This window comes from Loxodonta africana, chromosome 24, assembly GCF_030014295.1.
Source record: "Loxodonta africana isolate mLoxAfr1 chromosome 24, mLoxAfr1.hap2, whole genome shotgun sequence".
Classification (NCBI taxonomy): Eukaryota; Metazoa; Chordata; class Mammalia; order Proboscidea; family Elephantidae; genus Loxodonta; species Loxodonta africana.
Window position 1 is genome coordinate 2,367,817 of NC_087365.1, and position 72,089 is coordinate 2,439,905.

The window sequence follows — 72,089 nt, forward strand, 5'->3', positions numbered from 1 at the left end:
GATCACACCAAGGGTCCCAGACTTGGTATTCAGAGGCTCAATAGAGTTGACAAGAGGGACAGGCCTTCATCAATGGTTGGGTTCAGGTTAACTTAGAGTGTCCAATAACGGGCTCCAGAAAGCAAATTTTACAGGGATATAGAGGAGGAAGGAGAGTCAAACAAAAGAAAGACAGGGAAAAATCTGAGACCTGAAGGTGAATCTTGGTTCAAAATTGGAAAAGGAAGATGGCAGGGTTGTATCCTTTCACCTTACTCATTCAACCTGAGTGCTGAATAAATAATCCAAGAAGCTGGTCTATATGAAGAAGAATGCACCAGGATTGGAGGAAAACGCATTAACAACCTGCAATATGCAGGTGAAACAACCTTGCTTGCCAAAAATGAAGACCTCTTGAAGCACTTACTGATGATGGCCAAAGACCACAGCCTTCTATACGAATTACATCTGAACACGAATAAAACAAAAATTCTCACAAATGGACTGATAAACAACATCAAGATACATAGAGAAAAAAATTAAGTTTTCAATGATTTCATTCTACTTGGATCAACAATGTCTATGGAAGCAGCAGTCAAAGAATTAAATGTCATATTGTAGTGGGCAAACCTGCTACAAAAGACTTCTTTAAACTTTATAAAGTGAAGATGTCAGTTTGATGACTAAGGTGCACCTGACCCAAGCCATGGTCTTTTCAATTGCCTCATCATTGTTGTTGTTTTAGATGCTGTCGAGTCAGTTCCGACTCATAGCGACCCTATGCACAAAAGAATGAAACACTGTCCAGCCCTGCGCCATCTTCACAATTGTTGCTATGCCTGAACCCATTGTTGCGTCCACTGTGTCAATCCATCTCATGAGGGTCTTCCTCTTTTCCGTTGACCCTCTAATTATCAAGCACATTGTCCTTCTCCAGGGACTGGTCCCTCCTGACAGCATGTCCAAAGTATGTGAGACGTAGTCTCGCCATCCTTGGTTCTCAGGAGAATTCTGGTTGCACTTCCTCCAAGACCGTTTGTTCATTCTTTACCGGATTTCAAAAGCATCAATTCTTCTTTGATCTTCCTTATTTATTGTCCAGCTTTCACATGCACATGAGGTGACTGAAAACCCCATGGCTTGGGTCAGGTGCACCTTAGTCCTCAAGGTGAGGTTGTTGCTTTTCAATGCTTTAAAGAGATCTTTTGCAGCCAATTCGCCCAACTCAATGCATCTTTTGGTTTCTTGACTGCTGCTTCCATGGGTGTTGAATGTGGTTCCAAGTAAAACGAGATCCTTGTCAACCTCAATCCGTTTATCATGATGTTGCTTATTGGTCGAGTTGTGAGGATTTCTCTTCTCTTTATGTTGAGGTATAATCCATACTGAAGGCTGTGGTCCCTGATCTTTGTCAGTACGTGCTTCAAGTCCTCTTCACTTTCAGCAAGCAAGGTTGTGTCATCCACATATCACAGGTTGTTAATGAGTCTTCCTCCAATCCTGATGCCCTGTTCTTCTTCATATAGTCCAGCTTCTCAGATTATTTGTTCAACATACAGATTTAATAAGTATGGTGAAAGGATATAATCCTGACGCACATCTTTCTTGATTTTAAACCATGCAATATCCCCTTGTTCTGTTCAAAGGATTGCCTCTTGATCCATGTACAGATTCCTCATGAGCACAATTAAGTGTTTTTGAATTTCCATTCCTTGCAATGTTATCCATAATTTGTTATGACCCACACAGTCGAATGCTTTTGTGTAGTCAATAAAACACAGGTAAAAAAAAAAAATTTTTTTTTTAAACTTCTTTCTGGTATTCTCTGCTTTCAGCCAGGCTTCATCTGATATCAGCAATGATATCCCTGGTTCCACAACCTCTTCTAAATCTGGCTTGAATTTCTGGCAGTTCCCTGTTGAAATACTGCTGCAGCGGCTTTTGAATGATCTTCAGCAAAATTTTGCTTGCATGTGATATTAATGATATTGTTCAGTGATTTCTGTATTTGGTTGGATCACCTTTCTTGGGAATAGGCATAAACATGGATCTCTTCCAGTCGGTTGGCCAGGTAGCTGTCTTCCAAATTTCTTGCCATAGATGAGTGCACACTTTCAGTGCAGCATCCATTTGTTGAAAGATCTCCAATGATATTCCGTCAATTCCCGGAGCCTTGTTTTTCACCAATGCTTTCAGTGCAGCTGGGACTTCTTCTGTGGGTTCCTGATCATATGTTACCTCTTGAAATGGTTAAATGTAGACAATTCTTTTTAGTATAGTGACTCTGTGTATTCCTTCCATCTTCTTTTGATGCTTCCTGCATCATTTAATATTTTCCCTGGGTGAATCCTTCACTACTACAACTCAAGGCTTGCATTTTTTTCTTCAGTTCTTTCAGCTTGAGAAATGCTGAGCATGTTCCTCCCTTTTGATTTTCTATCTCCAGGTGTTTGCACATGTCATCATAATTCTTGACTGTCTTCTCAAGCCACCTTTTGAAGTCTTCTGTTCAGCTCTTTTACTTTATCATCTTTTCCTTTTATTTTAGCTACTTGATGTTCAAGAGCAAGTTTCGGAGTCTCTTCTGACATCCATTTAGGTCTTTCTTTCTCTTCTGTCTTTTTAATGGCCTCTTGCTTTCTTCATGGGAGATGCCCTTGACTTCATTCCATAATTAGTCTGGTCTTTGGTCATTAGTGTTCAACGCATCAAATCTATTCTTGAGATGGTCTCTAAATTCAGGTGGGATATGCTCAAGGTCATACTTTGGCTCTTGTGGACTTATTTTAATTTCCTTCAGTTTCAACTTGAAATTGCATATGAGTAATTGATGGTCTGATCTGCAGTCAGCCCCGACTTTGTTCTGACTGATGATATTGAGTTTTTCCATTGTCTCTTTCCACAGATGAAGTCAATTTGATTCCTGTGTATTCCATCTGGCCAGGTCTACATCTATAGTCATGGTTTATGTTGGTGAAAAAATGTATTTGCATTGAATAAGTCTTCCACCTCCAGCATCATTTCTATCACCATATTTTCCAATTATCTATCCTTCTTCTTTGTTTCCAACTTTTGCTTTCCAATCACTATTAATTATCAGTGCATCCTAATTGCATGTTCCACCAATCTCAGACTGCAGAAGCTGGCAAAAATCTTCAATTTCTTCACCTTTGGCCTTAGTGGTTGGTGCATAAATCTGAACAATTGCCATATTAACTGGTCTTCCTTGTAGGCATATGGATATTATCCTATCACTGATGGCATTGTACTTCAGGATAGATCTTGAAATATTCTTTTTGACAATTTCCGATTTTCCTAGACTCATACTTTGTACTTTCCAAACAAAAAACCAAACCCGTTGCTGTTGAGTCAACCCCAACCCATAGCGACACTATAGGACAGAGTAGAACTGCCCTATAGAGTTTCCAAGGAGCACCTGGTAGATTCAAACTGCCGACCCTTTGGTTAGCAGCCATAGCACTTAACCACTATGTCACCAGGATTTCCAATCATACTTTCCAGGTTCTGATTATTAATGAATGTTTGCAGCTGCTGCTCCTTATTTTGAGTCATGCCACATCAGCAAATGAAGGTCCCGAAAGCTACACTCCACCCACGTCATTAAGGATGACTCTACTTTGAGGAGGCAGCTCTTCTCCAGTTGCATTTTGAGTGCCTTTCAACCTGAGGGGCTCATATTCTGCCACTATATCAGACAATGTTCTGCTGCTATTCGTATGGTTTTCACTGGCTAATTCTTTTCAGAAGTAGACTGCTGGGTCCCTTTTCCTAGTCTGTCTTACTCTGGAAGCTCAGCTGAAACCTGTCCACCATGGGTGACCGTGCTGGTATTTGAATACTGGTGGCATAGCTTTCAGCAACACACAGCCCCACAGTATGACAAACTGACAGACATGTGGGGGAATTGCCTCATATGCATCCAAAAAGAAGACAGAAGTAAAACGGATGAATATGAACTCTATGATGTTAGTGAAGAATATTGAGTATATTTTGGACTGGCAGAAGAATGAACAAATCAGCTTTAGAAGAAATATAACCAGACTGCTCCTTAAAAGCAAGAATGGTGAAACTTCAACTTGCTTACTTTGGACATGTCATCAGGAAAGACCAATTGCTAGAAAAGGCTATCATGTTTGGTAAAGTAGAAACCAAAAAAACAAAACAAAACAACCAAACCTACTGTGGTTGTGTGTGTTCCTACTCATAGTGACTCTAGGACAGAGATGAACTGCCCCATAGGTTTTCCATGGCTGTAAGTCTTTAAAGAAGTATATCTTTCTCCTTTGAAGCAGCTGGTGGGTTCGAACTGCTGACCTTTTGGTTAGCAGCTGAGCACTTTGTGCCCTGTTCCACCAAGGTTTCTCTTGGTAAAGTAAAGGGCCAATTAAAATGAGAGAAACTCAATGATAGAAATTGATACAGTTAGAAAAATGGACTCAAGCGTACCAGCGATTATGAAGATGACACAGGACCAGGTAAAGTTCTGTCCCGTTATATGTAAGGTTGTCATGATTTGGAGTTAGCTTGGTGGCAACTGACAACAAAAAAACAATGTGAATCTGCATTGTTGTTGTCAAAAGACAAATTATTGAGAGGGCGGAGCCAAGATGGCGGACTAGGCAGACGCTACCTCGGATCCCTCTTACAACAAAGACACGGAAAAACAAGTGAATCGATCACATACATAACAATCTACGAACCCTGAACAACAAACACAGATTTAGAGACGGAGAACGAACTAATACGGGGAAGCAGCGATTGTTTCCAGAGCCTGGAGCCAGCGTACCAGTCAGGTACGGCACAAGCACAGAGACCTGCTCCACCCTCCTGAACTAACCCCGGGAGGGGGACCAGCCGGTTCCACGGGCGGCGTGGGACACAGCCGGTAGGAGAAGTCCCCGGGAGGCAGTGACTGGTCTTGGAGCAGAAAGAGCAGCATCCGAGCCGGGGAACCATCCCGCAGGGATTTGGACTGGACGCAGGTACGCCATAAACACGGAGAGTTGCTCCACCCCCTGAACTAACCCCGGGAAGGGGACCAGCTGGGTCGTGCGGGCAGCGTGGGACGCAGCCGGTAGGAGAAGCCCCCGGGAGGCAGCGACTGGTATTGGAGCGGAGAGAACAGCGTCCCAGCCGGGACACTCAGTCACGGCACAAGCACGGGGACCTGCTCCACCCATCTGAACTAACCCCGGGAGGAGGCTCAACTGGTTCTCGGGGCGGCACGGCCACTCGGCTGGAGGGACGAGAAGTCCCCGGGAGGCAGCAACTGATTTTGGAGTCGAGAGTGCACCATCCCAGTAGGGGAGCCTTGACGCTGGGCGTGGGGCTGGAAGCGGAGGATCTGACCGTGACTCCAGCGGGCCAGACCCTCCGGGGGCAATCTCCACACAGCCAGCACACATAGGCGACATGCCCACGGGAATCTCAGATATAATAGTCATTCCAAGCAAGACAAGCAACTCTGGCTATATTCTGAGGTGCTACTCTCCTATCTCTCTGTTCCCTCCCCCACCCTCCCCAGGCAGCTTCATTAACATCTGAATAGCCTGAGCCAGAGGGAGAACTCTGATAGGGATCTGACTGTATTTTTTTTTTTAGCGGATTTTCTGGAAAAACTAGTTTCCCAGTGATGGCTCGGAGACAACAATCCATATCAAACCACTTAAAGAAGCAGACCGTGACAGCTTCTCCAACCCCCCAAACAAAAGAATCAAAACCTTTCCCAAATGAAAATACAATCTTGGAATTATCAGATACAGAATATAAAAAACTAATTTACAGAATGCTTAATGATATCACAAATGAAATTAGGATAACTGCAGAAAAAGCCAAGGAACACACTGATAAAACTGTTGAAGAACTCAAAAAGATTATTCAAGAACATACTGGAAAAATTAATAAGTTGCAAGAATCCATAGAGAGACAACATGTAGAAATCCAAAAGATTAACAATAAAATAACAGAATTAGACAACACACTAGGAAGTCAGAGGAGTAGACTCGAGCAATTAGAATGCAGACTGGGACATCTGGAGGACCAGGGAATCAACACCAACATAGCTGAAAAAAAATTGGATAAAAGAATTTAAAAAAATGAAGAAACCCTAAGAATTATGTGGGACTCTATCAAGAAGGATAACCTGCGGGTGATTGGAGTCCCAGAACAGGGAGGGGGGACAGAAAACACAGAGAAAATAGTTGAAGAACTCCTGACAGAAAACTTCCCTGACATCATGAAAGACGAAAGGATATCTATCCAAGATGCTCATCGAACCCCATTTAAGATTGATACAAAAAGAAAAACACCAAGACATATTATCATCAAACTCACCAAAACCAAAGATAAACAGAAAATTTTAAAAGCAGCCAGGGAGAAAAGAAAGGTTTCCTTCAAGGGAGAATCAATAAGAATATGTTCTGACTACTCAGCAGAAACCATGCAGGCAAGAAGGGAATGGGACGACATATACAGAACCCTGAAGGAGAAAAACTGCCAGCCAAGGATCATATATCCACCAAAACTCTCTCTGAAATATGAAGGAGAAATTAAGATATTTACAGACAAACAAAAGTTTAGAGAATTTGCAAAAACCAAACCAAAGCTACAAGAAATACTAAAGGATATTGTTTGGTCAGAGAACCAATAATATCAGATATCAGCACAACACAAGGTCACAAAACAGAACGTCCTGATATCAACTCAAATAGGGAAATCACAAAAACAAACAAATTAAGATTAATTAAAAAAAATGAATAAAAATACACATAACAGGGAATCATGGAAGTCAGTAGGTAAAAGATCACAATAATCAAAAACAGGGACTAAATACAGGAGACATTGAACTGCCATATGGAGAGTGATACAAGGCGATATAGAACAATACAAGTTAGGTTTTTACTTAGAAAAATAGGGGTAAATAATAAGGTAACCACAAAAAGGTATAACAACTCTATAACTCAAGATAAAAACCAAGAAAAACGTAACGACTCAACTAACATAAAGTCAAGCACTATGAAAATGAGGATCTCACAATTTACTAAGAAAAACGCCTCAGCACAAAAAAGTATGTGGAAAAATGAAATTGTCAACAACACACATAAAAAGGCATCAAAACGACAGCACTAAACACTTATTTATCTATAATTACCCTGGATGTAAATGGACTAAATGCACCAATAAAGAGACAGAGAGTCACAGACTGGATAAAGAAACACGATCCATCTATATGCTGCCTACAAGAGACACACCTTAGACTTAGAGACACAAACAAACTAAAACTCAAAGGATGGAAAAAAGTATATCAAGCAAACAATAAGCAAAAAAGAAGAGGAGTAGCAATATTAATTTCTGACAAAATAGACTTTAGACTTAAATCCACCACAAAGGATAAAGAAGGACACTATATAATGATAAAAGGGACAATTGATCAGGAGGACATAACCATATTAAATATTTACGCACCCAATGACAGGGCTGCAAGATACATAAATCAAATTTTAACAGAATTGAAAAGCGAGATAGATACCTCCACAATTATAGTAGGAGACTTCAACACACCACTTTCGGAGAAGGACAGGACATCCAGTAAGAAGCTCAACAGAGACACGGAAGATCTAATTACAACAATCAACCAACTTGACCTCATTGACTTATACAGAACTCTCCACCCAACTGCTGCAAAATATACTTTTTTTTCTAGCGCACATGGAACATTCTCTAGAATAGACCACATATTAGGTCATAAAACAAACCTTTGCAGAGTCCAAAACATCGAAATATTACAAAGCATCTTCTCAGACCACAAGGCAATAAAACTAGAGATCAATAACAGAAAAACTAGGGAAAAGAAATCAAATACTTGGAAAATGAACAATACCCTCCTGAAAAAAGACTGGGTTATAGAAGACATCAAGGAGGGAATAAGGAAATTCATAGAAAGCAACAAGAATGAAAATACTTCCTATCAAAACCTCTGGGACACAGCAAAAGCAGTGCTCAGAGGCCAATTTATATCAATAAATGCACACATACAAAAAGAAGAAAGAGCCAAAAGCAGAGAACTGTCCCTACAACTTGAACAAATAGAAAGTGAGCAACAAAAGAATCCATCAGGCACCAGAAGAAAACAAATAATAAAAATTAGAGCTGAACTAAATGAATTAGAGAACAGAAAAACAATCGAAAGAATTAACAAAGCCAAAAGCTGGTTCTTTGAAAAAATTAACAAAATTGATAAACCATTGGCTAGACTGACTAAAGAAATACAGGAAAGGAAACAAATAAGCTGAATAAGAAATGAGAAGGACCACATCACAACAGAACCAAATGAAATTAAAAGAATCATTTTAGATTATTATGAAAAATTGTACTCTAACAAATTTGAAAACCTAGAAGAAATGGATGAATTCCTGGAAAGACACTACCTACCTAAACTAACACATTCAGAAGTAGAACAACTAAATAGACCCATAACAAAAAAAGAGATTGAAACGGTAATCAAAAAACTCCCAACAAAAAAAAGCCCTGGCCCGGACGGCTTCACTGCAGAGTTCTACCAAACTTTCAGAGAAGAGTTAACACCACTACTACTAAAGGTATTCCAAAGTATAGAAAATGACGGAATACTACCCAACTCATTCTATGAAGCCACCATCTCCCTGATACCAAAACCAGGTAAAGACATTACAAAAAAAGAAAATTATAGACCTATATCCCTCATGAACATTGATGCAAAAATCCTCAACAAAATTCTAGCCAATAGAATTCAACAACATATCAAAAAAATAATCCACCATGACCAAGTGGGATTTATACCAGGTATGCAAGGCTGGTTTAATATCAGAAAAACCATTAATGTAATCCATCACATAAATAAAACAAAAGACAAAAACCACATGATCTTATCAATTGATGCAGAAAAGGCATTTGACAAAGTCCAACACCCATTCATGATAAAAACTCTTACCAAAATAGGAATTGAAGGAAAATTCCTCAACATAATAAAGGGCATCTATGCAAAGCCAACAGCCAATATCACTCTAAATGGAGAGAACCTGAAAGCATTTCCCTTGAGAACGGGAACCAGACAAGGATGCCCTTTATCACCACTCTTATTCAACATCGTGTTGGAAGTCTTAGCCAGGGCAATTAGGCTAGACAAAGAAATAAAAGGTATCCGGATTGGCAAGGAAGAAGTAAAGTTATCACTATTTGCAGATGACATGATTATATACACAGAAAACCCTAAGGAATCCTCCAGAAAACTACTGAAACTAATCGAAGAGTTTGGCAGAGTCTCAGGTTATAAAATAAACATACAAAAATCACTTGGATTCCTCTACATCAACAAAAAGAACACCGAAGAGGAAATCACCAAATCAATACCATTCACAGTAGCCCCCAAGAAAATAAGATACTTAGGAATAAATCTTACCAAAGATGTAAAAGACCTATACAAAGAAAACTACAAAGCTCTACTACAAGAAATTCAAAAGGACATACTTAAGTGGAAAAACATACCTTGCTCATGGACAGGAAGACTTAACATAGTAAAAATGTCTATTCTACCAAAAGCCATCTATACATTTAACGCACTTCCGATCCAAATTCCAATGTCATATTTTAAGGGGATAGAGAAACAAATCACCAATTTCATATGGAAGGGAAAGAAGCCCCGGATAAGCAAAGCACTACTGAAAAAGAAGAAGAAAGTGGGAGGCCTCACCTTACCTGACTTCAGAATCTATTATACAGCCACAGTAGTCAAAACAGCCTGGTATTGGTACAACAACAGACACATAGACCAATGGAACAGAATTGAGAACCCAGACATAGATCCATACACGTATGAGCAGCTGATATTTGACAAAGGACCAGTGTCAATTAATTGGGGAAAAGATAGCCTTTTTAACAAATGGTGCTGGCATAACTGGATATCCATTTGCAAAAAAATGAAACAGGACCCATACCTCACACCATGCACAAAAACTAACTCCAAGTGGATCAAAGACCTAAACATAAAGACTAAAACGATAAAGATCATGGAAGAAAAAATTGGGACAACCCTAGGAGCCCTAATACAAGGTATAAACAGAATACAAAACATTACCAAAAATGATGAAGAGAAACCAGATAACTGGGAGCTCCTAAAAATCAAACACCTATGCTCATCTAAAGACTTCTCCAAAAGAGTAAAAAGACCACCTACAGACTGGGAAAGAATTTTCAGCTATGACATCTCCGACCAGCGCCTGATCTCTAAAATCTACATGATTCTGTCAAAACTCAACCACAAAAAGACAAACAACCCAATCAAGAAGTGGGCAAAGGATATGAACACACATTTCACTAAAGAAGATATTCAGGCAGCCAACAGATACATGAGAAAATGCTCTCGATCATTAGCCATTAGAGAAATGCAAATTAAAACTACGATGAGATTCCATCTCACACCAACTAGACTGGCATTAATCCAAAAAACGCAAAATAATAAATGTTGGAGAGGCTGCGGAGAGATTGGAACTCTCATACACTGCTGGTGGGAATGTAAAATGGTACAACCACTTTGGAAATCTATCTGGCGTTATCTTAAACAGTTAGAAATAGAACTACCATACAACCCAGAAATCCCACTCCTCGGAATATACCCTAGAGATACAAGAGCCTTCATACAAACAGATATATGCACACCCATGTTTATTGCAGCTCTGTTTACAATAGCAAAAAGTTGGAAGCAACCAAGGTGTCCATCAACGGATGAATGGGTAAATAAATTGTGGTATATTCACACAATGGAATACTACGCATCGATAAAGAACAGTGATGAATCTCTGAAACATTTCATAACATGGAGGAACCTGGAAGGCATTATGCTGAGCGAAATGAGTCAGAGGCAAAAGGACAAATATTGTATAAGACCACTATTATAAGATCTTGAGAAATAGTAAACCTGAGAAGAACACATACTTTTGTGGTTACGAGGGGGGGAGGGAGGGAGGGTGGGAGAGGGTTTTTTATTGATTAATCAGTAAATAAGAACTGCTTTAGGTGAAGGGAAAGACAACACTCAATACATGGAAGGTCAGCTCAATTGGACTGGACCAAAAGCAAAGAAGTTTCCGGGATAAAATGAATGCTTCAAAGGTCAGCGGAGCAAGCGCGGGGGTCTGGGGAACATGGTTTGAGGGGACTTCTAAGTGAATTGGCAAAATAATTCTATTATGAAATCATTCTGCATCCCACTTTGAAATGTGGTGTCTGGGGTCTTAAATGCTAACAAGCAGCCATCTAAGATGCATCAATTGGTCTCAACCCACCTGGAGCAAAGGAAAATGAAGAACACCAAGGCCACACGACAACTAAGAGCCCAAGAGACAGAAAGGGCCACATGAACCAGAGACCTACATCATCCTGAGACCAGATGAACTAGGTGGTGCCTGGCCACAATCGATGACTGCCCTGACAGGGAGCACAGCAGAGGACCCCTGAGGGAGCAGGAGATCAGTGGGATGCAGACCCCAAATTCTCATAAAAAGACAAAAACTTAATGGTCTGACTGAGACTAGAGGAATGCTCCCCAGACCTTCTGTTGACACAGGACAGGAACCATCCCCGAAGACAACTCATCAGACATGAAAGGGACTGGTCAGCGGGTGGGTGAGAGATGCTGATGAAGAGTGAGCTAATTATATCAGGTGGACACTTGAGATTGTGTTGGCAACTCTTGTCTGGAGGGGGGATGGGAGGATAGAGAGAGAGGGAAGCCGGCAAAATTGTCAAGAAAGGAGACTGAAAGGGCTGACTCAAGAGGAGGAGAGTAAGTGGGAGTAGGGAGTGAGATGTATGTAAACTTATATGTGACAGACTGATTGGATTTGTAAACGTTTACTTGAAGTTTAATAAAAGTTATAAAAAAAAAAAAAAGACAAATTATTGCCTTACAGCTGGAGTGTGTCCCAGATCAGTACAACCTTTGGCACAATATAGGAGTGACTTCCAGGCTTCAGAGCCTGTAAAGGAAGGGCTATAAGACAGCCCTGGGCACTGGGGAGCATATATTCCACACCCTTGGGCAGACTGAAGGGGGACACTGTGGGAAGGACTGTGGTTCCAGTGTTTTGTTTTAAGTTTTTCCCAATAAGTATGAACAACAGAATTTAGATTGCTTGTTTTTATTTAATTCCTCTTGTGATGTCCCTACTGTACTAGGTCTGAGGCTATGTGAGCTGCATATGTCTCTGTCTTGTCCTTTGTTCAGCAGGAGGTGACCACTTCAAAATCCCATTAAGCGAGGGAAATAATTTTACCCAGACTTATTATTATTCTCTCTATATAATTTCTAACACTTGGGTGTGTTGGGGTAGGTAATACTTTTCAAAACAGATGTCAAGCAACGTTGAGAAGACAATGTCCAAAAGGAAAGAAAAAAAAAAGAAAACATTGCTCTTTTGAGGAAAAAGGCCGAATGCATTTACTCTGTGTAATAAGCAAGTGCATGCTATCACTCACATGGCTCCACTCAGAAATTATAAACCTAAGATACCACTCTTTTAGGAGTCCACACTCTTTCTGACTTTTTCTCCTTCACCTTTTATACACCTGTTTTGTGGTTGTATTGAGATCTCTGGTCACCAGCACATTTAGATCTCTGGTCCCCTTTTCCTCCTGCCAAAGACTCTTGGCATTTCTTTCTTTCTTACCCAAGTTGCATCCCACAGTTCACCAACTGAATTAATAGCTACTGGTACTTTTGACTCCCTGGAAAAATTTCCCTTCTGCCCTGAGAAAATCCCTGCCATGGGTTAGGGCCATTCATTTTGGAGAAAACCCCACACCTGTGCAGATTAGAGCCATGACATCATCTCTAACTTCCACTGGGTCCCTGACGCTGTCTGTCCACTCCTTCATCTTTCTTTATTCTGGTCCCTGTCTTATTTATACATTTTCATTTCCCTCTAACCTCTAGCCTCCTAGAAAACGCCACTCAATTCTCAGTGGTCAGACCTGACTTCAGATTCACTAAAGACCCAGGCCATGACCATCCAAAGCCCCTACATAAAATTTTATTCACAGTACGACCAGCCTTACTGTCTTTCCTCTGGTCTTGAAGCATAGGGGATTCCCTCCTCCTCTGATTATCAGCAGAGTTTCTACCACTGTCCTTGGTGTCATTGATTTCTGGCCCACTGTGACCTCACTCCAACACATTTAAGGGGAAAAGCTATCTAGAAAGGTTCAAATATTAGCCATGTGGTTCATGAGCTCTAGAGAGAATCCAACCATCTAGGGAATGGCAAGGCTTCTAATTCCCTTTCCAACTCCAAGATTCCACAATCCTGTGATCCAGCCCTGAGGACAAAAGTTAAACAAGGTGCAGTCACTGCATCACTAAGCAATACCAGATGTAACAACCCTAGGCCAAATAAGGAATTGCCACTCAATGTTGCCATTTGTGGAAGCACACTTTCCATTCCCAAATGTCTTCTCTTGTGATCTTTTCATGCCACTTTCTGGAAGCACGGTGTATCCTTGCCCCAACTTTTCTATGAGAATGATTTTGACATTAGTCAATGTTGTAGTGTAGCCATCCTCACCTACCTAATCTGCTTGCTCTGTGGGATGCTTAATCATCATCTGTCATGTGCCTGCCACTCACGAAAACTGGTCATTAATTCACCCAAGGACCCCATACCTCACCAATTGAGGGCTGGCCCTTGGGGCACATGATCCAGTCCTTTGCACAGGAGTTGTCCAGTAGAGAGATAGAGAAACACAAGCATTATGGTGGGGGGCTATTGGTGCATATGGAAGTGTTTGCCACACTTCCCATGAGGCCCTAGGGGGCCAAGGGGGCATAAGATGGGCCTGGCACATGGGTCCAATCAAGTCCCTATTTGGCAATTGAATTAGCACCACCATTCCACTGGACCAAAGTTAGGAGTGTGGTCCCATCCACCTCCTGCTGTGCTGTATGGCCCTGGGCAGGTTAGGCAACACATCTGTCCCCAGTTTCCTCATCTGTAAAACAGAGATCCATCCTCTCAATAAATACTCACTGAGTGCACACCATGGGCCAGCACAAGTTGAGGCGCTGGCAGTATGATGTGAGCCAGCAGATGAAGCTTATATCCAGTGGGGTGGGGAAGCATTTGGAGAAATCATAAACAAACAAATGCATCAGCATGTAGCAGAACTGGTGGCATTGAGGGGCTAGAGAATCTTGGGAATGTGCATATTATTTTCCTGTGACTGGCATGACAAAGTGCCACAAAGTGGTTGGCTTATTAGAATGAAAATTCATTGTCTCACAGCTCTAGAAGCTGGGAGTCTAAATTTAGGGTTTGGGCAGGGCAAACTCTCTCTCAAAGCTCAAGGAGAAGTTACTTTCTTGTCTCTCCGAGCCTCTGGCAGGCCCAGGCACTCCTTGACTTGCAGCTGCAACATAACTTCATCATCACATGGCCACCTTCCCCCTTTGTCTAAACCTCTGTATAACTTCTCTCTTTTATGAGGACATTAGTGTAATGGGATTAATGGCCACCCAATTCCAGTACGACCTCATGTTAACTGATAATATCTTCAAAGACCCTATTTCCAAACAGTATCATATACACAGGTACTGGGGAGCAGGTCTGTAACATATCTTTTTGGGGACACAATTTAACCCATATAAGATGGGAATAGGGGTGTAATTTTAGAGAAGCAAAAAAGGGAGGCGTTTCTGATAAGGTGACACTTGGGCTAAGACATAAATGAAGGGAGGTGGAAAAGCTAGCCATAAAGAATCCAGGAGAAGAATGTGCTAACCAGAGGCAGCAGTGAGTGCAGTGCCTGCCTTGTAGGTGAGACTCAAAGGAACCAGCATGAGGTGCACAATGAGCACCCTACACAAGTGGAACAGTCCTAAGTTATTGTCGTTATTACTATTTCCGTTATCATTCTATTATTAGTCCTATTTGAAAACCCTTCAGCTTAAGTCTTTACTTGCAAGTAACAAAACTCTCTTTTGAAGGTAGGACATGTTTTGAAAGTAGAACTGTTCACCCCAGTAATTTGGAATCAGTGGAATTTGATGAATCTCTGATTATCATTATGAAGCAAACTACAGAAGAAAACACTCAGCTTAACAGGGCATCTAGCTTCTTTGAAACACAGGGCAATAGGCTGATTGGAGTCTGGGACCGATCTAGGTGTGGGGGGGGCGGGGGGGTATCCAGACAGGAGAGCAGCTGCTATTCATCGATGCTGCATCAGAGGCAATGCTGGTGTGGCCTCTCCCACACCATCCAGGGAAGGGGCAGCCTGAGATAGTCATCTGGACAGCAGAGGTTCTCCAGGGATGCCCACTCTGTGCTGACCAGTAGGAATACCTGGCATTGTCCCTCTGTCCTGTATCTTACTCTTCTCAAATGGAGCCCGTGTCAGGGCTGCCCCCTGGCACCCTGGGTCTGGTGTGCTCTCTTGTGTGCCCCTCTCTTCTCCAAGAGTATGATCTCTTGTGGGTGTATTCAGAAACACGTTCCAAGAAGGACAAAGTCAGTTTACTTACCTGAGGAGAAGTAAGCTGGGCAAACAGGATCTGGACCCAAATATACCCTCAGAGTCACCTGAAGCAAAGATGAATTAACCTGAGAGTTCAAAGAATAACCCTGCTGCGAATGGCTTGTTAGTCTGCTCCGGGAGGAGTGCTGAGACTGACAGGTGCCTTTAGCCAGAAGGAGGAAACTGCTTCTCCCCAACTGAAGGACCATGTTTCTCCTGGAGTAAAGACAGGCAGCAAGGCAATAGGGGGAGGCTGGAAGGGAGCAAGGCTCCTGAGAACAGCCTGATAGGTTCCTCTAAGGGACTTGTAAGGTGCTGAGCCAGGCCCTGTGTAAGGCTGTGGGGAACGGCAGACACCAGGACACAGTCCAGACCTTTGGGAAACTCACAGTTAGAAGGGGGAGGGACAGAAAGAGTTCGGGGGAGCCCTGAGTGATGGAGTGTGAGCAGTTATGTGAGGGAGGCAAACAGGAAGGGAGGCTTATGCGACTTTGCCGAGTCTTGGTGCATCCTGATACTGAGGCCCAGGCCAAGAAAGATGGGACTTTTCCTTGTTTGCTTATTTGTTTTAAATTTCTCAGTATGGTTTTGTGCAAAAAATCTGTTCTTCTGACCCCAACTACCCAAGGGTTGGGCCAAACTTTCCAGTTTAAGAGCTCAGCTCTCTAAAGACTGCCCTCACTTCAGACACTAGCAACAAGCTTGGGGCTCCCTCTTCCTGCTCTCACTTCTGTCCTACTGGCTACAAATTCAGAGCTTTCACTACCCATTTCAGGCTTGAAAATTCACAGACTGACTCACAGAACATAGGAAAGCATTATACTTATTATGATTGCTTTATTATAGCTGAAAGATGCTGATTAGAACTAGCCAAAGGGAGAGACTCTTAGGGCAAAATCTGGATGGGTCCTAAACACGAAACTTGTGTGCCCTTTCCCTGTGGAGCGTCATTGGTATATTGTCAGTCGGGGGGCTCACCAAGCTTTGGTGCACAGTTTTCATTGGGGTTTTATTATGTAGGCATGATAGATTGGTTCATTAGCCACATGATTGAACTTGACCTCCAGCACTCAACCCTCTCTGGAGGTCAGGCTGACATCACATGCTGACCCTTTCTCCTGTGGCCAGTTCCCATCCTGAATCATCTCCTTAGCATAAATTCTCAGGTATGTTTGTGGCAGTGAGGGCATTCCATGAATAACAAAGACATTCAGGACATTTCAAGGATATAGAGGTTACCTTCAAGGAACCAGGACAAAAAGCCAAAAAGCCGTATTTTGGGAGCAAAGATAATTCTTCACCTCACATTTTTTCAGGTAGGAACTAATATGAACCCCATTTAAGGGTGAAAAACCTGAGAGACAGAAGAATGGGATGAGCCCATTTGAGGTCTCGGAGCCAGGATGTGACACAAGCAGAGATAAAACCCACGATTTTCTGATGTCAGAGCCTACATCATTCTACTGTAAGCAGGGCAGGTCGCTGTGATAGGTTTCTCTCAGGTTCTCCCTGTTCTCTATTAGTCATGAATACTTTATAAACTTTTATTGGAAGTGGAATTAAACACAAGGTAGAGGTAAAATACAAAATAGATTTTAACTTGATGAATATCGACTCTTAGTAGTCAATGATTTTATGTAGTTAGAGTGTGTGGCCTCCCCAATACCCTGACACCCACCCCCACATAATCCTGTATAAGATTGTATGTGGATGCCTGTGTGAACATATGCATAACACGGGCTATGTGTAATGATCTATCCGTCTCCTGTAGGACACATTTATTGAAACATGCCATATCTAGATACTGCTCTGAATTCCTTATGCGTATTACCTCATGTAATCTGCAGATTGAGGTGGAGATGGTGCTTCCCTATTCACAGGTGGAGAGACTGAGGCTCAGGGCCACAAGGCAGTGCAGCACTGATAGGGTCAGGCTCCCCCATAGGGTCCACGCCAGGCCCCAGGGCCAGTCTTAGTGACTACGCTGCACTGCTCCACTGATCAAAGGTAGTGGGTTTTAGATGCACTGGTGCTCACGTAAATGTTTGAAAAGAACAAAAAAGCAGTTGTCATTGAGTGGATTCTGACTTGAGTCAGACCCTGAGGGACTATGGAGGTTTTCTGGAGGAAGCAGAGCACCTCCAAGGAAAGGGGCATCCTGTCACTGGCAGGGAGACATCTAAGGAGCAGCTATGCCTGGGGTCAGTGGGGCCAGTGCTCTGCTGTGCCACAGGACTTGTGATGTGGTGCCCCTGCACAGGGCCAGGTGCCCTTATAGGACACAGAGGACTCCTACAATATTATGAAAAATGCCTGACTTTAAAACCATTCCAGCTTAAAGAGTCTTTAAAAATCACATATTTATGACTTCTTGCCTAATTAGTGAGTTTTTTTACCCCATAAAATTCCTTCAAACATTTAAAATGTGAGGATTTCCATGCTTACTTTCAACTCCTTTCTTTATAAGGGGTACAATGTTTTTTTGATCTTTGGGAATTAAAAGAAAAAAATTCATTCAAAGAATTAAAAAAAAAAAAGTAAAATAAAGCTTGCTGCCAACTCTCCTGAAAAAGGGTGGTTTGCTTTGGAAAGAACACATGAAACGAGTGAGGAAGGTTGAAGGGCAGGGAACGGGAGGTATGACACCCTCCCTGTCTCCCCCCTACCCAGGAACCAGTGGCAGAGCAAGCAACAGAGACAGAGCCGGATTTCTGTAACCTGCACTTAACGCTATGTGTCTTGGGGCAGCATTTAGCCTTACAAAATCTATCTCTAATCCTATGAGCTGGAACTATGCAACCCCAAAAGAATGTGAAAATTAAACAAGATAAAAAACAAGATACAAAAGTAGGTCAATATGATAATTACTATTTCTTACAGTAACTAATATTTCCCCAACGCTTCATACTCCATGAATTTTTCACACCTTCTCTCCTTTGATTAGGGCAAAAGCAAGGAAAACCCAGGCAGGTGTGCCCACAGGTCCTGGAGGCTCCTCCTCTAACTAGTCAGCACTACACACCGTGAGCGTTGGTTGGAACGTGATTGACTGCCACCATTAGTAGAGCAGGGACAGCCAGGTGCCAGGCTGGGAGCAGGATTTAGGACACAGAGATGATGTGCCAGGAAGAGTAAGCCTACACATGAATAGGCAGCTCTTCACGCCCTACGGGCTAGACCTGTGCTGGCCAGCTACCCACAGGTGGCTGTTTATATTGAAATTGTCAATTAATTAAAATTAAATTATACTAAAAAGTGAGCTCTTAAATCCACTGGTCACATTCCGAGTGTGCAGTAGATCCACATGGCTGGTGGCCCCAAACTTGACAGTGTAGATGTAGAAGATGTCCAAGTGGCAGGGGTCAGGCGGCACTGGTCCCAAGGCACTGTCATTACCAGGGCTCATCTCAGTGAAGCCCTAGGGGTGAGTAGGGTGTGTCCACACCCACAGGTGCCCATCCTATTCTAGCCCTTTCCTGCCCCACCTGGTAGAATAGAAACAGAAAGAGGCAAGCCTGCTGTGAGGGTGCCAGGCAGGGGAGGCACTTCACAGATGCCTCCTGTAACCTCTCAGTAACTGAGAGTCAGTTGTCGTTGATCCTTTGGGAAGTGAGGCTATTAAATGTAAAGGGCTAGATGAACTTGGCTCCCAGCACCTGTCCATTCCAGCCATGGGCCCCCTTGCATATGTAAGTAAATAAGGCACTCTTTCCAGGCCATTACTTGTGTGATATGCTCTAGCAAAAGTGCACACATAGCTCATTAACACAGAGCCTGTTAGCCTTTTTCAGGGAGCAGGTGGCTCAGGCTAGGTGCATGCTGAAGGCTCTGTCTACCTTCTTGAGACCCAGCTTATTTTGCTCCCCAGCTGGTTGTTTAAGTCTGGGTGAGATACTTTCTTTCCTGAGTGATACTGGGCATCAATTTATTATAGATGTCCTAACTGATCCAGAATGTGTAAATTAAGTCTTTGAGCTTCTGAACAAAGCTGCATCCTAAAAACTACCCAAGTTACTAACAAAGTCGAGCCGCCCTGACTCAGGATGTTAATGAGATTCAGACAAGAGACAGCAGAAATTACAAAACAGAGGGGAGGCTTTTATTTTCTTTGTGAGCTCGGTGCCTTCCTCCAAATGTTCCTACCCAGAGATGCAGCACTGGTAGAAATCAGTTTCATTCAATGGCACAGAGATGAGGTACTGAGACTTTCTGGGAGGAGGCTTGGGGCAAGAGGGGCGCAGCCATAAGTCTCGTGACCTCAGGCACATGGTTTATTCTCCTTATGCATTGAATCCTATGGAGCACAGTTTTCCTCTGACACACACGAGGTTGCCATGAGATGGAATCACTCTAGGGCAAGTGGTTTATGTGTTGAGTGGGACAAAGCACTGCACAGGGTTTGGGTACAGAAAGAAGGAGTGTGTTGCGCAGGACTGACTCACATAGCTGCTCCAGTGGAGCTGTTACCTCTGTGTGTGAAGGCTTGAAGGGAAGGCTGGTGTGTAGTACAGTTGAGAGCCTGGAGTCACTCAGACCCACTACATGTCTACACCACTTCCCAAGCCTCAGCTGGCCTCAACGCCCAGGGCCTCTGACCCTTATACTCATACCCACCAGGACCCCCAAGCCATGCCTGCTTCAGTCCAGATTGAGATCCCAGTAGCCCCCAACCCTGTGCTTGGGGTTCTGGCCACACCATACTCTGCCAGGTCATTGCCACTGTCTCTACCACTGTGCTGTTGCTGAGTCAGCAGTGACCGCCCAGAGACTTCAAATGAGATCTAGACAGAGCAGGCATGACAACCCTAAGTGGAGTTTGCCCTGAGTTATGCAGCCCCAGCCAAGGGGATTGTCTTGGTATCTCCTTTCCTGAGCTCTGTTCTCCAGGCTCTTGCTCCAGCCTCCTCTTCTCCCTTCCCAGCCAGCTCCAGAACCAGCTTCCCACCTTGCACACTGAATGGAGACAGCAGCTGGGGAGAGCCCGGTGTACCCTGTCATGTGCAAGACCTAGAAAAAGTTTACATGGAGGCCTGACACCATAGGTTTAAAATTTTTAAGGGTATAAATCAAGAAAACAAATTTAAATAAACTATATCCTATTCTCCTGGGTTGACAAATACACCTTCGAATGTCTTAGAATTCTCACTGTCCAAGGAGTTTTGTACTGAAATGAGGCAGTGTGAGGAGAGCCACTGCCTAGTCCAGGGCCTACCCTGTCTCTTCCTACCCACAACTCCACACTGCACATGCAGGGGATACCTTGGCCATGTATCCACACCCTGCAAACATTGATGCCTGGCTACCCTTATGTGTGGGAGAGAACACACAGCAGGAGTTCACCCCCAGGAGAATTGACCTGAGCAAGTACCTGCAGATTCCAGAGAGGCAGGCTGGGTATATGGGAAGGTATCCCCGTGCCAAAATGTTTTCCAAGGCCCCCTCACAGAGCCCACCTCTTCTAACCCTCAGCAACTTGTTATTGAGGTATACTTTCCTGTATCAAAATGTATGGTTTTACTGCTATTTCTTGATTCTCTGATTTAGACATCACCTTTTGGCATCTCATCATGGCAGATAAGGACTCAGCTCTTTCTCTCCCATTCCCACCACTGGTGAAAGACTCATTAACAACCTGTGATATGCACACGACACAACCTTGCTTGCTGAAGGTGAAGAAGACTTGAAGCACTTACTTACTGATGAAGATCAAATACTACAGACTTCAGTATGGATTACACCTCTACATAAAGAAAACAAAATCCGCACAACTGGACCAATAAGCAATATGTGATGAATCGAGAAAAGATCGACATTGCCAAGCATTTCATTTTACTTGGATCCACAATCAATGCCCACGGAAGCGTCAATCAGGAAATCAAACGACGTATTGCATTGGGCAAATCTGCTGCAAAAGACCTCTTTAAAGTGTTAAAAAAGCAAAGATGTTACTTTAAGGACCCAAGCCATGATATTTTCAATCACCTCATATGCATGTGAAAGCTGGGCAATGAATAAAGAAAACCAAAGAAGAACTGATGCCTTTGAATTATGCTGATAGCAAAGAATATTGAATATACCACGGACCTGAAGAACAAACAAGTCTGTCTTGGAAGAAATACAGCCAGAATGCTCCTTAGAAGCAAGGATGGAGAGTATTCATCTCATGTGCTTTGAACATTTTATCTGAAGGGACCAGTTCCTGGAGAAGAACATCACCCCTGGTAAAGTAGAGTGTCAGTAAAAAAGAGGAAGACCCTAGACAAGGCGGATTGAGCTCAAGCATAACAACAATTGTGACGATGGCACAGGGCTTCGGGCAGTGTTTCTTTGTGTTGTACATAGGATGGCTGAGTCAGAACCAACTCCACCGCACCTAACAACAACAACTAGTGCTGCCTGTGTGATTACATCATAACTGGGTAGATTGTGATGCTGCAGAGATCAGTCACAGGTAAGCCATATGATATGCAAAATTATTTTACTTCTTTGGGGTATAATTTAAAAAATTTGTTTTCCATGAAGCTAAAAATTATCTTGGCTTTTGTATGCTTAGGGTTCTATGAAATCATCACTAATTCATACTCCAGCTCTGCCCCAATTATCCAAAGCAAGAATCAGCAAACTGTGGCCTTCGAGTTAAATCCAGCCTGCTTTCTATTTTTGTAAATAAAGTTTTACTGGAATACAGCCACACCCATTTGTTTAGTGTTTTCTACGGTTGCTTTCACCCTATATTGACAGAGTTGAGTGATTGTGATGTATGGTTCACGAAGTCTAACATATTTACTACCTCGCCTGATAAGAAAAACTACTGACCCCTGGTCTAAATCTTGCAAAGGTAACCAAGATTTTATCAATTCCATTTTCTTGGTAACATCTATCCAGAGTTCTTCTGGACTGCTTGCTCTCTGGGACTGGAGCACAGCTGTCATCTTGGGTTTGCATTGTCATCCCGGGATCCTCTTCACCTCTCTCTAAAGTTGTATCTCTTTTCTGGATTTCTTGTCTTCCTGTTTTTTGGTTTAGTCCCTTGTTTTGATGGAGTGTATCCTTCCACAGCTTTCCATGAAAGGACCCATGGCTGATAATTTTTGAGGCCTGAATGTTGGAAAATATCTACTCTTGTGTTTGTTGACAATTTGAATAGTAATAAAATTATTGGTTGGAAATAATTTTTCTAAGAGTTTTTAAGACATTGCCCTAGTATTTTCTATTATCCAGGGTTATTGCTGACATATCTAAAGCCATTATGATCTATGGCCCTTTGCAGTGAACTTTTGTTTGTTTGTTTTTTTTTTCCTGTTTTCTCTCTCTGGAATCTTTTTGATTCTTCTCTCAGTTCTGGTGGATTTCAGAACTCTTTGTGGTTTTGTTTTGTTTTGTTTTCCCGCCTCTTTCTCATCCCTTTGTCTTATTTGCTGTACCTCCCACATTATTTTTCCAGTTTTATCTTCAAGCTATCCTATTGGATGTTCCAGTGGTGCTATCATATTTTCATTTTTCCATTGGGTTATACACGTTCTTTGCACCTGTCTCCTCCAAGAACTTTCTTTTTCTATCTCTCTTGTTAGAATTGGACATTTCCTGTGTCCTGCCTTATATCATCTTGGCCCACTCTTCCTCCAGCCAATGTTGCAGCTCAACTTCACAAAGGGATATACAGATAGAGCCCTGCTTCTGTTGAACCTGCATATCTTTTTCTCTGCACTGGGGCCTCTCTGATGCCACGGTAAGTATAGCTTGCTGACCCACTTGGCATTTACACCTGTACTACCTGGTAGTGTAGGGAGGCAATGCCCCATAGAGCATCCATTTGGGGTGAGGAGCTGGTAGGTAAAGGCTCTCTTCTTCCATCCTCATGTGGGCAATCCTGAGGCACACTCTGCATGACTCCCCAAAGGAAACTCAGCAAGAGTGAACCCCAGTTTTCCAGAGCAGTGGCCTGCTCAAAAAATGTAATCTTGAGCATCTTTCTTTCTCTCTTTAGCTTCTCTTAGTTTTTAAAATTCTATTCCCTCATATCACCCTCCAAAAAAGAGTTCTCTTCTGGCAAACTCTCTTGGTGTCCGCTTCCCTGCCCCTGCAGGAACCCAAGCTGAAATAACGAGTGTCCTACACTAGCCAGTGATCCTAGAGAGCCTACACATTAGTAAGAGTGCTGTACTAAGCAAAAGTGATTAGGAGGATAATAAATGGCAAAGACAGAAGATGTGAAGTAGCAAGCCAGGCTCAGCTTACTGCTTCCCAGAGGAATGTAGCAGGAAACCCCAGTTCATATCTCCATTTGTGCAACTTAGTGCCACAGATGAAAATGTCTTCCTCACCAGCCCGCATGTTAAAAAGAAAAGAGCTGTAGCGATGACGGCGCTAAATCTGAGTTATTTAAAATGCCGACTCTGGGCTCAAACATCAAAACCCATTTCAACAGGACAAGAGAACTATTGAGTGGGGAATGATAATCGGCCTCAAGCTAAACTTTCCTAGTTTTTCCATATTTGAAAATTACATCTAAGGTCTGACACATCTGGGTAAATGCCACTTTAGTTGCCACATTTTAGTAGAAGTAGAGGGGAAAATAAGTACCCAAATGACAAAGAAGAGTGTAGCAGACTGTTTTCTCTCTTGCGTTTATGCTAACTTTAAACATAGATCTAGTGGGGGAAATTCCTCAAAATGAAAACAGTATTTCAAGTTGCACCTTTAATGTCACCTTGCACAAATGTGTAGATAATGGTTTGAAATGTAGAAAAGTAGCCTCTATTGTTTCTCATTTGTTTGGCTGGTTTATCCTCCCAGCAATGATCACTTTGAGTTGCCTGTGGCTGCAAGTTACAGAAAACCCAACACAGTGTCCTAGACAAAAAGAGGTTGCTTCACTTCGTGCGACAGGTCAGAGGTAGGTGGCTGTTGCCATTGATTCATTGGCTTAACTTTGTCAAAGCTGATGTCTCTCAAAATTTTTTTATTTTTTCTTCACATCTGCAAGACACACATGCTCAAACACATGCAACTCACTCACATGCACACCTCATACAAAACACACACAAAAACACAAGCACACGCACAACACACATTCACACTTGCACACATGTACACTCACTCATACACACATGCAGCACACATACTCACGCACATATTTAGGCAAGCACATGTATACATAGGTAGTCCCCGACTTGGGACATTCGAGTTACGACAACCACACTTATGAATTTTTTTTGTGCATCTTTTCGTTAGTAATATGTACTACGTATAAAGTTGCATAATTTGCTGGTGTTATCATTCTCATGCTTACTCAAAGGTGTTCAGTTTTATGATTTACTGTTCAAAACACCGCTACATAGCAGGCTATGGCCTGGTCTACAACGAAGTGTCGCTGTCAGTGTCAGGAGTTGTAATGGATAGAAAGTTGGGCAATGTTCAACTGTAGCAACATACATAAAGATTGGATTTATAAATATACTGATAATAAAATTAAAAAAAAAACGAGGTATTCAACTTACATCAGAACCGACATGTTGGGGGCCACCCATAGAAGCACTTACATTTTCTTTCAGTTCTGAAAATCAAATAGTACATTTTTACAGTTCATTGATTTTGCCTTCCCCCTGCCTTTTTGTATGATCACTCTCTCCCTCATTCTTACTCCCTCTCTCTCATTTTTCTCTTTCTTTTCTTTCTCTCTCTCTCCCTAATTCTCTCTCGTTCTTTCTCTCTGTCAGTCTTTGCTGTTTCTCTGGAGGCCATGACAACATCCCAGGTAAAGAGGTGGTGCTTTTCCATGAGAAGCACACCATGGTCGTCCGTGTTTCTGAATCACCCACATGGTGAGCTCCAGTGATGGACTCCTCTAGCATATGTATTCATTTACAGAGCCTGGGGCCTCTGTAATGGCACAAATGATACCTCAGAAATCATGAATTGATTGTAGTAGTTCTTACACAGACTGAGGGCTTGGTCTCACACAAATGCCCAAAGTGGTGCCATTATCCACATCCAAACCCAAAACAAAACCTTTTGTCGTCAAGTAAATTCCGACTCATGGTGACCCTATAGGACAGAGTAGAACTGCCCCGTTGGATTTCCAAGGAGCAGCTAGTGGATTCAAACTGCAACCTTTTGGTTAGTGGCTAAGCTCTTAACCACCGCGCTACAGGGCTCCTCATTCCAGATAGTAGCAGAGAAACGGGGCTGACTTGGCCCTTGAAGAATCCATACTTGAAGCCATCTTTTCATTCCCAGCTGTGAGTCTCACTAGTCTCTCCCCAAGTCACTGAGACTTTGTAACACTCTTTCTGCTTCCATCTTGCCACATTACCACCTCTAACAGGCTGTATGTAAGGTCTTTTTCAAAGGAATAGCAACTGCTCAAATAGCCCACTAACCCATCCACACTCACAATTGACCTTTGTTCCCTTGAATGCGTAGGTTGGCATGTCCATCATACCTTTTCTTCCACGAGTTAAGTGGACATTTGTAAAGAGGATGGACCTGACCCTTACCTCAAGTGAATATCAGGGTGTTGTCTCACACTCCCTCATCTCTGTCCAGTTTATGCATTTCATACCCATTTAGAGAATCAAGTGTATTAACACAGCAATGGCTGATCCCAGAATTCCTCCTGACTGCTACATCCAGGTCACAGTACATTTCACCACCTTTCCCATTTTCTGGACATTGAATAGTGATTGCAGCACCTGCTTGGATAGACAGCAGAGTGCCACCTCAGGTAACCCCTTTGTGCTTACTCTTCAGCAGGAACTGGAGGGAGGATGACTCATTTAGTTCAGCAAAACACTGTGTGGGCAATGGAATACTATGCAATGATAAAGAACAATGACGAATCCCTGAAACATCTGATAACGTGGATGAATCTGGAAGGTATTATGCTGAGTGGAATTAGTCAGTCACAAAAGGATAAATATTATATGAGACCACTATTATAAGAACTCAAAAAAAGGTTTAAAAAACAGGAGAAAACATTCTTTGATGGTTACAAGGGTGGGGAGGGAGAGAGAGAGAGGTATTCACTAACTAAAATAGTAGACAAGAATTATTTTAGGTGAAGGGAAGGACAACACACAATACAGGGGAAGTTAGCACAACTGGATTAAACCAAAAGCTAAGAAGTTTCCTGAACACAACGAAACACTTAGAGGAACAGAGTAGCAGGGGCAGGGGCCTGGGGACCATGGTTTCAGGGGACATCTAGATCAATTGGCATAACAAAGTTTATTAAGAAAATGTTCTGCATCCCACTTTGGTGAGTGGAGTCTGGGGTCTTAAAAGCTAGAAAGTGGACATCTAAGATGCATCAATTGGTCCCAACCCACCTGGAGCAAAGGAGAATGAAGAACACCGAAGACACAAGGAAAATATGAGCTCAAGAGACAGAAAGGGCCACGTAAACCAGAGATTCTATCAGCCTGAGCCCAGAAGAACTAGTTGGTGCCCAGCTGCCACCGATTACTGCCCTGTCAGGGAACACAACAGAGAGTCCCCGAAGGAGCAAGAGAAAAGCAGGGTGTAGAACTCAAATTCTTGTAAAAAGATCAGACTTAATGGTCAGAGTGGGACTGGAAGGACCCCAGAGGACATGGCCCCTGGACTCTCTGTTAGCCCAAAACTAAAACCATTCCAGAAGCCAACTCTTCACACAAAGATTAGACTGGGCTATAAGACAAAATGATACTGGTGAGGAGTGTGCTTCTTAGCTCAAGTAGACACATGAGACTAAGTGGGCAGCTCCTGTTTGGAGGCGAGATGAGGAAGCAGAGAGGGACAGGAGCTGGTTGAATGGACATAGGAAATATAGGGTGAAGTGGAGGAGTGTGCTGTCATGTTATAGGGAGAGCAACTATAACATAACAATGTGTGTATAAGTTTTTGTACGAGAAACTGATTGAATTGTAAACTTCCCCTTAAAGTGTAATAAACAAAAAAAAAAAAAAGAAAGAAAGAAAGAAAGAAAAACACTGTGGGCTTAATCTTTGACTAATGACTACAATACTATCCTGTTAACAGAAAAAGAAAAGTGCTGATTTATTCAAAGTACTGCATGGTTTCTTAATTGGCAAGTGATTTGGTAATTACTTTTGCTTTGGAAAAATCTATGGGTCAAATTGATTGAATACTAACTTCCATTTAAGAAGCTGATAGGAAGGAAAACGAGCTTCTATTTGGTACCTATTGAATACTTTATAGCATGCTCAACTTATCAGGTACATTCCCTTATTGATGACGGTGTTCCCTCTTCTTCATTTCCCTCTGGATTCTAAAATCTAGAGCTCAACATCTATCATTTCCTCCCTCCTTCCTGTCTCACAGAAATTGAGGCAGCAGATGAAGGTACTATCGGTTATGAAGCTGCTACACTCCATGTCAGACACTGAGCCAGGCTCCTTCCCAAGGTGGTGCTTGTCCCGTGAGCCTGACTGATAACAGAAGAGATGCTTCCAAAAGACTGTCACAGTTTAGGCCAAAAACATGAATGAAGTATGTTATACAGAAAAATGAAAGTAAAAAACAAACTCCCATATAAAAGTTGATTTTGACTTTTAAACAAGATTTGGGTTTATTTAAAACTGTAATCTACTTCAGAAACCCTGATGTCATAGTAGTTAAGTGACATAGCTGCTAACCAAAAGGTCAGGAGTTAGAATTCATCAGCACTCCTTGGAAACTCTATGGGGCAGTTCTACTCTGTCCTATACAGTCACTATGAGTCGGAATTGACCGGACGGCAACAGGTTTTTTTTGTTTTTGGGGTTTTTTTTTTTTTGGTATGATCTAGAATTAACAAATAATGAATCAAATGTGAATGGGGTTGAGGGGTCACATTTCTTCCCCCCAAATTATATGAATATCCAGTATGAAATCCTTCACTTTATATTGGACTCTTATGGCACTACCATAAGGACAGAAATTGGGGGAGGGTGGATATGGTTCCAAAATTTCATTAATATTCCCAAGGGCCCCTCTTAATCCATTTATATTCAAAATATTCTCTTCTGAAGACTTGTGTGTTAATCTCAGAAAATTTATTTTATTCTAGTATTGGCAGGTCTAGTTTTGCCAGAGCATCCTTTGTCAATCGTTTGCTGCTCTTTGGGCAGTCCCCAATGTCTATTTCATCATTGTCAAACCTAGTGCATTTCCTTTTGTGTTGATTCATATTTTCTTTCACTCATCTGATGTCAACAGCTACCAGCAGAGGAATATTGACAAATATTAATGGATTAGTGGTTATGAGTGGATACAAGGGTTAAATGAAGAGAATAACTGAACGACTAATTTTTCAAGTGGCTGTCAACATATTAGTGCATATTTTCATGCTGTGATACCTCACTGTGCAACCACTTACCTGTGGGGCATCAGAAAATGGTACTCAGATAATAAGGATCCTTTGAATATGCTATTTAATTCCTAGAGCAACCAGCAAGACACAGACTGTTCCCCCGTACAGAAGAGAAAACAGACTCATAGGTAAGAGAACTTGCACATATTTGCCAACTCACTCACTCTGCATGTCTGGCATACACAATAGGCCATCCTATTATGTTATGTTTTGCTAGGTTCTTCCTTCTGTCGTTAAGTGCTCCACATTAGCATTCAATCCCACACATCCAACCAGCTCACTCAATTACTCTCCATCCTCCAATATATTCAACTTCACCAGCCCAAAGACCTCCTGTAGCGTCGTCACCTGTGTACTCCAAATCACCAAAACGTATAAATGTCCCTAATGATCATAATCATCTCCCGTTATAATGAACACCCAATCCTAATCCTCCTATCTCTCTTTTTAACCAAATACCTGACCCAGAAACCTAAATCGCCTACCTGCCACCCCAGCCAACCCAAATCTTGGAATTTTACCTTTCCTCTTTTTCTCCAGTCTATTCCTTCCTCTCCGGCCTATCTCCCTAATGAAAGCCAGCATTATCTCTTATCTGGACAATTGTTAAGAGCAATTTAATTAGTCAGCTTGCCAAAGTGGTTTACTAAAATGCAAATCTGATCATTCTTAAACCCTTCAGTGACTCCCCATTCCAAAAAATCAAAACCAAACTCTTGTGCTAAGTGTACAAACCTCTCATTTCTTGCTGCTGCTCAACCTTCCAGACCCCTCTTCAGTGGTAGCCCTTACCACAGCCCAGACCCTGTCTCCTGAGATTGTCATCCTCTGTCCCAGAGTAGTCAAAGCTGTCAGCACAGGCTCAGCACTGTCAATGTTCAGCAGCCAGAACCCAGCAGTTGTCAAACACGCTGGGAGTCAAACACAGTTGAGATTATTACTTGTTGCACCAGGGAGACTGTACACCCCAGAGAACCCCGTACACCTCAGTGAGTGGTGCTGGGATTCGGGCTGGTGTCAGGTAGTTTAGGGAGGGGTCAAGGAGGCAGGTATTTGTTCCAGTTTGAATTCCATTAAAAAGTGGGGTGACTCTGTGGCTGGATATCTAATGGTCTAGTCTAAGAGATGGGAAAGATGGTACAGGGCTCAAGATATGATTGGTGAAGCTGTGGCATCACTCACATAGATGGAATGAGAAAACATCCGCTCATTTTTGTTCTTGCACAGTGTTCTTGTTTTTGTCTGTACTCAGACATGATGACAGAGGGTCTGGGTGGTGCTCACTCCAAACTTTCTGATGAGAACACCATGGGCTCCCTGCTGGCAGGCAGCTCTCTGTGATGCTGTTTTCTTTTCTCTCCTCTCTGATTTCGACCATCTTTGTTTTCGGCCCCTGGGAATTTTCCTTGTATTTGTGTGGGCTAATCTTTGCATGTAAGACAGTGTTTCCTGCATCTTGGGTATTTCACAGTAAGGAGAGTTTCAGGATGTCAGGTCTGCACTGGGTTCAGATGGATCTGACTTGTAATACTTCCCCCTCATGTTTCATTGCTCAGTGTTGTAACTTCAGATGGACCATTAGGAAAGTCAAGCTCTGCAGGCCGAAAAACAAGCATGGCCACTTGAAGCTCATGTACAACAGTTTCTTCTCTTTTTTCAAGTTGTCGTCATTGTTACAAATGCTAATCTAGGCTGGACATGCTATTAGTATCTTCTTATATGTTACAGTGGTTGTTTTTGTTTTGTTTTTAATGTTTTGATTTCTCTATTAAGTTAGACATTTTCATAAATTTGTTGTGGTACAACATGGGTTTTAAATGCCTCCACTTAATGCCATTTTTATTCACTTGTTGATTTCCAGCATACACACAGCTTCTTAATGAACAATAAAATCAGAAAGAAAAGTGGAAGCTATTGTCAAGAATAATGAAACACATTAATAATACTACTGGAGAACAATGGAATTTTTAAGAGAATATATATTCACCATTGAGTGAGAATTTATTGTAAAAAAAATGCCCTTATTCTAGCGAATAACAAAATCAGAATTTCAAAGATATTGAGAAACTTCAGAAAGGGCAGGAAAAGTAGATTAAGGATAAATTGTAACATGTCTCTACAAGGAGCATTTTGTAAAAATCTGCACGTGTTCATGTATTTCACAATTAAGATATCATAAGCTGAGTGAGGGGAAACATGCAAAAGATCAAACAATGGTTAAGACTGTGTGTCAGCTTGGCTGGGCCATGATTCTCAGTGTTTATATGTGATCACTCCCATGATGGTATCTGCTGTGAGTAGCCAAACAGTTGAAAGGGATTTTCCTTGGGGGTGTGGCCTGCACCCAAATATAAGCAGATGTTCTGGCTTTTTGCTCACTCTGGATCCTGCGGCTGCCTCCTATTCATCTGACCTGTGGTTCTTGGGACTTGAGCTATCAACTTATCTGCTAATCTTGGGATTCATTGATCTTCGCAGCCTGTGAGAGGAGCCCTGCTCTCTGACCTGCCAATCTTGGATTCACCAGCCCCAGCAACTACGTGAATCAGGAGAAACTTCTATCCTAATCCATGAATTTGGAATGTCCCAGTCTCTAAAATCACATGAGCCATTTCTTTCACATAAATCTCTCTCTATATATATATTTATACGCTTTACTGCCTTTGCTTCTCTAGAGAACCCAGCCTAAGACAGATGTCAGGAAAAAAAAGTCTAATTCCCCAAAAATGTTGTAGTTGATATCAAGTTAGCTCTAACTCATAGCGACTCCATGCACAACAGCACAAAATGTTGTTCAGTCCTGCACCATTTTCATTATTATTGCTATGCCTGAGTCCATTGTTGCAGCCACGGTGCACTTTGAGTGCCTTCCAACCTAGAGGGCACATCTTCCAGCAGTATATCAAACAATATTATCTTGTGATTCATAGGGTTTTCACTGACGAATTTTCAGGAGTAGATCACCAGGCTTTTCTTAGTCTATCTTAGTTTGGAAGCTCTGCTAAAACTTGTCCTCCACGGGTGATCCTGTTGGCATTTGAATTACCAGTGGCATACCTTCTAGCCTCACAGCAACACACAAACTAACAGGTGAGTGGTGGTCACTAAAAATTCACCAGCTGAAGAGAAATGTCCTTTCTCTAGGCTTTTTATGTTGAGCACCTAAGGGAAAAATCATGAAGGCTTTATTTTAAATGTTTTTCTAATTCATAAAATGATCACCTGCTCAGGGACCTACTCTCCACCTTTGTCTGGGGTAGGGAATAGGGCACTTATGGTTGCGAGGTTCCAGTCAATGAGTTTGAGTGGCGGACAGGAGCAGGAGAAGGTCAGCCCTAGTAACTGCATATTTAATGCAGCCTGCTAGAGATGGTGTCCCTGCTTCATGGCTTCGATAATTGAATTCAAATTGTAAAACATCAGATCAGTGATGAAGGAAATATTTTGGGACAGAAAAAGCACCTTGGGAACAGATTTATATCACCCTGGGTTGACTGTGTGTGTCGGGGGCTGACTCTCTAAGTCATCCACATGGGTGTTTCAGTTCAGGCCCCGGTCCTTCCCCATGACCCTCTGGCAGTCGTTTTCTCTGTTACAATGTCTTTCTCTGTTCCAGGAAAATAACAATGTCACTGATACAGTGCCCTCACTGAGTTCTCTCTGTGCTCCAGGGCAGAGATCAGCAGAGTTCCTCATGCTCCCCCACAACTCTGCACACTGTTCCAACACACTTTTCTTGGTGTTTTCCCTCCAAAGGCTTTATGCAGTTGGACATTAAAGAGATCGTCTTCTTTCTCTCTTGGTACTCTTCTTACCAGCACTGTGAGTGGACACAGTGGTGTTAATAATGCTGTGATAACCCTGGTCAGAGCACCATGTGGGGGAGAGGGGGAGCACTCTACCTTACAGTGAGGAGGGGTCAGGGTAAACTCAGACTTCAGTCTGCCCCTGGGTGATCCTGGAGGGAAGGCCTCCTACCTCCTAATGGCTTCTCCAAGAGAGGAAATCCAGGTGTGGGGAGACTGGCAAGCAATAAGTCTGGCCGGGGGAGCCATTCTGGTGATGTTTTCCGAGGGTGCAAGCCTGCTCTATTCCCTGGTGACTCTGAAGTGGGCCACTCCCTCTTTCCTCTTGTTTCTCTTCCATTTTCCTCTTTGCATAAACAAATTCAGACTTCAGAGGGAGAGAGTGGTAAGCCAGCAGCTTGCTTGGAGCCCCTTGTCTGAGCCCTCCCACTCTTTTTCTCAGAACTGCCCTCCTTGGCCCAAGTGGCACTTGCTCAGGGATCACAAAACAGCACGTTTGCCTTTTACCTTTCATTTTTGTGAACTAGCTCCTTAGTACAAAACTCAAAGGAGGTAGTTGAGTTCCGGCACTAAAACCCACCTGGAAGCCCTACCTCAACATTTAGTGAGCCCAGTGTAGGCAAGTAACATATATATGCTCTCCTTTATTAGTCATGATAACCAGATAGATGATTGTCGTCCTGTTTCACACACGAAGATGTTGAAGGCTGAGATACTCAGTGACATGACCACAGCTACATGGCTAGGCTCTCTGCCCTGCCGCCATGTCTTCCACACATCCCTTGATTCCAGAGCAGTCTTGTCCTCCCTGGGGACATTGACCACAGGGAAACCCAGCTGCCTTTCTTTACCCTACACAGTGACAGGGCTCTCAACTATGCCACAACTGCCCTACAGGTGTGATTTTTTTTCCTGTTTTGAAATCACTATTCCAGAGATGTAAACCCCAGTCTTTGCTCATAATCTGATATCTACTGACACTTGGAAGAAATGGAGGCAGGTCTACACCCGGAATGTTTTTCTTGTTCACCATCTTGCAGTGCATGGTGAAGAGAGGCTGGCCACTTCGATTCAGCCTCTCCTTTGCAGGCTGAGGTACAAGCGGAAGCTGGGGCTGGGCTCACCGTCTTCTTAAATAATTCCCCACTAAGCACCACTGGCATCAATTCTTCCTTCTATTCCATTGTCTGTATTAGGTCCAAAACACCCTTTCTAAAAATAAACACAAAACAAACTAAACCCCCCATGTTGCTCACTGAAAACCTTTAGTTATCACTAATAGTACTCATCACTTGTATAGCATTCACCCCATATACCTGCAATAGCTCTGTTAATCCTCAAAATAGCCCTACTGGGTAGGTGTTATTATGACCACCATTTTACATGTGAAGTAACTGAGGCACGGAAAGACTCCTTAACTTGCCTTAGCTCACACAGACAGTAGCTAGGTACCAGAGATGGAAAACATGTGCTTTAGAACCACGCCCTGTCCACAAAGTACCCCACCTTCCCCCTGTTAACCTGAGAATCATCCAACCCTGCTCTCCTCTCCTGCTTCCCAGACACCACTCCCACACTGAACAGTCTCTGCTCCATCAGACAGAAATCCTTCAATCCCCACAACATAACAGGCCACTTAGCAACTTCCTCTGATTGAACAAAATGCCCCCTTCTACTAAATGTTGCTTTCGACTTTGGGGTTTGGCAAATGTGACTCCTCCTTCAACTCCAGGACTCAGCTCCAAAATCACTTCCCGGAAAAGTCTTCATCAATCATCTCTTAACAGTTTCCAGTGGGACCAGAGCATCACAAACTTCCATGTGCATGTGAATTGCCCAGGGATCGTGTTAAAATGCAGAATCTGACTCAGCTGGCCTGAAACAGGGCCTGAGCATCTGTAATTTTCAACAAGGTCCCAGGTGATGCTAGAGCTGCTGGCCCATGCACCACACTTGGAGTGGCCAGAATCTATAGCACCTTCCTTGGCCAGGTCAGGTCTGCCTCCCACACTAGCCATGAAGGTCTCAAAGGCAGATGTCACAGCCATTCTCCTTCCACCCCTTAGTCACTTATCTCAGACCCTGGTCATAGAGAAGTAAAATGCATTCCTTAACTGTTTTTCCCCAATTAACTCTAAAGGATATCTCAACAACAAATGTTAAATAGTGTGCAGATGAAATGTAATAGTCCAGTGAGAATAAGCAATTTTCATTTAAATCCATCATTTTTTATGAAAGCCCAACATATGAGAAGAGACAGGAGCTTCTAAACGCAATAAATCAAGAACTGGAGCTAAAGACACCAACAGAAGACATTCAGATATGTAAAGTCCAGAACCACCCATTTGCCCGCTAATCTCTCAGCCAGCAGCCAATGGAATGAAAACCTTCTAGCTAATAATTTCCCCTGTTTGTTTAACTTAAACACCTTCACACAGCCACAAAATTCATTCAGTACTGAGCAGATAGAACTGATAAAGAGGACAGGCATGACTGGTAACCACTCAAGCTTCAGAAACAATTTTAGTCAACCATGCTTTATCCATAGGACAAAAGATCCCACTGGCTACCTTTTGAGTTTCTCAAAGTGTGCATAGAGAAGATGAATGGAGTTAGAAGAACGCACAGCCTGGAAGTGAACACGCTGTGAGGAGGAGAGCAGGAGAGGACAGGGTTATGTGTTCACGGGCACATTTACTCAGTCTTACCTCAGAAAGTTTCCCAAGCCCCAAGGCAGGAAGTTCAAAGGTGCAGGGACAGCAGTATCACCTGAGGTTGTGCATCATGAGAACTCAGGAGGGATGGCTTCAGAGAGCAGAAAGTGTCAGCTGACTTTAGTCCCCAAGGTATCAGAAAGAATTTCCTTTAAGCATGTCAGGTACTACTCTGAAACATTTCTAAACCACAGACTTGTGTTCACAGAAAGATGTTCATTATTGATAGAGTTTATTTCACCCAGGGAGCCCTGAGGTTTTCATCTCTGACCTAATAAGCATCATGAACCACCACACAATCTGTAGCACTTTTCGCTTCATGCAATCGCAGAATGTTAGAAATAGAAAGGATCTAGAAAACACCTTTTTTTCTTCAAATGAGAAAATAAATATTCAGAAATTAAGTGTTACTGCAAGGTGACGCAGCTACCTAAGAGCAAAACTAAAAGATGGACTTAAATTTCTGAATGAACTCCTGTTCTTTTCATCTTGTCATAAGAATCCTGACAGGGAGTTAATTGTGGAGGGAAAAAAATAAAGAGCTGCAAAGGGCTTGGAAGCCACCTACTTGCCTGCAGCAGTGCCTAGCGTTGCCAAGCCACGGTGTCTACCTTTGCTGTCCATCTCCCCTTCTCTCATCATCACAGACTTGAAGCCACGGGTCACCTAATTTTACTCCTATTATTATATAAATAAGAAATTCCTGAAGGTCATGGAAGGAGTTCCAAGGTAATGTAATTAGATGAGGGCAGGATAAGACTTAGAAACCAATACTGAATTTCTAGATACTCACTGTCATAAAATTAAAAAAAATAATGAAGTGGGGAAATGCCTTATAAAAAAAAAAAATCCTCCCCCTTTACTAGTGGGCTCTTCCATCTTCATTCTTCCTGCACCACAGAATCATTTAGTTCCCACCATTAACTTAACGAGGCCCCTAGTAACTCCAGGTACTGACGTCACATACGGAAGCTGGCCCTGGCAGGATGAAAATACCACACAGCATTAGGAAAATAAAACCTAGTTTCCCTGGCTGGGTGCAGAAATCATATTTTATTACACAGAATGTATTAAGTTCATTTCCAACCTTCTATCAGACTGCTACTTTGCTTCAAAAGGGAAGAAATAAACTAAAAATAGGTGGTGGTGTGCTGGTGTAGGGGTGTGAAAGTAGGGTGAGGAGGAGTGAGTGCATGTGTGAGTGTAGGTGTGGATGTGTTGGTGTGTGGGTATGAGCGTGGGGTGAGGAGAAGTGAGTGTGTGCTTGTTTTAGTTTTCTATGACTGCCATAAAAAAATACCACAAAGTGGAAAGCTTTAAAGAACAGAAATTTATTTTTCACACTCTAAAGTTTTTTTTAAAGGCTGGGAGTTCAAGTTTAGGGTATCAGCCATGTCAATTCCATTCTTGGTTCTGACAGAGGGACTCCTCTGCACTTCTCTACAAGCCTGTGATATCTTGAACAAAATGTCAATGTTTGCTTCATTTGCTGCTTGTAGAGGGATCCTCACATGCTGTCTTCTCACTGTGTGTGACTTCCCTTTTATATGATACCACTCAGGAGCGATTAGGATTGGGACTCACTTTATTCTGGTATGACTTCATTTATTTTAACTGATAACTAAAGAAAACCAAGCAAGGTCACTGTTATGGATTGAATTGTGTACCCAAAAAACATGTAATGTAAATCCTAACCTGTATGCCTGTGGCTATAATCCCCTTTGGGAATGGATTGTCTTTGTGATGTTAATGAGACAAGATTAGTGTAGGGTGTATTTTAAGTCAATCACTTCTGAGAGATAAAAGAGATTAAACAAGCAGCTGGTAAGCACGGATGAGGGAAGAGGGGTGCCAAGCTACATGAAGATCACTCAGGAGCAGAAGCTCAGAAGAGACAAGAACCTTCCTCTAGAGCCCACAGAGCAAAAACCTTCCTCTAGAGCCAGCTCCCTGAATTCAGACTTCTAGCTTCCTAAACTGTGAGAAATTACATTTCTGTTTGTTAAAGCCACCCACCTGTGGTACTTCTGTTACAGCAGCACTGGATAACTAAGACAGACAGTCACATTCACAGGTACAGGGGTTAGGGCTTCAACATATCTTATTCGGGGTACACAATTCAATCCATAACAGCATGTGTGTATTGTGTATGTCTGGATGCACATAAAGAGTGAGGAGGGATGAGTGTGTGTGTGCCTTTTTTCCCCTCCTGAACTGCCACCCACCACCCCCCCCCACCACCACCTGAAGCAACCCTTGGCTGCATCAACTCTGAGTAAAACAAACAGACATCAATGGATCAGTTTCCTCTTTCCATCCAAACATCCCACAAATAAACAGAGCCCTGTGGAGAACTGTAAACCTCCCTGGTTTGTTCCAGAAAAAAAGTCAGATGCCTTCAGGGATGAAGTTAGCTCAGGTGACACATTTCAGAAGTGGTCCTGTGTTACAGTCAATTATAACACCAATCATAATGTTATTGGGAAGCGACTATGTGCCAGGCACTTAAATTTAAACTGTTACCTCTATTCTTTGTAGTTGTCCTTCATGTGGGATCAAATCATCTCACTCACACAAGGATACTCGGACTTTGGCCAGCAATGGGCTTAGGCCAGATGTGAATTTAGGTGTGTTTGATTCCAAAGCCTGCATTTGAAAACCAGTGGCATAGTGGAAATAGTTGGACAGACCTGAGATCAAAATCTACTCTTCCTTGACAAAATGCTCTCAAGAAAGTTGCAGAAACTTCTCACACCTCTAAAAACGGGTCTGAAAGAAGCATCTCAGTGGGTCTCTGCTTCGGTGCATGTAGAATCAGCTGTGGAGCGTCAAACCTGACACCCTAAGCCTCCGTGACCCAAGAAGCCTGGACATGTGGGGTTGCAATAACTCACAGGTGACATGGATGGACAGCAAAGGCTGAGCATGGCTGACCCGCACTGTTGATCCATGTGGCTCTTAAAGTCTAGAGTGCATCAGAATCACAGCAAGGCTTATTAAACTCCTCTGCTCAAGGAGTTTAATAAGTGGGGCAGTGGGGCCTGAGAATTTGCATTTCCGACAAGTTCTTGGGTGCTGCTGATGCTGCTGGCTCATGGGTCACAGCTGTGTCATGACCATTAAGTGAAATACCAGCACGTGGTCTGGAGAAAGCAGGTCATCAATGAATGGTATCAATGACACATTTGAGGAGTGGCTCCAGTGGGGTTGGCGGGGGCTTGCTGCCACCAGGCCCTCAGAGCCACTCTCTCTGGTAAGTGTGTGATTCCCTCCAGGATGCACAAGACCCAGCCTCGAGCTGCTGGCTGGGAACATCCTCCCATGTTTTTACGTCATATCAAAGAGAGCTTCAAGCCAATGACTAATTCAGAAGACTTCTTGAATATCTCAGATTGTAAATATCTGTGCTCAAAAGGACCATTGTGTTGAACTACCTTGTTTAACAAGCAAGTCATCAGAGGCTCGGAGAAATAAAGTGACTTGAAGAAAGTCATATGGCTAGTTACCTACAGTAGAGATGGGACTAGAATACGACTCTTCTAATTTTTAGTTCTGTAGGAAAGAGGCATCTAGTGAAGTGACACTTGGCATCTGGGACCCTCCTGGTTAAAATCCTCAGTGACAGCAGCACCTCAGATCTCAATAAGTAGATGCCAGAGTGGTGCCTGCCTGCTCTTGCTGACTGTGACCAGAAGGCTGCTAGCACTGCTGGCATCGATTTACTTCCCTGTCACTCAGAGGAGAAAAAATGGACACCACATGTCCTCCCTGTCTTTGTCAATCAAGTCGGGCTGTTGTGGGTGTCAGGAACACAGTCTCTTCTGGCTAGCATTGTGTCCTGGCTCTCTAAAGCTCCTTACACGGTATTGCCTAGTCATGCTTACTCCTTCATATGCTTCCTGGAGGGGTGGGTGGAGTTAGGAGTCAGATGTAAGCCTCAAAGCTGCTTAATTTGCTCCCAAGTATCCCTGAGATGGTCTCTCTTTTTTCAATTCTGTTCAGCCTCGTCACGCTTTGAATTAGGCTGGCCTGAGGTGCCTTGTCTGAGCCTGTCTGGTCAATTTGCCACTGATTATGCTGCTACCTGATCACTGACTACATGGCCATGAAACCTGTTAGTTTGATTAGAATGTGTGAGACAGTTACAGAGCCAAACATTTGGAAAGAGGTTTCAGGCACACCCAGAACACTCACAGGAAGATGATCTGGAGCCCAGGGAAGGGCAATTATCTTCTTGGGCAGAGGGAGGGGGAGGAAATAGATTCTGCTTAGACACAGAGAGAACCAATCAAAAAAGGAGCCAGTGATGTCACCTGGAGACTGAGTATCTCAGTGGGGTTGCTTTCCCTTGGGACCTCCTCCTGCTTTCAGCCTCCTCAGGTCACTTCCTGCCCTGCCCAGAGGCTGGGCCCTGACAAGCTCATCCTTGTGACAAATTCAGGGTAGTGTTTCCATCTAGGAATCAGACACTTTCTCTCTTGAGTCCCTGAAGGACCAGAGTGAGCTGAGACCAGTACTCTGCATCACTGAGAGACCTTCTGTGTGCCTCATAGCCTCTCTGAGACTGTTTCCTGTCTGTGGGGTGACACTGGTGACTCCTCTCAGTGTTGTTGTAAGGACCCCATGAAACTCTGTGTGGGGAGGTGCTATGGGCAGGCAGAAGGACTCAGTCATGGACAGGGTCAATGCTGGGCAGAGCCAGGGGCTGCCACCTGCTCTTTCTTACTGAAGATTTCTGAGAGGTACATGAGACACCCCCTCCTGGCATCAGAGGAACATAATGTGATGGTGAAGAGAAAGGTGTGCAGGCAGAGGTGAGGAGAAAAGGGGCAAGGAGGAGAACAGAAGGAGGAAAGTAGGGTCAAACACCATCTGAATCCAGCCCATGAGCTCCTATCTTTCCTCTGATATGGGGACCAAGGCACTATCTGTTTTACACCAACGAGGAGTTAGCTGAGCACTGTTTTAGACAATTTATACATGAATTTCATTTAATCTTCACAGCATGCAATAGACAGCTAGCCATCACCATTTGGTGAAGGAGAGCACTGAAAGAGTTCAGCAATACAGTCAAGGGTACCCAGCCAAGGGGTAAACTCCTGTCCTTTTTCTCCATAGCTGTAGAGGGACGAGTGTGTGACTCAGAGCTGTGGAGATCAGGGCTTCCTAAACAGACAGCATGAGGTGTGCCAGGTACTGCCTGTTTTGTGGGCGAGGTATAGAATATCACTCAGGGTTAGCTTTTGTCAGGACACCTGTGAATTGGCACTAATTGGGTGAAATCTTTTACTCTTCCACGTAAATGTCAAATCAACTTATCAAATTCCGTGAAAAACCCTGGTGAGATTTTTGTTGGAATTTTATTATATTGAGAGATCAATCTGGGAACATTTGACTGTTGTAGAATATTGAGAAGGATCCCTGGTGGTGCAAACTTGGTTAAGTGCTCGGCTGCCAACAGAAATGTTAGTGGGTCAAACCCAACCCATCCAATGGCCCTGTGGGAGAAAGACATGGATATTTGCTTCCATAAAGACTACAACCAAGAAAACCTCAGGGGGCAGTTCTGCTCTGTCACATGGGTCCGTAGAATCGTCTAGACCACACCCAACAGCAATAACAACAGAATATTGAGATTTCTGCCCATAAACATGGCATTTCTTTCCATTTATTTGAGTTTTATAATGAATTTCAAGAAAATTTCGTACATTTTCATGTAAACATCTGGCGTTTTCGAAACTTGTATCTGTATTCTTTATATTGTGGGCATTGTAAATGAAATGTTTTACTAGAATTTTCTAACAGCTATTTGCAGATAGAATACCATAGTCTTTAATGTTCAGTTCTCATATTAAATAAAAAAGTTAGATTCTATTATTGTTTCTTGTTGTCTGTAGAATATATGAGTTTTCTATGTAAACAATCATAACATCTGCAAATAAGAGCAGTTTTGTTCTCTCTTTTTTCAGTTTTGGCGCCTTGGCTTGTCTTATTGATCTGACTAGAATATCTAGCACAATAGTGAAGAACAGTTGCCAGTGATGGGCATCCTTGTCTTGTTCCTATTTTTGGAAGGTGATCCTTCTGATATTTCACACTTAAGCAGGATTTCTTTTATGCCTTCTGGCAGATAAAATTTATCAAACTAATAAATTTTCACCTATTTCTAGTTTTCTAAACATTTTTTGCATGGATTTTTATCAATTTTTTTTTTCTGCTTTCATTGAGCTAACTACATGGTTTTTTCCCTTTAATCTGAAAGGATGAATGATATTTAATTTCCTAATGTTGAATCGGTATTGCATTCTGTAATAATTTCAGCTTGGTCATGAGTATTATTTTTTTAATATAATGCAGTATTTTGTTTAAATATTTTGCACCTATGTTTTTGATAGATTTGGTGTGTGACTTTCATTTCTTCTCTTTATCTGGTTTTGTCCTTAGGGCTATACTAGCCTCAATAAAGAAGATAGTCCCCTCTGGAAGGATTTGTATAAAATAGGCATTATATGTTACTAGGGACACATCTCTATGTCTTGGGTGTGTGGGATTGTGGACTCTGCATACAGACTGCCTGGAATCAAATCCTGGCTCTGCTACTTGTATAATCTGGGCAAGTTGCTTAACTTCCCCATGGCTCAGTTAACTCATCTGTGGATTGGAAGAAAAGTAATACCGCCTGCAAAGTAAAGTTATTGTGACAGTCAAATGAGTTACTATGTTAAAGCCAATGAGAATAGAGCCTGACACATGGCAAATGTGAATAAGAAGCATTCATAAATTCTAAAATGTTTGAAAAGAATTCATCTGTGAAACTAAAAAGAATTTATTTGTGGGAAATGTTTGAAAATACTTTTTCAGTTTCTTAATGGCAAAATGATAAGATTTACTTCTGTGTTCTTTTTCTTCTCGATTCAGTTTTAATCAGTTATAATTTGCTAAGAATTTACAAATTTTATCCAAGTTTTCATATTCATTTTTTCTTTCATTACGTTTTAAATCTTTGTTACATTCATAATTATGCACTCACTTCATTAATATTCTTTATGACTTTTTTGTTTTCCAGCATCAATCCTGCTTTAGGTTTTTCAATTTTATTGGTCTTCTCAAGAACTAACTTCAGGATTTTTTTTTTCCTGTCTTTTGGTTGCAATGGTTTTTGAATTCCCATTTTAATTTATTCTTTTTTCATGAGTTATAAGTTTTATTTTTGTTATTGTTATTTCTAGTAGTACTGGGAGTAATAACCATGGCAGAATTATTGATGTATAACTGAATCCTGTTGTGGCCAGAGACTGAAGGCTGAACAGTAACAAAACACTCAGGTGAGCTCAAGATCACAGAGATTTATTTTGAGGGTTCACAGGAAACTTGATGTCTTAGGCTGGGTTATCTAGAGAAGCAAAACAAGTGAAGCACAGATAGATAGATAGACAGCCAGACAGATAGATAGACATAGGTCTAGAAGGTAACATGGGTGGTGGGAATGTGTTTTGAGACCATTCAGCATTGTCTTGTGAGGCATCTGCCTCAGCTATGCCCGGGTGATGACTCAGGTGCTGCCCCAGGCAATATCTCAGAGGAAGGCTCCTAAAACACAGCTGGGTTAATCTCATCAGATGATGGTAGAGAGGTTAATGGTTTTGTTTGCAGAGCAATTCAAAGGAATTTAGGGTTTCAATGTCCCAACTTCCTGATTATCTGCCCATATATCCCCATCCCAAGGGTCGGGATCCCATTTCTTCTCAATCAATGCCCTCACTTTCACTTCAGGGACCATTCAAGGTTGGGAATTCAACTGGTGGTGTAATTTAGCCACAGTTACAATAAGACTCTGGGTTAGTTTTCAACAATATTAACTCTGTTACTACAAGAAATAAGGCTTTCTTTCAGGGCACAAATGGCAACATATACATATATATATATATATATACGTATATGTATGTATGTATTCAAATATAACAACGATTGTAAGGACGGCACAGGACCGGGTAGTGTTTCATTCTATGGTACATAGGGTCACTATGAGTTGGAACGGACTCGACAGCACCTAACAACAACAACAAATATATATAGAAAGAGAGAGAGAGATTTTTATCAAGGAAATGGCTCATGTGGTTATAGAGGCTGGAAAGTCCCAAGTCAGGCATCCTGCTGGAAGCTTCTTGTGACTCCTGTAGCTATAGGGGCTGATGAACCCAAGATCAGCAGGTCAGACAGTAGGCTTTGGGCTCAAGTCCCAAGAACCAGAGTTCAGATGATGACTAGCCAATGGCAGAATCCAGAGCAGGGCAAAAGCCAGTGAGCTTTGCCAGAAAGTCCATATATATTGAATGTAGGTCATACCCCCAAGAAAATTCCCTTTCAGCTGCTGTTCTTAACAGATCTCATCATGAAGGAGATTATGTTTTATTAGATCTCATCATGGAGGTGATTGCATCCTTAAATAACTGCCAAACTACATCATAACTACCAAATCACTGAGAATCATGGCCCAGACAAGTTGATACACAACCTTAACCATCACACTTGTGAATCAGTCTTTGCAGTTGTCAAGGAGAGATGAAATTTCCTCATTATCTACCAGGTCACCATGGTAATTCCATCTCTTTACCCCCAAATATGTTCTAGGAGATGGGTGGTCTTCACCCCGGCCCAAGACTTCCTCCATTATTGCCCCCACTGCATTTCATTTACTTCCTTTTCTGTCACTTCCGTTTTCACTCTCAGCTTCCCTGCACCACACTCCCAGAAAGGAGGACTCTGATTGGCTTGCTCTGCCACCATCCAAACACTGACTGGACATAACCTTTGTAGCAGGCCGCCTCATTGGCTGCTGGCCTGGCTTTTGCCTTGGCTAGGCTGTAGACTCTGAGCCTACCTGCATAGGCTAGTCTGACGGGCCCCCGTGATGCAAAGCATGAATCTTATACCCACGTCATTAGCCTGTCTGGACTTTCAGGTGCCCTGGTCAGTCTATCTATAGGTTCTCAGGTTGAGCAGTACCAGTGGTGACTGATTTCTAGTCTGTCACCATGGATACCTAGAACTCTGTAAGGATTCTTCACAAACCCCTGCCTTCACCTCCTTGGCTTCTAGACTACAGTCAGATTGTGGGGATATTCAATGCACAGAGAAAGCCTCCATCCCTGCTTGCAATAAGCTCCTTTCCTATAGTGAGAAAAGAATTAGAAACTCAAATTACTATTCTTATGTCAGAAGAGAAAGTGTCCGAAGTGCTTTGAATTTTTAGAATAAAAGCCAAGGAACAGATCTCAGAGGTGTTTTTGTTCCTCCTCAGATCACATCAGTGTTTTGGTATGGGAGAGAAGAATGACAGAACCATTTTGAATAGAAACATAGGCTCTTATTACTCGCCATTCCTTCAGCAGTTCACTCCCTTCCTCCAACAATAACAGGTCTAGTGGGGAAAGGAAGCTGCGGTCCAGCCTTCATAGTGCAGGGGCTTACTTCATGCTCTATCGATTGGAGCTTTCACAAGTAATGCCTGCTGGGGAAACTCAATTTCCACACCTGGAAATTGACATCACAGTGCCACTTGCCATCAGAATCAAAAGGCAAGAAGGACACCATCTGCTTTGAAAAATTTCCCACTGTGATATCAGCCTGACTTTTTTATCCTGAAATTTTATAAGAAACCATGTTCAGTGGGCAGGCTCAATCTTTATTTCAGGGATTTGGCTTTCCTGGTGGTGTTTAGTTTATGATAGGTCAACCTCAGACAAGATGTAATAGGATGCTATCTCTGATTTGAAATGACATCATCATGACAAACAAAGGAGGCACTTCTGGTCTCCAGTTATGGTGAAGAATATGAAATTTTCTCTGAGAGGTCATTTCTCTTCCTGGGGATCTGTATTTTTCTATGTCATTTCATCATAGCCAAAAATTGTCCATTTCAGCTTCAAAATGTTCCTTTCTATACTACATCAGAAGGTGCATTAAAGAGGAGAGAGGTTTATATCTCGTGTTTTACTAATCGATTTGGGAGATTAACCTATCTTTATTTAATGAATATTTTCTGAAACTATAGCTTGCCATGTAGTTAGACAAATACTATGTTCTCTCTTATTAAAGGTTTCCCACCCCCCCCCCCGACCTTTGGCAAAACATGTCAACAGGGAGCAACTGTATTTGTAGCTGACCTCTAAAAAATACAATCCTATTGACAGTATTTCTATCAACTTTGGGAAACGCCATTGAATTGGAAATATTAAAGTGAAAAGAAATGCTAATGGCACTTTCTTGTCAGGGAAAAGATCTGGGGACTGTGCACAAGTGAACTTGGCAATAATCAGTGTTTCAACTCACAAGACTGGGTTTGATTTAATCTCTCGGGAATATTTGATCATTGCTGGCATCTAACCAAGAAGACATAATCCCATTAGCAAAGTGCTTTCTGTCCTGAAAGGAACAGGAAGCAGAGATGGAGTGGAGACAGGGGGAGCCTAATGCTTAATTAAGCCAAAGTGGAGACAGAAAGCTGCTGAGCAATACCCTTTGCTCTCACTAACTGAACAGAGCACAAGAGTGCAGTTCTGGTGAAGAACTCGCGTCTTCATGTTTCTGGTTAATGAATAATATTGTCAGATGTATTTTAGGGATACTTTTTAAAATCAACTTTAGTAAGGCAAAATTTACATACAAGAAAATGCATCCTTTATAAATGCAGAGTTCCATGGGTTTCGACAAATTCATACACAGTGTAATCCTCCTCATAACGAAGATACACAGCATTTGTATCACTCTCCAAATTCCCTTGTTCTCCTTTGTAATCACTACTTCTCCAACCCCAGACCTAGGCAACCGCTGGTCTGCTCTCTCACAGTGGTTTAGATTTGCTTTTTAAGAATTTCATATGAATAAAATCGTATCATATGTATATGTTCGTGTCTGTTTTTTTTTCTCAAAATAATGTTTTGAGATTTATCCATGTTTTCCATGTGTCAACATTCCATTTTTATTGCTGAGTAGATAATTAGCTTTTTTTTTTTTTTGGCTATTATGAGTAAAATTGCTACGAATATTTATGTACAAGTTTTGTGTGGGTGTATACTTTTTCTTTTTTTTTTTTTTTGGGTAAATACCAGAGGTGGAATTGGTAGAATTGCTGGTGATAAGTATATGTTTATAAAAAACCTCCAAACTGTTTACCAAATCATCTGCACAATTTTGCACTCATACCAGCAGTGTATTAGAGTTCCAGTTCCTCCAAATCCTAGCCAACATTTGGTATTGTCAGCTTTTTTGTTTTCATTTCAGCCATTCTGGTGTGTATGTGGTGGTATCTCATTATGGTTGTAATTTGTTTCCCTACATATGAACATACTTTCATGTGCTTATTGATTACTCTTTTTTTTTTTTTTTTCCTTTTTGGTGAAGTTTCATTTTAAATCAGAGTTTAACAGATTAAGCATCAATAAAACCCAAAGAATTAAGATCCTTAAACAAATGAATGAGATAGACCAGTAGCATTTTCATATATAATTTGGTCACACAAGCTATAATATAAAACATTTTTTTAATCTGTTATGTGATTTTTTTATTGTACTTTAGATGAAGGTTCACAGAACAAACTAGTTTCTCATCAAATAGTACACACATTGTTCTATGACTGTTATGTGGTTATTCATACACAGTCTGGCTTAGGCTCTGATTGCAACTGACACCTCTGCATCAACCTTGTTCATTGACAGCATCCCAAAGTAAACTGGTGAAACAATCAAATCAAGGTTCAACCTGTCAGTATCAGATAATGTTCAGGATACAGCATTCATTGTGTTATACTGGATCATGGCTGGCTGAGGAAATTGTCCACACTAGGGCAATTATTAATAAATTAAGGACTATAGCAAAAACTATACATTTAAAAATTTCAAACAAAATAAATCACCCCACAGGCTTTGTTTACAAACCACTCAGGGAAATGGCTGATCCATACGTAGATTACATTTATAGAGCTCTTGATAACGAAAATTCTATTCTGCATAAAAAATCATATTATTATTACAACTATTTTCTATGACCATGAGTGTGTTTCACAGCTCACAAACAGGCTAGCCTCCTGCTTCTTTATAACAAGGAAGAGCTCAGTCAATATATGTAAAAGCTTTTTTTTTCCTTCCATCATCCAAAATTCTTATTTCACCAGAGTCATAACCGCTGTGAGAATGTCTTGTCTCCTCATACATCCACCCACCCACCCACCCACCCACCCATCCATCCATCCATCCATCCATCCATGCATGCATGCATGCATGCATGCTCAGAAATGCATGGCCCTACTAGACCTCGGCTCTATACCATAGGTATCCCAGTATTTAAAAATGTGTGGCTTCTCAGGCAGCTATTATCTTCCTCATCCTGAAGCATCAACAGGAGGATCACTCACACACCTAAGCTTTACTAACATTTATGTCAATACCAATGGCTCTTAGAATTGGCTTCCTAAATGGCAGTCACTCTGTTTGTTGATGTGAAATGCTGACTGTCCAGGCCAAGTTCATATTTCTACCAACTACACAATGTTCAGGCATCGCATTAATATGACACCACACAAATATTACACCATAGTGTTTCTACTGTTGATCCCAATACAACCATACAGGAGGACCCCACAGCACTTTATCGCATGCCCACTCCTATTTTGGCATCACGGCATCATCAATCTTGCAAAATGTGGTACAATGAATTACCTAATATGGCCAAACAGGCCATGGTCTTTGTGACTCACACACAAAGATTGAGTGGGACTATGCGAATCAGGTATATGGAACCTGTGATGATTGGGGTTATGCATCCACTTGGCTAGGCCATTATTCCCAATATTGTATGGTAGTCCTCCATTTTATGTGTTGTGGATCCTGATTTTTACATGTTGATTAGGCAGGATTGGTGTAGGGTGTGTCTTGGCTAACAGCCTTGTAGGAAGGTGTAACTTAAGTCCCACCCTTGTTAAAGTTATGCCCTTCCCTGGGGTGTGGCCTGATATAAGATATATGTGTGTGTCCTGGCAAGGTTCTCTCTCTGCATCTGGATCGCATGTCCAGTTAGTGATCAATTGACCTCTGGTTCTTCGGACTCAAGCCAGAGGCCTGCTGTCTGACCTGCTGATTCTGGGATTCGCTGGCCTCTACAGCTCCTTAGGCTGGTGGCTTATCTTGTGACCTGATTCGCCAGCTTCTGCAGCCTTATGAACCAGCAGCCTGTGGTCTGAACTGCCAAGTTGGATTTGTCAACCCCTTCAGCCTCATGGGTCAGGAAAAGCCTATGTCAGCCTCCACAATTGCCTGAGCCATTTCCTTTATGTGGTTCATGAGTCCTGTGAGATGTTGCAGCAAATTAGGAAACCAAAAGACAGGAGGGAGAGTACTGAGGGGAGAGGGAGTAGTTGATGTTAAAGATGATGGAGTGATACAGCAACTTGGAAAAGTTGGACATTTGTGACATCTTTAACCTCTGCCTCGTAGGAACCAGCTTTGTGCTGATCCTTATAAAAGAAATTATTCATTTACAAAGGAATCCTTTTTTACTCCCAACACAAGCTATTCAAACACTCAACACCTGTGAAGACTTCTTATTCCAAGATTCATCAAAACTAACTGATTTTTGAGTTTGTGTCTCTAGTACCTAGAAGGCTTTTTATTGATGCCTTACAAATGAAGATGGACTTTTCACCTGAACATCACTCCCAATTTTACAGACTGAATGAGAAGCTAGAGAGAAACTGGAGCACATGAGTGGTCACTGTGAGAGGACACAGGCACTGGCCAGGTTTCTTCCCTCTGAAGCCTCCATCGATGGGTCCATAGAGAAATACTCTCACAGCAAACTTTGGATGTTGCCCTTTCTATTTATCTCCATCCTGCCACGAACACTGTAGCCTTGCTCTATTGTGCCCTTACTGATTCCAGTACTGAACTTTCACATCACAGTTCTCTCTCTTCTAGATCTTTCCCCCTGAGCACTATGAAAAGACACATATTTCAAGGTCAGGCACAGAATAAAATAAAGTCATTGTGCACCCATGGATGTATACCTGTACACATGTCCCAGGACAATCCATACCGGTAGAGCCAAGGGAAGGTTCTTTTTTTTTTTTTTTGATCTACTTCTTTGTTCCAATTCTGTCACCGTTGCAGCTACCTAGGATGTTGTCATGACTCTCTCTACTTTTGTCTTAGGTCCAAGCTGGTGCTGTTCCAGACCACTTCAAGAGTCACTTGTATTGATCTAGTCTGTGTTGTGACAAATTGTTTAATACAGGCTCCCAATGAGTCCCACCTCCCTGTATTCACATCCCTTTGCAATGCAATGTTATCGTCTCTCCTCTCAATAAGGCAAGCTCTTTCTCCACCCCTTGAACCTGGGCTTTTCCTCTGCCTTGCTTTGACTAACAGAGTGAAAAGATAGTGACATTGTGTGAGATATGGAGCCTAGGCCTTAAAATAGTTTGTCACTTCCACCATTGCCATCACGGAACCCTGAGACTGCCATGTTGTGAAAGAGCCTAGGCTAGGCTCCTAGAGGAAGAAAGGCCACTAGGAGGACAACTGAAGTGCATAAGCCAACAGCCAAAAACTCTCAGACATCTGAGTGGGGCCATCTTAGACCCTCCAGCCCCAGTCACGTTGTCAGATGACCACAGCCAAATGTGTGAGCCCAGGGGAGACTACCAGATGAACTTTACAGGTTGCCAGTACTCAGGATTGCAAGAAATAAATATTTTTGAGTTTAAGCCACTAAGTATTGGGGGTTTATTAATTATGTATTAATATACAATCGGCTTTCAAGAGGCTTGCTCTTTACTGATTTCCTGATCCACTGAAAAAGGAGTCAGGGTTGGGAATCAAGCTCCACATTCCTGGTGTCATTGGCATGAGGACATTTTGAATGTTTTATGACATCCATCAGTAACAAGGAGCCTCAGGTTCAACTATCTTGCCCCCTGATCTATAACAGTTTCTACATATGCTGAGAAGCAGGTTATAGTGGACTTGAGGTCATCTAAGATTGAGAATCCTGGATATTTGGGTGAAATAAAAAGAGGAATTTGGCTCTAGTTTTCAATTCCTGTTATCTTTAATGGGATAATACATCTCAAAAATTCTACCCACACACACACAAAAAAAAATCTCAAAAATTCTACCCACAAAGGTGTTTTATTTATTTTTTGAATAATATTTTATTGTGTTTTTGGTGAAAGTTTACTCAGCAAATTAGGTCCCCATTTGACAATCTCTATACAAATCGTTCAGTAATATTAGTTACATTTTTCACAATGTGCCAACATTGTCTTTAATTGTTTTCCGGTTGTTACATTTCCAGTACTCTAGCTTCACTGCTCCCTTATCTTCTCATCTTTGCTTTAGAGTAAGTGTTGACCTTTTGATCTCACATAGATTTTTTTTTTTTAGTAGAGCACCATACTTATGGGTAATATTCCTTATTTTGTGTGTTACTCTATTAAATTTCACTAAAAGGTGATCTCAGGGGATAGTTTCAGTTCAAGATTTAAACAGTATCTCAGGACGATTTTCTCAGGGAGTCTTCTCATTTCAACTGGTCCAGGAAGTATGCACTTTTTAAGAATCTGAGCTCTGTTCCACATTTTTCTCCCCTTCTTTCAGGGTCCATCTGTTGTAGCCCTGATCAGGATGGTTGGTAGTGGTAGCTGGACTCCCTGTGGTTCTTTTGGTCACAGGGTAGATAAGGCAGTGGCTTGTGCAGGCTATTAGCCCTGTAGACTAGTTTCTTCTCTGAGACTTTGGTTTGCTTCTTACTATTTTGCTCCTCATGAGTAGAGACCAATAGTTGTATATTAGGTGGTTTCTGGTAAGCTTTTATGGTCCCAGGTGCTACTCACTTCACTAGGAAGTAGAACATGAACTTTGTGAACTATATTATACCAATTGACTGAGTTGTCTCATGACACTAAGGTCCTAAGCTTTCAAAATGAATATCAGTCTTTCAAGGTGTTTGGTTATATCTGAGAAGTATCTGTAGTTGTGTCTTCTGTGAATGTATATGTGCCTACACACACATATCTGTACTTACATGTATATATAAATATTTCTATCTGTGCATATTTTTGTATACACCTGTATCTACCCATAAGCCTATATGCCTATACACATATAGTGTGTGACTATACACTAATTTTTGTCATTATTGATGTTGCTGCCAAATTACAAATGTCATTTAGAACAAATGTCCTTTCCTCTTGAGCGCTTATTAGTGACATCAATTATTTTGGTCTAGCTGTGCTCACTATGCCAACATTAAGTACCACTTTTCCCACCAGCAAAAACTACAAGTATTTACAGTCTAGAGTGTTATCTCTGCCTCCCTCTCCAGGTAACCACGAATGAACCGTGGTCTCTCTCTCTATGTATCTATTCTTGTAGCCTTATAAAAGTTAGATTATACAATATTTGTCTTATGTGATTGACATTTCACTTAGCATTGTGTCCTCCAGATTCATCCATGTTATAATATGCTTTGCAGACTCATCATTGTTCTTTATGGTTGTGTAGTATAGCGTTGTATGTATGTACCACATTTTCTTATCCTTTGATCCATTGATGGGCACATACACTGTTTTCACTTTTTTGTTGTTGTGACTAATGCTGCAATGAACATAGGTGGACATATGCTTGTTCATGTCACTTCTATTAGGTCTCTAGGTTATATACCTAGGAGTGAGATTGCTGGATCATAAGGTAGTTCTATTTCTAGTTTTCTTGAGGAAGCACCATATTGTTTTCCATAGCATTTGGGCTCGAGCAGGACCTGAAGGGACAAGTAAAGTTGCATGAGGAAGCGGCCCAAATGCCCATGGCCTATTCCTGTTACATTACCTTCCATCTCACAGTTGGCACCTATGGCCTTGTTGGGAGTGCCTTATGATCAGTTGACTGAGGAAGAGAAAAAACTGGTGCCTGGTTCACAGATGGTTCTGCACAACATGCAGGCATCACTCAAAAGTGGATAGTGACAGCACTGCAACCCCTTTCTGGGACCTCCTTGAAGCACAGTGGTAAAGGGAAATTCTTCCAATGGCAGAATTTAGAGCAGCGCTCCTGGTGGTTCACTTTGCTTGGAAGGAGAAATGGCCATATGTTGTGACTGTATGTTGATTCATGGGCTGTGGCCAATGGTTTGGTAGGATGATCAGGGACTCGGACGGAACATGATTCAAAAATTAGAGATAAGGAGGTATGGAGAAGAGATATGTGGATAGACCTCTCTGAATGGGTCAAAGAAGTGAAGATATTTGTGTCTCATGTGAATACTTACCCAAGGTGACCTCAGCAGAGGGGAATTTAACAATCAAGTAGATAGGATGATGTGTTCTGTGGAAACCAGTCATCCTCTTCTTCTGACCACTCACGTGATTTCCCAATAGGCTCATGAACATAATGGCCACAGTGACAGGGATGGAAGTTATGCATGGGCTCAGTAACATGGACTCCCACTCGCCAAGGCCAACTTGGCTACAGCCACTACTGAGTACCCAGAGACCAACACTGGGTCCCTGACATGGCACCATTCCTCTAGGTGATCATCCAGCAACCTAGTGGCAAGTTGATTACATTGGACCTCATCCATCATGGAAAGAGCAGCATTTTGTTCTTACTGAAATAGACACTTACTCTGGATATGGATTTGCCTTCCCTGCATTCAGTGATTCTGCCAAAACTACCATCCATGGAGTTTCAGAATGCCTTGTCCACCATCATGATATCCCACACAGCATTGCCTCAGATCAAGGGACTCACTTCACAGCAAATGAAGTGTGACAAGAGGGCCATGCTCATGAATCTTACCATGTTCCCCATCATCTTAAAACAACTGGCTTGAGAGAATGATGGAATGGCCTTCTAAAGACACAATTACAGCACCAGCTAGGTGGCAAAACCTTGCAGTGTTGGGACAATGTTCTCCAGAAGGCTGTATATACTCTAAGTCAGCATCCAATATATGGTACTGTTTCTCTCATAGCCAAGATTCACAGTTCCAGGAATCAAGGGGTGAAGATGGGAGTGGTACCACTCACTATCATCCTTAGTGACCCACTCACAACACTTTTGCTTCCTGTCCCAGAGACCCTATGCTTGGCAGGTATGAATTAATTTCCAAAGGGAGGAATCCTCCCACCTGGAAACACATAACCAATTCCATTGAACTGAAAGTTAAGAATGCTACCTGGCCACTTTGGCCCTCTTATGCCTCTGTATCAACAGGCAAATAAGGTAGTTATTATATTGGCTGTTGTAATTGATCCTGATTACCAAGAGGAAATCAGATAGACATTACATAATGGAGGTAGAGTATGTCTGGAATGCAAGAGATCTCTTAGGTCCATGTCCTGTGATTAAAGTCAGTGGAAAACTATAGCAAGCAATTCTAACATAACTGCTAATGGCTCAGACCCTTCAGAAATGACGGTTTGGGTCACCCCACCAAGCAAGAAAAGCCAGGAACTGAGCATGTCTTTGGGCCCCGGTTCCTTGTGCTGAGAAGCTCCTAGAGCAGGGGAAGATTGATGACGAGGACCTTCCCCCAGAACTGACAGAGATATATTTTTGTTTTTTAAAGCCATTTGCTTGTGATATTTCTGTTATAACACCACTGGATAACTAAGACCTGTGTGAAGTGTTTGTCCTGTTCCATTTTTCTGCAAGTGGATATCCAGTTTTGCCAGCAACATTTATTAAAGAAACTGTTCATCTTCCATTGAGTGGACTTTGGCCCCTTGTCAAAAATCAATTGTCCATAAATGAATGGATTTATTTCTGGGCTCTCAATTCTATTCTACTGTTCTATGTGTTGTTGTTGAACCAAGACAAGGCTGTTTTGATTACAGTGACTGTATAGTGTGTTTTGATATCGAGAGGTGTGAGGCCTCCTGCGTTGTTCTTTTTCTTCAATATTGCTTTGGCTATTTGGTGTCTCTTTCATTTCGCTATAAAGTTAGTCATTCGTTTTTCCATTTCAATAAAGAATGTTCTTAGGATTTGTTTTGGGATTGTATTGTATCTGTAGATTGCTTTAGGCAGAATTGGCATTTTTGCTATATTTTCTTCCAATCCATGAGCATGTAATGTCCTTCCATTTATGTAGGTCTCTTTTAGTCCCTTGTAAATTTTCATTTGTAAGTCTTTTACCCATAAAACTTTTATCCATGGTCGGGTTAATTCCTAGGTAATGTATTATTTTGGTGGCTATTGTAAATGGCATTGTTTTCTTGATTTCTTTTATGAAGTGCTCCTTGTTAGTTTAAAGGAACCCATAAGATTTTTGTGTGTTGATCTTGTACACTGCAACATTACTGAGTTCTTCTATTAGCTCCAACAGTTTTCTTGTGAATCTTTAGGGTTTTCTATGTGTGGGATCATGTCATTTGCAGATAGAGATAGTTTTACTTCTCTCTTTCAGGTTTCAGTAAGAGAGATGATAATGGGCATCCCTATCTCATTCCTGTTCTCAAGGTGAAGGCTGTCAGTCTTTCTCCATTGCGAGTGATGTTGACTGTTGGTTTTGCATGTATCCCTTTAATTATGTTGAGAAATTTCCCTTCTATTCCTGTTTTCCTGAGACTTTGTTTTATTTATGTGGTGAATTACATTGATTGATTTTCTAATTTTGAACCACCTTTGCAAATCTAGTATGAACCCCACTTGAAAGTGGTGTATGATTTTTTGATATGTTATTGAATTCTTTTGGCTAGAATTTTGTTGAAATTTGTGCATCTATATTCATGAGAGATATTGGCCTGTAATTTTCTTTTTTTCTGATGTCTTTGTCTGTTTTTGGTGTCAGAGTGATGCTGGCTTCATAGAATGAGTTAGGACGTATTCCTCCCTCTTCTGTGTTTTTGAAGATTTTGAGTAGAATTGGTGTCAAAGTATATCTGAATGTTTGTTCAAATTCCTCATTAAAGCCATCTGGTCATGGGATTTTACTTGTTGGCAGTTTTTTGATGACTTCTTCAATCTCCTCTTTTGTAATGGATCTGTTTGGATTTTCTACCTCTGCTTGAGAAAGAAATTGTCACACACACACACACACACACACATGCACACACACACACAAAACCCAGAAGGAAGAGAGATGAAGAGAGAGAGAGATTTAGGGAATGGTTCTTAGTTCGGAGTTCAGAGTGCTAGTGAGGAAAGGAGAGTCATGAGTCTGGAGAAGTGTCAGATAAAAACAAACCTTTTTTGCTACGATAACCACATTTGAAATGTACTTTGAAGACACTCAAAGCCATTGGAACACTCTAATCTGACTATAGTGTTTTAGTACAATAGGCATATTAGAAGGCTCAAGTTGAATTCAGTGTGTGTGACAATGGATGAGATGCTATGAGGAGGCTCTTATGGAAATCCAGGTAAGAACTGACAAAGGCCTGAACTACAATATGTCTATGTGGATGTAGAAAAGGATCAGAACTGAGACAAGTTACTGGGCAAGACTGTTGAGGGGGTGGTGATTGGCTGGATGTGTGCTAAGCAAGAAGAAGGCATCAAGGAATCACTGTCACTGGGTTGGCTTGGCTACAGTCAAAAATGCCCTGAGTCTGAGCTGTATACTCCATAGGAGTTCGAGGACAGCCCTGTACAGAGCAACGTGTCCACCTAACAACAATGATATCAATGGTTCTGCTTTCCTTTTTTGGGATACTACGTCTCATAATTTCTGCACACACAAACATCTTAACATGGGAAGGTTCACCTATTCAGAAACATCCCACAAAAGTGGTCCTCTTTGACTCTGGTGCTGATGGTGGGTTCAGAGAGTCAGAGATGGCTCTCCTATTTTTGTTAATTCACACATTTCTCCCAGTGCATGAGTTGTCATAACATGAACTGGATGTAATGAGATTCATGAATTAGATAAGATAATTTAATAAAATTTGGCTGGGGCTGGCTATAACTTGATTAGGACCAGGAACTAGAGCTGATATGAGTAGGAATAAAAGAACTTCATGTTTTTTGTTTGCCCTTATCTTATTGCTATTCCTTTGTTTGCCCTGAACTTATAGCTATTCTTTGTTCTTCATCTTCCAGTATTGCTTGCATCACATCTCACCATCAGCAACAACGATGACAGGAGAGAGTGAGTAACAACTGCATGTGGATTGAAGGACAAATGAGGAAGCTTTTAGGCTTATTTGTTCATTTGTTTTGTCAGCTGTTGATAAACCAAGTTTCCAAATTTTAGTTTGCAACAATAAAATACACAGCTATAAAGTAACTTATTAAAATTCCTGCAGGAAATACATCTTTGTTATTTGAGGGACTTTAGTCCTTACCCCTGTTTTCCCTTTGAAATGTTTTTGGTGAAAAATGATCTATCGATAATACAAGGATACTTTAGTAATGCAATAATGATATATTTACAAGCTCCTCTTGATAAGGAGGGGAATTAGTTACAATGAGGCTGGATTGGCAGAGCTTCTTTTGTTTAAACTCTCTGTTTAACCATTTTCTACCTTTTTTAGTTCCCTGCAAATCAACTCAAAACCAGCAACATTGATACTATCAAGCAGGTTTTAAACTTATAGGTCTTAGCCTTCCACCCTTGGCCTACCCCCGCCCCCACCACCACTACTAACTCAGATGTGACTTAGAATTAGGTCATGCTTCTAAACCTGAACCTTCTAATGGTTCAGGAGACCTCTAAGCTTCCAGCCTCCTTCATGACCTCCCCAATCCAGAGAAAACCCCAAAAAGGATGAGTCCCTGGTATCCTTGGAGCTTCTATGACCTCGTGTGTTTGGAGCCATAGAAGACTAATCTGGCCTAGATTTGCCCTGTCTGGTACTGACCAGCTTCCCTTTTGGGCCTTGTCTTCCTCCTGAGTGACCAGAACCCTGCAGTGAAATTGAATCTGTTTTGGTGGGTCTCTGACACCCGGCATCCTCCTTACTCAGATCAGCCTATATCCCTGCACACTTTGTACCAGGACCCCAGCGCGGCACCCTATGGAGTCTGCAGTGTATAACCAGTGCAACCATCCACAGTGGCCCTGCCTCTTTTTGCCAATTCACTTCCCCAATCAGACCTTATCTGGCACCCTCTAGTTCCAAAGAATGAGATTCTCCCACGTGCCTGATGCTTAAGGGTCCTATTTTCACCCGACTTCCTGCAGTTTCCTCTGACAGCCTGATTTGGTCCTCTGATGCCCATAACAGCTAGAAATTAGACTTAAGATCATTCCACACCCATAGTCACTGTTCCTGGATAATCAGGTTCCTTTCTTGGGTCACCCTCAAAAGTTATGACAGGACCCAAGGCTAGCTCACATGTGACACCAAACTGAAATTCACATCCTCTTTATTTGTCCAACAAGTGTCCCTGAGCACCTCCTCTACACCAGCGCTGGGTACCAGCAGGAACCAGTAATAAGCAAGTTAAGTAAGACTCAATTCACACAATCCTGATTTATTGGATCCATTTTGTATGACTTGGCAAACTTTTAACTTATATCAAGTGAATTAGCAATCATGTAGTACTTTGCTTAAATACTACTTTAATTAACAAATCTATGAAAGTCAGTATGCTAAACTATGAAAAACTACTCAGCCATAAAATAGAACAAACAATTAGTATGTGCACCAATATGGATGGACCTCAAGGAAGTCATGCTGAGTGAAACAGCTAATTCCAAAAGAATACATACTATACGAGTTCATTTGTATAACACTGATGAGATAAGATAATTATCGAAATGGAAAATATATCAGTGGTTGCCAGGCGTTAAGAAAGAAACAAGGAAAGTTTGGGGATAGCAAGGGGGAGTTTTGTGGGGATCGTACAGTTGAGTATCTTGATTGTGGTGGCAGTTACACAAATCTACGCATGTAATAAATTTATAGAACTATACACATACACACAAGAGAATGCATGTAAACCTGGTGAAATCTGAATAAGTCTTGTGGATTATACCAATGTCAATTTCCCGGAAACACTTTTTCAGGCACCCCTTAGTGCCGTCATTTCTTCATGAGGATGATAGTAATGGTACGAACCTCATGAGGTTTTAAGGAAATTGAATGATATAATTGGATATATGGCAGTCAGGACCATGTAAGGTAAATCATATACATAATAGACCTGTCTGTGTCCCCGTCCATCCATCATCCATCCATCCAATGTCCATACATCCATACATCCATGCACTCAACTCTGTGATGAGGAGTGATCAACAAAACCATACCATGAGCTGGCCAAGGCAGCAAAAGGGCTCCAGGGGGACACTGGTCTGGTTACTTTTTTCTTATTTTTCAGTCATAGCATTTCTCCCCCCTTATCTGGATTCCCCAGAGCTTATGTTTACCCCCTCCACCACAATGCCCAGCACTTGGTAATAAATGTAAAATTGTACAGTCATATTTCCCAGATCTTTGGTTTCATCAGCCTGGTATTTGTGCGTTCTTTTATTCTTCCCAACATCTCTTCCAGCTGCTATGGAATTAGATGTACTTTTATTGCTTTTGATTCAAAATGTCCAAAATCTCAGCTAAACTGTCCTTGGATCCCTTGGGAGGGGTCTGGGATGGTTTAGAAAAGTGTGTTAACACATATAAAGGAGACATCTTCAACGAATTATGGAATAAAATTTTTACAAAATGGAAACAAAGTTACTGGTAGTGTGCATTTTTAAAATGCACAGTTTAAATCTACCAGCTGTTTTTTGGAAACCGTATGGGCAGTTCTACTCTGTCCTACAGGGTCACTCTTAGTAGAAATTGACTCAACAGCAATGGGTTTTGTTTTGTTTTGCTTATATGTCAGACACTGAATAAGATGGAAATGCTGGTAAGAGCACTCAGTACAAGGACAAGAATGAGGAGGAGAAAAGCGTGTCAAGTTTCCACCTGTTGGGAACACAGGCATTAAACACGTGTCTGGAGAATGATTGGGAGGTGTTCTGACAGAGAGTGAAGTTGGAGAAAGTGTGAATACTGGATGTGGAAGGGCAGCTTGTTGGACACCCTGAGGAGAGGAGAGAGAGGTATGACACTGGGGTGTAATGAGAAACTCTTGCCAGATGAAAGCTGAGGAAGGAGATGGAGCATTCCTCATGGATCCTGCTAAGGAATTTGAACACTTCTCTTAGAAGAGTGGACAGTTCTGAAGGGTTTTATGCAGGTAGGTGATGTGATTTAAATTTCACTCTGTTAAAAAACAGATTGAAGGGGCCAGTTAGCAGCCATTTCACATCCCCAAGGAACAGAAGATGGTGACAAAAACCAGAGCTGGTGGTCTGCCCCAAGTGCTACACAGCCTCCTCAGACTTGCTGCTCCCTCCCGTGCCTGCTGACTACAATTATTATTCTTTGTCAGTAAACTCCATTGTTCTGCTTTAGAAGAAAAGGACTAAATTTCCTTAGAAGTGTCAGCAGGAGTTTCACCCCTCAGGACACAAAATAAAACCTTCTCCCATGGTAAAATGTCCACCTGAAAGAACAAAAGCTGCCGTCTGTCCCTAAGTTCTGTGTCTCTTGTTTATAGCCACCGTGGGTGAACGTCTCCAACAGGTGGAGAGTCAGAACAGCCTTTGTGTCCAGTGTAATCATCTCCCAGGTAGAGCACACTCGCTTCCTCAATCTGCTGCCCTCTTCCCATTATTATAAGAAGTGCCCAACACAGCCCCATGCCAGCTTACCAAGTCCCAGCTCTGAGCCACCCTCTCAACAACTTCATTACAATCGTGGCAGAATCGGCTTTATTTTAATTAATTGCTGCTCCCTCAGGTCCTTGATGGCCAAAATACAGTTTGAAGGTGATTAGTATGAGGAGCTGGTTCCCTTCCAGGACAATAGCATCTTTGGTGTGCAAATTCTTTAAATTTTGAGCCCACTTTTCGCTAGGTGCCACATTTTTCCATTAGAACACCAGATTCCTTTTAAATGACTGCACATTTTAAAAACTGATTTTAGTAAGCAGGTCATGGAAATGATTAGAGAGGTGGTAGGCAGAAAGAAATTCAAGGGAAATGGGCATGAAAATTCAATTTCGAAACTTATTTCTCAAAGGTGTTGTCTTAGTCGCCTAGTGCTGCTATAACAGAAATACCACAAGTGGATGGCATTAACAAAGAGAAAATTATCCTCTCACAGTCTGGTAGGCTAGAAGTCTGAATTCAGGGCGCCAGCTCTCTCTCTCTCTCTCTGTCAGCTCTGGAGGAAGGTCCTTATCATCAATCTTCCCCTCCTTGAAGATCTGTTCAAGCACAGGGAGCTCAGGTCCAAAGGATGTAACTCTATCCCAGTGCCACTTTCTTGGTGGCAGGAGGTCCCCCTGTCTCTCTGCTCTCTTCTCTCTTGTATACATCATAAGAGACCGGCTTAAAACAAAATCTAACCTTGCAGATCCCATCAACATAACTGCCGCTAATCCATCTCATTAACATCATAGTGATAGGATTTACAACGCATAGGAAAATCATATCAGATGACAAAATGCTGTCAATCACACAAGACTGGGGACCATAACCTAGCCAAATTGATACACGTAGTTTTGAGGGACACAAATCAATCCATGACAGATGTCTACAGTCTGTGCCCCTATTGCACACCTGAGAAATGCTCTTTGATAGTTGCCTCCTTCACCAAAAACACTGAACTACTTGGTATCAGTTTCCTAGGGATACCCTAACAAAGTACTACAAACTGGGTGGGTTAAAACAACAGAAGTCTATTCTTTCAGAGTCCTGGAAACCAGAAGCCTAAAACTAAGTTTCCTACAGGGCTGTTCTTTTTCTGAATACTGTAGAGGAAAATCCTTCCCCACCTCTTACCCAACTGCCCACATCCTTGGTGTTCCTTGGCTTATAGATGCATCACTCCACTCTCTGCCTCCATCTTCATGTGGTGTTCTTCCTGTGTTCCTGTATCTGTGTCTCTTCTCCTTTTCTTATAAAGACATCAGCCATATCAAATAAAGGGCTCACCTGCTCCAGAATGATCTCATCTTAACTAATTGTCTTAGTTATCTAGTGCTGCTATAACAGAAATACCATAAACGAGTGACTTTAACAAACAGAAATTTATTTTCTTTCATCTTAAGAGGCTTGAAGTCCAAATTCAGGGTACAGGCTCTAGAGGAAGCCTTTGTCTGTCAGCTCTGGAGGAAGGTCTTTGTCTCTTTGAGCTTTTGTTCCTGGGTGACCTTCATATGGCTTGGCATCTCTTTCCCCCATCTCTGCTTGCCTAACCTGCTCCTTTTATCTCTTGTAAGAATTGACTCAAAACACACCCTACCATAATCATAATCCTGCCTCATTAACAGAACAAAGAGAACACATTCTCATGAGATTATAACCCCAGGCAAAGAGGTTAACATTCACACCACACATATTTGGGGGACACTCTTCAATTTTGTAACACTATGTATGCAATGACCCTATTTCCCAAATAAGCTTACAATGTGAGGTTCTGGGAAGGACATGAATTTGTGGGGGACAATATTCAACTCAGTACATAGTTCAATTTGAAGGTTCACCTAACAAAATAGATAAAAAATATTTAAATAAATAAAATTTAAATAAATAAAATATTTATTTATATTGTGCTTTCTTTACTGGGTTTAGATGAAATTTTATAGCACAAGTTAGTTTCTCATTAAAAAATTTATACATAAATTGTTTTGTGACATTGCTATCCACACGATGTGTTGGCACTCTGCTGCTTTCTACCCCAGTTTCCCCATGTCCATTTGTCCAGTTTCTCCATCCCTTCCTGACTTTTCATCTTTGCTTTTGGGCTGGTGTTACCAATTTGGTCTCATGTACTTGATTGAACTAAGATGCACGTTCCTCATGTGAGGTATTGTTTGTTTTTTAGGCCTGATCAATCTGCTGAAAGGAAGATTTCGGGAATGGCTTCAGTTCTGAGTTATCAGGGTGTCTGGTGGCCATAGTATCAGGGGTTCCACCAGTCTCAGTCAGACCAGTAATTCTGGTCTTTTTTTTTGTAGATTTGAAGTTTGTTCCACGTTTTTCTCCCACTCTGTCTGGGACTGTCTATTGTGATCCCTGTCAGAGAGGTTGCTGGTGGAACTGGGCCCCATCTAGTTCTTCCGGGGTCAGGGTGGAGGAGGCTGTGGTTCATGTGGATCATTAGTCTTTGGACTAATATTTTCCTTCTTCTTTTTTTTTTTTTTTCATTCTCCTTTGCACTGGATGGGATGGGGCAAACGGATGTTTCTTAGATGGCTGTTTGCAAGCTTTTAAGACCCCAGTGGCTACTCAACGAAGTAGGATATATAACATTTTCTTTATGAACTATGGTATGCCAATTGACCTAGATAGCCCCTGACACTATGGTCCCCAGCCCTCAGCCCCAGTAACTTGGTCCCTCAAAGAGTTTGGGTGTGTCTAGGAAGCTTCTGCGACTTTGCCTTGTTCAAGATGTACTACTTCCCCTATATTGTGTATTAACCAAAGTTAATATTTGTTTACTAGATAGCCCATTACTATCTAGTAAGTGATTTCCTCTCACAGCGTCCCCCCCCCCGTAATCATCAAAGATTTTTTTTCCGTGTGCAAACTTATTCTTATGTTGTTATAATAGTGGCCTCATACAATATTTGTTCTTTCGTACTTGACTTATTTCACTCAGCATAATGACCTCCAGATTCATCTATGTTGTGAGATGTTTTGTGGATTCATCGTTGTTCTTTATTATTGTTTCATAGTATTTCTTTGTGTGTATGTACCATAATTTGTTTATTCATTTGTCTGTTGATGAGCACTTAGGTTGTTTCCATCTTTTTGCTATTGTGAATAATGTTTCAATGAACATGAGTGTGCATATCATATGTCTATTCCTGTGACAGCTGTTATTTCTCTAGGTTATATTCCTAGGAGTGGGATTGCTGGATCCTATGGTGTTTCTCCACCACGAGTCTGTGAGTTTGTCCTACTGTGGAGGCTTGTGTGTTGCTGTGACATTGGAAACTACACCACCACTATTCAAATACCAGTAGGGTTACCCATGAGGAACAGGTTTCAGCTAAGCTTCCAGACTAAGACAGACTAGGAAAAAGGACCTGGTGGTCTACTTCTGAAAAAAATTAGCCAGTGAAAACCTTATGAATAGCAGCAGAACATTGTCTGATATAGTGCCAGAAGATGAACCCCTCAGGTTGGAAGGCACTCAAAAGGCGACTGGGCAAGAGCTACCTCCTCAAAGTAGAGTCAACCTTAATGATGTGGATAGAGTCAAACTTCCAGGACATTTGTTTGCTGATGTGGCACCACTCAAAATGAGAAGAAACAGCTGCAAATATCCATTAATAATTAGAATGTGGAAGGTACAAAGTATGAATCTAAGAAAATTGGAAGATATCAGAAATGAAAGGGACACGTAAACACCAATATCCTAGGCATTAGTGAGCTGAAATGGACTGGTATTGGCTATTTTGAACCAGACAATCATATGGTCTACTATGCCGGGAAAGACAAATTGAAGAGGAATGGCATTGCATTCATTGCCCAAAACAGTATTTCAAGATCTATCCTGAAGTACAATGTTGTCAGTGATAGGATAATATCCATACACCTACAAGGAAGACCAGTTAATATGAATATTATTCAAATTTACGCACCAATCGCTAAGGCCAAAGATGAAGAAATTGAAGATTTTTACCAACTTCTGCAGTCTGAAGTTGATCAAACACGCAGTCATAAGGCAGTCATAATTACTGGTGATTGGAATGTGAAAGTTGGAAACAAAGAAGGATTAGATTTGGAAAATTTGGCCTTGGTGATAGAAATGATGCCAGAGATCACATGATAGAATTTTGCAAGACCAACGACTTCTTCATTGCAAATACCTTTTTTTCAACAATGTAAATGGCAACAATACATGTGGACCTCACCAGATGAAATACGTAAAATCAAATTGACTACATCTGTGGAAAGAGGCAGTGGAAAACTCAATATCATCAGTCAGAACAAGGTCAGGGGCTGACTGCAGAACAGGCCATCAATTGTTCATATGCAAGTTTATATTGGAACTGAAGAAAATTAGAATAAGTCCACAAGAGCCAAAGTATGACCCACCTGAATTTAGAGACCACCTCATGAATAAATTTGACGTATTGAACACTAACGGTCAAAGACTAGACAAGTTGTGGAATGACATCAAGGACATCATACATGAAGAAAGCAAGAGGTCATTCGAAAGTCAGGAAAGAAAGAAAAGACCAAAATGGGTGTCAGGAGAGACTCTGAAACGTGCTCTTGAGCACAGAGTAGTTAAGCTAAAGGAAGAAATGATGAAGTAAAAGAGCTGAAGATTTCAAAGGGCAGCTCAAGAAGACAAAGTAAAGTATTGCAATGACATGTGCAAATTACTGGAGTTTAAGAAAAAGGGGGGGGGAGTACACTCAGCATTTCTCAAGTTGAAAGAACGAAGAAAAAAATTCAAGCCTCAAGTTACAACAGTGAAGGATTCTATGGGCAAAATACTGAATGACCCAGGAAGCATCACAAGAGGATGGAAAGAATACACAGAGTCACTGTACCAAAAAGAACTGGTCAACATATAACCATTTCAGGAGGTAGTATATGATCAAGAACCAATGGTACTGAAGGAAGAAGTCCAAGCTGCACTGAAGGCATTGACAAAAAAACAAGACTCCAGGAACTGATGGAATACCAATTGAGATGTTTCAACAAACACATGCAGCACTGGAGGTGCTAGCTTGTCTCTGGCAAGAAGTTTGGAAAAGAGCTACCTGGCCAACTGACTAGAAGAGATCCATATTTGTGCTTCTTCCAAAGAAAGGTGATTCAACAGAATGTGGAAATTAACTAATAATATCATTAACATCCCATGCAAGTAAAATTTTGCTGAAGATCATTCAAAAGCCACTGCAGCAGTACACATTGACAGGGAACTGTCAGAAATTCAAGCTGGTTTCAGAAGAAAACATGGGAGGAGGGATATCATTGCTGATGTCAGATGAGTGCTGGCTGAAAGCAGAGAATACCAGAAAGATACTTAACTGTTTTTCATCGATTACGCAAAGATATTCGACTGTTTGGATCGTAACAAAGTATGGATAACATTGCAAAAAGTGGGAATTCAGAACCCTTAATTGTGCTCATGAGGAACCTATGCATAGACCAAGAGGCAGTCGTTAGGACAGAAAAAGGGCATACTGCATTATTTAAAGTCAGGAAGGGTGTGTGTCTCGATTGTATCCTTTCACCAAATTATTCAATCTGCATGCTGAACAAATAATCCAAGAAGCTGCACTATAGGAAGAACACAGCATCAGGATTAGAGGAAGACTCATTAACAACTTGCATGATGCAGATGACACAACCTTGCTTACTGAAAGTGAAAAGGACTTGAAGCATTTACTGATAAAGATCAAGGACTACAGCCTTCAGTATAAATTACTCGTTGACATAAAGAAAACAAAATCCTCACAACTGGACCAATAAGCAACATCATGATAAATAGAGAAAAAATTGAAGTTGTCAAGGAATTCATTTTACTTGGATTCATAATCGATGCCCATGGAAGCAGCAGTCAAGATTCAAATGACATGTTGCATTGGACAAATCTACTGCAAAAGACCTCTTCTGGAGATCTTTTGTCTTGGAAGAAGTACAGCCTGAAGCAAGAATGGTGAAACTTAATCTCACTTACTTTGGGCATGTTATCAGGAGGGACAAGTACCTGGAGAAGGACATCATGTTTGGTAACATTGACAGTCTGAGAAAAGAGGAAGACCCTCAGTGAGATGGACTGACACAGTGTTTGCAACAATGGACTCAAACAGCAACGATTGTTGAGGATGGTGCTGGACTGGGCAATGTTTCTTTCTATTATACATAGGGCCATTATGATTTGGAACTGACTCGATAGCACCTAACAACGACAACATGTTTATCCATACATCTTTTTAACACTGTGATAGAAAACTAGAAGCTGAGATTAAAAAAAAAAAAGAGAGAGAGACCCAAAAAACAAACACAATGCCTGCCTGTGTGCTCTTCTGGCCCAGTGAGGAGACAGACATACATCCAGGTATCACCTAAATGAAAGAGAAATGATGATGCTGACTCATTTGGGAGGGAAGATCCAGAAATGAGGCTTGGTAACAGGCAGAGAGGGCTCTTAGCAGAGCTGAGGTTTGAGCTAAGATCTGGAGGAGGAGGAGCTAACCAGGCAGTTGGAAAGAAGGGAACCAAGTCCCAGGCAAAGAAGGCCAAGGTGAAAGGAGAAGAAAATACAGTATAGGGGGCAAGAGCAGACCTGCCTCTCTAAAAGATCCTACTGACCACAGTGTAGAGAATGAGTGGCCTCTCAAAGGGAAGACGTTGTTGTGAGGTGCCTTTGAGCTGGAAAAAGAGCAGATAGAATTATAAAAATGTGCAAAATGGTATGTAATGGTCACATGTAATATGGTGGCCATAATGTGCATTTTCCCTCTGTTTCCGTGGCATGAACTGGTATGAACCTGTATAGTCTGAGAACCTTAATCTTCCAAGTTAAAATAATCAAATAATCTTATTAAATGCATCTGCTTCAAGGCCTGGTGGCACCTTGAGGCCATCAGAAGCAGCAATCATTGGTGTATAAAAGGTCATTTAGAGCTCTGGGCAGCTTGAAATCCAAACCCCACAGGTCTTAATGGAATTGTTGTCAGTTATTCACAGTGTTTCACAGGTGAATAGAGTTACCAAATGTATGCAATATTGCCAGAACTCTTAGAATTTTAAAGGTATCTAAGTTTACTGGAATGTGTATTCAGTCATCGCTAGGACAAAGAAAATCCTCCCAAAATAGTGTGCATCCACCCAAATCTCTCCAATGAAAGATGTGAGACAAGCTTTCATGGATGGTATGTTTATTAATAGATCAAATTTTCATGTAACAAATGAAGAGTTACTCCAGCTCACCCAGTCACATATCAATTGTATTGATTGACCAGCTTCTCTTAAAGGATTTTCAGGCTGTAAAATAATGTTTCATTACTAAACTACTTTCCCACAGCTGTGATCCTTTTCACTGTTTTTTCCTTTTTTCAGCAAACTCATGTCTTTGTTTCCTAGAGCTGCTGTAAAAAAAAAACACAAGTGGGTGTCTTTAAAGAACAGAAATTTATTTTCTCACAATTCTGAGGGCTGAAAGTCCAAATCAAGGTCTCATTCCTGTTGATTCCTTCCTCGTTGGTAACCTTAGCCATTCCTTGGTTTCCTAGCGATCCTCACATGGCATTTGTCTCCCCCTGTGTGCGCATGTCCCTGTGTCTAATCTTCTGTTTTAGTAACTCAGAATTTACTAGATTTAGAACTCACCCTACTCAGGTGTAATCTAATATAACAGAAAAAGCCCTATTTTCAAACAGGATTGTATCTACTGGTATAGGGTTTAGGATTCTAACACATATTTTGGGGAGACACAATTTAATCCACAACAACTAACTGTTAAACCATGATCACCAAGAAAGCTTCACCACTGAACCAAGAAAGTGATCATTTGGGTGGTACGATTGGGATGCGACCAATGAGTGTGATTGGCCAATGGTGTGATTGGGATGTGACCAATGAGTGTGATTGGCCAATGGTGTGATTGGAATGTGGCCACATTTTCTCCCCACTGAAGTTGAATTCATACCAAAAATGAGTCATCAAATAATGTGAAGTTATTCTTTGCTGGCCTCCTATTTTGAAAATGAATACTTGGCAGTATGACATGTATTTATTGGACACTAATATAGTGCTTTCTCTATCCCAGGGACTGTTCTAATCACCATATAAATATTGAATTATTCAATTCTTCTAATAGCCCTCTGAGGCCCAGAGTGGTTAAATAGCTCACTTAAGGTCACCCAGCTAGAATGTAGAGGAGTCTAGCACCTGGGAGTTTTCCTTCACCACTGTACTCCATGTCACTGATACGTAATGGGTGGACCACATGGTTTTTTCCATTTCAGTGGGGCAATCACTAAAAGCAGAAGTAATAATAAAAGGGAAAGAGGATCAAAAGCTATACAAAAGGAAAAATTTTCCTACCTCTAAACTCACCCAAGCAATTAGGCAATGTGCATGAACGACTGTTAAAGAAGAGGCTGGAAGCCAAGGGTTCAAAATCGTGGTTTTATTTTTTAACTAGATGTACAAACCGTGGATGTCACTTTCCCTTACGTAAAATGAGAAGGAGATTGGAATCTTTCTAAAGTCCCTTCTCCAGTTCTAAATCTCTGAATCTAATAATTAACATAATCTTTGTTCCCTAAGAATCCATTCTATCTGTCTTTATTCTCTGCTTTCTGTGTTGTTCTTTAAAAATGAATTGAAGGGACATTGTAAAAATATTAATCTCTCTTTAATAATTCAGAAGGCACTTCAGAGTTTCATAGTTCCTCACAGTAACCATTTAAACATCTGTTATCCTTTCTTGTTTACTGAGCAGAAGTATTTATTAATAGAAATCTCTGTTTAATAGATCCCAAACAGCAAAGAGTTTCCTACAATTGGATGGGCCACAGGGTAGCAACTTGTGAAATATTGTGTGCCTCATGCGTGTGCAATCAAGGCGTGGGAGAAATAGGTGGCAGTACCAGACAGGGGCAGAAAGTGTTTATCAATAGTTCTTATGGCCAGGTGGGGCACTGTTGCCCCTTGAGAGTCCTATTCAACCCCATTGTAGACTGTGAGCAATGTCCTAGGGGTTTCTCCACCAGCCTCATCGCTGTAGGGGAGAAGCCTCTGGTCCAGAGGAGCGCACAAGTGTAGATGTCCCTCCACAGTGCAGGGCCCTGTAGTTTGGCGTGTGGTGGGGAGCAGCATGTGGGTGCAAATGTGCACAACTGGTAGTAGAGAATAGGCAGGAGTAGGACTAACAGATTGATGGGGAAAAAGTTCACATGTGTTCAATACACAGATCAAGATAAGTATGTCTCTTGGCTCCTGCTCTCTTAAAGTCCATATTTCTGGTTGATGTCATCAGAACCCTTGACCAACTCCCTTCAGAAGAAAGGTCTTTGGTATAACAAGTGCTTTGGGTTATCCTGTGGCTGCAAATATCCAGCACTTTAGCATTTCCAGGGTAGCTACAGCCGGAAAAAGAACAACAGTTGAAAGCACCCTAACAGATGACTCTTGGCCAAGACTCTGGATGCCAGGCCTCCTTTAATTCTCAGGACGGCCCTAAAAATTGGGCCTTTCCTCATTTACAGACAATGAGACAGAGGACCCAGAGCCAGTGCAGAAAAGCCACAACAGGAAACTTAAGTCTCAGTAACGATGAGAGCCCTAGAGCACAGGATGCAGGAGTGGGCCAGGGGGGCCGCATGTACGCCAGGCAGGTGGTGCTGGAGACAAAGCCCTGGACATATTCCATAGGCCATCAAGTGCGGGAATATTCCCTGACCTTAAGCCTCTGGGGTGAAAATCACATCCTACCCTACGATCCCCTTTTATCAGGGTAATGAGACATCAGGCAAGAGTTATTTCCCTGACTCCAGAAAGAGATATTTATTTGCCTTACAAAGCACTGACAACTTCATCTTGAAGCCCATCACCTGTCTAAATGAAATTAAGTCAAGCTGCCTGCCCGAGACAACTCATCTGCCAGGAAGTGCCACAGTGCTTTATCTTCCTCAAACCTGAAGAATGCCCCACTGATGTTTATTGTTTTTGCTTCATATGACAATATGCCTTATTAATCAAGTGTTCCTCCCTGTTACACAGGCATTTCATAGATAATAATAGAATGTTCTCCAGAGCAAAGAATCACAGCAGGAGCAATCGGTAACTTAGCAGACCCCTCTTCTCCATGTTGGTGATGTCTCTGCCCCTGCAGGTGCATCGGTGCCCAGCCATCACCTTTCACCCCATCAGTCTTAACAATAATCCGACCTCTATGAGTGGACCTAGGGCCGCACCCACCACGGGGGATGTGGAGTCTCAATAAACAGATTCACAATAAATACTTTATGCTCTATCCTATGCCAGGCACCACTCTTAATGGATAGAAAACACAGTAAAACAGCTTTGTTCTCCAAGGAGTAAATGTACAGTCCAATGGGGGAGAAACACACGAGAAAACAACAAGTCACAATTCAGTACACTCAGCTAAGACAGGAGACCTAGTGGAACAGACACATTGCCACTCATGAATAAATCAGAAAACTTAAAAACCAGCACTGTGTTGTTGTAGATGTGCACACCCATGTTCCTTCAGGACCTATAGCACCCAGAATTTATTAGAAATGCACATTTCGAGGCCCCTGCCCAGACCTATTTATTCAGAAACACTGAGGGGGATGCCCAACCATCTGTATTCCAACAAGAACCCCAGGGGATTCTGGTGCTCCACAAAGTTTGAGAAGCACTGGAGAGCCAGTCAGTGGTGTGAGCACTGACTCCACAGTTCTGCAGCTTACAGGCGATGACAACAGCCAAGAGTATGGGTACTGACTCCACAGTTCTGCAGCTTACAGGCTATGACACAAGCCAAGAGTATGGGTACTGATTCCACAGTTCTGCAGCTTACAGGCTATGACACCTCTGGTCATTTTGAGTTTCAGTTTTCTCACTTGCAATATGGGGACATTAATAACATTTGCTACTAAAAAAACAACTGCATCCATACATCAACAGGATATTGCCAGAAGTTCAAGCTGGGTTCAGAAGAGGACATGCAGTGACGGATGTCATTACTAAAGTCAGGTGGATCTTGGCTAACAGCAGAAAATACCAGAAAGATGTTTGCCTGTGTTTTATCGACTACACAAAGGCATTCCACTACGTGGATCGTAACAGATTATGGACAACATTACAAAGAATGGGAATGCCAAAACATTTCATTGTGCTCGGGGTCGCTATGAGTCGGAAGCCTATGGCAACTTTTTAAAAAATTTTTATTGTGCTTTAAGTGAAAGTTTACAAATCAAGTCTGTCTCTCATACAAAAATTTATATACACCTTGCTATATACTCCTAATTGCTCTCCCCCTAATGAGATAGCCTGCTCCTTCCCTCCACTCTCTCTTTTTGTGTCCATTCCACCAGCTTCTGACCCCCTCTGCCCTCTCTTCTCTCCTCCAGATAGGAGATGCCAACATAGTCTCAAGTGTCTACTTGATCCAAGAAGCTAGTTCTTCATCAGCACCTGTTTCTATCCCATTGTCCAGTCCAATCCCTGTCTGAAGAGTTGGCTTTGGGAATGGTTCCTGTCTTGGGCTAACAGAAGGTCTGGGGCCATGACCACCAGGGTCCTTCTAGTCTCAATCAGACCATTAAATCTGGTCTTTTTACTAGAATTTGGGGTCTGCATCCCACTGCTCTCCTGCTCCCTCAGGGGTTCTCTGTTGTGTTCCCTGTCAGGGAAGTTATCGATTGTAGTTGGGCACCATCTAGTTCTTCTGGCCTCAGGATGATGTAGTCTCGGGTTTATGTGGCCCTTTCTGTCTCTTGGGCTGGTAATTACCTTGTGTCCTTGGTGTTCTTCATTGCCCTTTACTCCACATGGGTTGAGACCAACTGATGCATCTTAGATGGCCGCTTGCTAGCATTTAAGACCCCAGATGCCACTCTCCAAAATGGGATCCAGAATGTTTTCTTAATAGATTTTATTATGCCAATTGACTTAGATGTCCCCTGAAACCAT